At 46.8% G+C, this 71,546-nt stretch overlaps 1 protein-coding gene across 3 annotated transcripts; it reads right to left on the reverse strand.

The window, feature by feature from the left end:
* Positions 1 to 14,707: 14,707 nt before the first annotated feature.
* On the reverse strand, positions 14,708 to 24,650 carry GORAB (golgin, RAB6 interacting). Of its 3 annotated transcripts, XM_064147280.1 has the most exons (6): positions 24,543 to 24,650; positions 23,334 to 23,682; positions 20,992 to 21,093; positions 18,824 to 18,964; positions 17,082 to 17,164; positions 16,148 to 16,235 (listed from the first exon to the last, which is right to left on the reverse strand). In XM_064147280.1, exons 1-5 carry the CDS (start codon positions 24,604 to 24,606, stop codon positions 17,083 to 17,085), a joined length of 738 nt encoding a protein of 245 aa, XP_064003350.1. In that variant the 5' UTR covers positions 24,607 to 24,650; the 3' UTR covers positions 16,148 to 16,235; position 17,082. The 3 variants fall into 3 exon arrangements, with proteins under 3 accessions (XP_064003349.1, XP_064003350.1, XP_064003352.1); XM_064147279.1 differs by lacking the exon at positions 17,082 to 17,164 and having other exon boundaries at positions 14,708 to 16,235; XM_064147282.1 differs by lacking the exons at positions 16,148 to 16,235; positions 17,082 to 17,164 and having other exon boundaries at positions 18,820 to 18,964.
* Between the last annotated feature and the right edge of the window lie 46,896 nt (positions 24,651 to 71,546).

Genomic DNA, 71,546 nt, shown 5'->3' on the forward strand with positions numbered 1-71,546 from the left:
GCGGATATAAATTATTTTAACCAAAGTATGTAGGAGGGAAAAAAAAAATTACTGGAACACCATGATCCAGGGCATTTTACAGTAAATTGGACTTCATCAGTGGGTTTGCATTTTTATTTGATTTTGGAGTTCCTCCACTAAAGCTGTAAGTTTTGTAGAGTTTATTTCACACCTTGTAATTTAAAATGTTACACTCCATCGAAATTCCTCTCAAAAAAAGGGGGCAAAAAAAGGAGCCAGAGTAATTAATGTCTTTGGGCTCAACGTTCATTATGTCCCACTAGTGTGAAAATTCATAAAAATAAGACATGGGATTAGGAGCTTAACAGCCTCACACATTTGCAGAGCTGCTGCACTGGCAAGTATTTCCCTGCCCTTTCGGAACAGAGCACACTCCTGGCTGCTCTCAGTTGTTTTGTTGGATCATCCAACTTATTAGGAAGTGCCTGGAAAGAAGTCTCAAGCCTCATGCTCATTTTTTTTTCTTGGAAGCAGATAAATTGAATCACAGAATCACAGAATTGTCAGGGTTGGAAGAGATTTCAAGGATCATCCAGCTCCAACTCCCCTGCCATGGGCAGGGACACCTCACACTAGATCAGGTTGCTCAGAGCCACATCCAGCCTGGCCTTAAAAACTTCCAGGGTTGGGCCCAAAGGGGTTTGGGCAATTTCTTCCCATACTCTTCCATTTTCTTCACTTGGTGGCAGAATGTCCTTTTAACTCCTCATGGACGGAATGGGAATTTCAGCCACTTGCAGCAAGGGGACTCCTTGGATTTCCTTGGAAAGGAAGCAGGATCTGGGTGTTTGAGTACTTCAGAGCTGCATTGCTTCTTTATCAAAATGCCCTGGGTTCTCCTCTCTGGTTCAAGGAGGTGGAACAGCTCTAGGCTGGCCACACCTTGAGTACTGTGTTTGGTTTTGGGCACCTCACTACAAGAGAGATGTGGAGGTGCTGGAGAGGATGCAGAGAAAGGCAATGAAGTGGAGGAAGGGCCTGGAGAATAGAATCATACAATCAATCGGGTTGGAAGAGACCTCCCAAGATCATCCAGTCCAACCTGTCACCCGGCCCTTTCCAATCAACTAGACCAAGGCACTAAGTGCCTCATCCAGTCTTGAACACCTCCAGGGATGGCTACTCCACCACCTCCCTGGGCAGCCCATTCCAATGGCAAATCACTCTCTCTGTGAAGAACTTCCTCCTAACATCCAGCCTATACCTCCCCTGGCATAACTTGAGACTGTGGCTGCTTGTTCTGTGGCTGATTGCCTGGCAGAAGTGACTGACCCCCACCTGACTACAACCTAAATCTTATGAGGAGTGATTGAAGGAGCTGGGGATGGTTAGTTTGGGCAAGAAGCTGAGGGGAGACCTCATCACTGTCTACAGCTACCTGAAAGGAGGTTGTGGAGAGGTTGGTGCTGGTCTCTTCTCACAAGTAAATAGTGATAGAATAACAGGGAATGGCCTCAAGCTGCAACTGGGTAGGTGCAACTGGACATTAGGAAAAAAAAATCAGGGAAAGAGTAGTGGAATGGGCTGCCCAGGGAGGAGTTTGAGTCACCAACCCTGGTTGTGTTTAAAGGTTGTTTGGATGTGGAGCTTAGGGATATGTTTTAGGGTGAACCTTGTAAAGTAGGGATATCGGTTGGACATAGTGATCCTGAGGGGCTTTTCCAATCTGAATGTTTCTGTGATTCTGGATCACAGGCTCTGTTTTGCCCTCAGTGGATTCATAAATAAGAAGGTGAATTTGTGCTGTGAACAGTAACTTCAACCAGAGTTTAATTTTGGAGGGATATAAACCCTTCTCAAAGTTGGGCTGAATCTGACAAGTACCTTTTGCCAAAAGAACAAACAAAACCAACAAGTCTAATACAGGAGGCTCTTTTTCAAACTTCAAAACATTTCATTCCAAAGTGTTTTCAAAGCAAAGAGGTTGACTTCATCTACATGTTTCTGATATGAGCCTTTTGGAGGTTTTATTGAAAAACTTGATTTAGAAAAAAAAAAGGCAAAAAGAAATTAAATGGTAAAATGGAACATTGTGTTTCGGATCAAACGCTGTGTCCTAGGTTGACTCAATATTTCTGGGGTTTTTTAACTTCTCTTTTTCTCCCTTTAAAAGAGATTGTCTTGATTCAAAACAAACAGAATTGCTCCATTCCCTGGTCCCCTCCCCCCACATATCCAAAACTGATCACAATACAAAGCACCCTGGGCTGCCCAGTGAGGTGCTGGAGTCACCAATCCTGGATGTGCTTAAAAGTCGTTTAAATGTGGTGCTTGGGGATATGGTGTAGGGTGAACCTTGTGGTTGGACTTGGTGATCCTGAGGGTCTTTTCCCACCTGAATGCTTCTGTGATTTTGCGATCCTTTATTTGGCCAGGTCACAATCACCCCCAGGACATGGCTGGCCGGAAAGCCTAAGGAGTAGATCAGCACAGCTCTCCCTGCAGCTCTGGCTACTCAACTTCCTTCTAAACCTGGCAAGTCCTATTGCCCTGAAGTTCTTTCTGAATCTGAGTCACTCAGCAAGGCTCCCTCTATAGCTGACAGTCAGAAATTCCAGCCCATAATCCTCAGGACAAGCTATACTTTGAACTTCAACTACTTGACTTTAGAGGAAACCAACCAGTTTGGACTCAGAGGTACCTTAAGTGAGGAGATGTTTAGTCTGCAAGAGATCTGCTGTTGGGCAGAAGATACCGCTGGAAAATGCTAGTTTTTTTACTGCATGTGGCCGTGGAAAAGAAAACTTATCTAAGACAGAGAGACATTATTGCATCTGCCCTGGAAATCAACTTATCAGCAGCAGCTGAGAAAAGTGCTTCAGTATTCAAGTACTGTGCTGCCTTCTGAGGGTTAAAGTCATGTTCTGGTTATCTTTCTGCCAGGTGGACTGTGGCTGTAAGAAGGGCTTGCAGAAGCCCCAAGGAAGGGCTTTTCAGGAAGCTCTCCAGAGAAGAGCATACCAGAGAAAAGGCCTGTTTTCTTTTCACAGAATCACAGAATGTCAGGGGCTAGAATGGACCTTGGAAAACCATCCAGTCCAAACCCCCTGCCAGAGCAGGATCACCGAGACCAGATTACACTGGAAGGCATTCAGGCATGTTTTAAGTATCTCCAGAGAGGGAGATATTCAACCCTCCTGGGCAGCCTGTACCAGTGTTGTGACACCCTCACAATGAAAAAACTCCTCCCTGTGTTTTATGTCTCAATTTCTACCCATTGCTCCTTGTCCTGTCATTGGGCACCACAGTTCTTTTGCACATTTTTAGGCAATACAATTAATCTAAGTGTTTTAGCATTCCAAATGAGGTTTACATATTCTATCCCATGAACAGAATTCTGAATTCTAACTAATGCAGTTGGCACACTCTTTAAAATAAAGGATTCTGTATCTTTGTGCTTGAGGAAAGAAGCTCCTACCTCCAAGCTTGATCTGGAGGTTGTGTCACTGCCTCCCTTTGCTCTTCAACCCTAGAGAGTTGTTTCACTCTCAGAGGAAACCACCCTTGCAGAAAAAGGGCAAAGGGAGCCTAAGGAAACATCAAGGCTTCTCAGATGGGTGAAAGCTGGGAGATCTTGCAGCAAAGTTATTCTTTAGTTTGATCAAAAAAAATCTGCCATCACGTGCTCTGGCTGGTGAAGAGGTGATAAAATCATTCAGTTTTGGGACATGGAGTGATTCTCTCAAATTTAAATCAGATGGAAAGAGAGACAACTTGCTTTCAAAAGTAGTTGGGCTCTCAACAAGGATTCTGACTCTGATCATTTTGTTGTAGCTGCAAATTGAGCATGTTTCAGAGTTCAAGTACAGCAGTAAATAACCACCATCCTTTCCTTATGATCTTCTCTTGCATCATAGCTCTGTCCTCTCATGAGGACAACAGCCATGAAACCTGGTGCTGTGGTCCATGTGAGCATGCAGTGATCCAGTGCTTTGATTGCTCTGAGGATATTAGCACAAGTTGATGCACGAGCATGAAGATGAGTCACAGATGGCTCAAGTAGTGTTGGAAACTCAGTGCAGATCTAAGCAAGTTTTGGATGCTTCCCACCATGCATACTTCATTCTCTGTCTTGCTGCAGTCTGCTACGCAAATGCTTTACAGAGTAAGACAGAGAAAGGGCTGTGCCTTAGGAGGAGGCAAAATCTCTCACCTCAGATGCAGCTAACGGGGCAAGAAGACCGAGGTTTAAAACTGTGGCAATGGAGTTTCCAGTTAGACCTTGGGATAAACTTCTAGTGCTGAGAGACAGATTCTCCATCACTGCAGGGTGAAGGAGCTGTCAGACAATTGCCTGTCAGGATGAGCAGGGTAGGCTTGATTGTGGCTATGAGTTAGAGGACATCTTGAGATCCCTTTCAGTTCTATCATTCCAGAACAGAAAGTTATTCTACTTGCACTATAATCTTGCCTGGATGATGCTCCCCAAAAAGACACAAGTTGAGATATTACACAGCAGCTATAGAATCACAGAATGGTAAAGGTTGAAAGAGACCTCCAGAGATCACAGGACATCAGGTGTTGGAAGGGATCCAAAGAGATCATTGAGTCCAATCAGAACCATACAATCTAGCTGAGGTCACAGAGGAATGCATCCATACAGGCCTTGAAGGTTTCCAGAGAAGAAGACTCCACAGCCTTGCTGGGGAGCCTGTTCCAGTGTTCTGTGACCCTTACAGTAAAGAAGTTCCCCCTTGTGCTGAGGTGCTCCAACCACCCTGCTAAAGCAAGTTCACCTAGAAGTGCAGTAGCTACTGAATCTTAGAAATGACACCAACACAGCCTTTCAGCAGGAGCAGAGCTCACATTTCTGCAGCAAAGCATCCCCATGAGCATCACACAGACCTGCATGGCTAAGCAGCACTGAGACAGAAAACTTTGGCGGAGGGTACCCAGGACTGGATTAAGACTGTTGTAAACCCATGCAGCAAAACACTGACGCAGAGTATACCACTTTGCCTAGCACAATTCATCCTCTGAATTGTTATGGGGTAACTTTGGTCTGACAGAATTCATGCCAGATGGGGTACCACATGTCTTCCTGCAGCCAAAGTAGAACACAAAGTCAACACAAACGCTCCATAGCATGTTCCAGCTAATTTGACACAAAGTAGCTGTGTGCACCCACCTGATCTGGATCATATTTGTCCTGCCATGTGATTCTGCAACAGACAGACTGAGTGTTAGTGATGTGGAGTCTCAGCCTTATCTATTGCCCTGACAAGTCTTCATCTTGTGTTTTCTGGTTAAAAAGAACCTCTCACATCAGCTCCAGCTCACGTGCAGCTTTCAGAGGTACTACCATGGTCCTGACAAGTTAGTCATGATGAGTTTTCTTGTGCTCAAACAACATAGCCTACGAATGGGGCCTGCAAGAAAAGGTATTGATGCCTCGTAGTAGAGGTGCAAGGAGGAATACTGATGTATAGCATCACTACAGAAAAGCCCCCAGCAGAAGAATTGCAGCCACCACATCTGGGCAGTGCATAAGACAAGCAGCCCTTGACTAGCTCTTGACAATACAGCCCACTCATAGCCAACTGTGTAACTACTGTAGCTGTAATTCGAGGCAGGTCTACACTAACCTGAGGTTCTACATCACATAGCATGCAAACTCAGCATGCCTTCTCTGCCCCAGGCTAGGCCTTAGCAGGGCTTTCTCCTACTTGATGATCTGTGAGGTCACTTCCAACCCTGATGATACTATGATACTATGATATGATACTTGTAGCTACAGGCATCACACACACCCTCTACATCCCATCAGCTCCACTGACCACCTTGCAGCAAACTCAGCAAGGGCTTAAAATGAAGGATATCCTAAGGCACCCTTGTCCTCCAAGTATACACTCTTGTGTCTTTTGAGAGAACCTTCCCCTTCAGCTGAGGTGAGGGCCAGCTTCTGGTACCTTCATTGCTATGGGCAAGCTTGCTGTCCACTTGAAACCCAGCCCAGATAGTAGTGCTAGGTTCAACTCCACTTCAGAACAGATGCCACAGCTTATTTTAAACATCCCAAAAATCCTGGCATGCAGATGAAGCCAGGGCCATTTTCCCTCCCTCGCCAATCTGTATCTCCAATGCTATAGGACAATCATCTTTAGCCTTCACACCTCTCTGCTCTGCCTCAGTTCTTCAGAGCCCAAAGCTTTGGTCATAATACCAGAAACTGTCATCATGCCTCTTGGCCTTGAGATCAAGGAAAGGTCTAGAGATGCCACAGCCCCATCTCCTGAAGGCAGTGCAATTACCAGATGAGGGCTTTATCTAAGATGGCCACAGTTTATAGGGCAGTAAAGTGGCAGTGCCATGTTAGCCCAAACTTACACAGAAATACATCCCCAGTGCCAAGCTGCAAATGTCTTGACTCTCCTTTCGGGGTTGGCTGGTCATGGCCATTTCCAACACAGGAACTCCTGTGTCAGCACCTGCAAGTATTTAAAATTCTCAGGCATCCTTGGATTTGTTGTTATCTGCCTTCTAGGGTTTTTCCGAGCCTTTGTGTTAGATGGTGCCAAGTTTTCAAGCTTTTCTGCACAGGGATGAGGCCACTGGGTGATCCAGCATGGAGAGCCAGCCAATGCTCTGCAGAGATGGGATGTGAGCAGATAGGGTGTGAGGAGAAAACCCTAGAAGAAAGAGGGAGATCTGGCTGACAGAGAATTAAAAATGATCCTGAGAGTTTGGTAGCATGGAAGGGGTGGAGAGGAAGAAAAAATTTAGAGAAGAGGAGGGGGACTTCCCAGGCACACTTTATGTTAGTGATAGTAAGGCTTTGTCTAAACAAACCACCTACCCTCTCTGAGCATGGAGTGATCATGGAGGTAAGGCTACCATTTGAGCTTTGTCAATGCCTGTCTCTGCATTGGTTGTAAGAAACAGCCCCATGCCCAGAAAACAAGGGGGCACAAATTTATTAGGGGAGACTAAGGAGGTATTGTCAGTGCAGCTCTTTTAAGGACAAAGCCCTGAGAGGATATTTAGCACCTTTTCTTTCTGATGACTACAACAGCTGGGCAAAACAAACAGAAGAAATCCAAAGAAACCTCAGCTGTTCTTCAGGTCCAAACCAGAAGCAGGAATCCTCAAGGCCAAGCAGGAGTGGGAAACAAAAGGTCTGAGCTGAATTAGTAGTGTACCAGTTGATCCTGTAAGAGAAGCCAAGTTTCTACCTTGCATGGATTCCCTGTGCTCTGGTGTGCAGCTGAGCCCCTGCTGGATGTTTTAGTGCCTGGCTCTTTTTAACTGGCACATGTTAAGAGCTTTGAATTAGCAGGTGCATAAAAACTGTCAAAAAACACTTAGCTCTCAAGAGTCTGTCGGTTGTATTAAAAATATGGGCTTATGTAACCACATTTTCTCAACACTTGCTAGGTATTACAGCATGGGAAAGTCACTTGCCCTTTCTGAATGAAAGCAGTGATCTTTAAACTCTCCCACACCAAAAGAAAAAAACAGAAAGAAAACGAGAAAGGCTACAGATCCTCTGATCTTGCCAGGGAATTGCTCCTGTTTTCCACACTAAAGGTAGATTTCTTCTAGCAAGATAGGATCAGACTAAGGCTCCAGACTTAGAGGGAAGCACTCTGGCAGGTCAAAAAGCTGGTGTCTTGCAGCCTTACTGTGCTGGAAATGAGGGATTTTTTGACAAGTGAATGGGAAGATGTCTTCACTTTCTGATGGAGGAGGTGGCAATTGCTCTAAATGTGGTCTGTAATTAAAAAACAACCAACCCTGGAGATTAAGAGAGGGTTGGAGCTAGGTGAAAACAAACAAACAAACAAACAAGGCTATTGGTGCCCAAGTTGGAAGGATTTTAGTGACAGGTTTAATTCTCCTTCTCCCCTCAGTCACGAGTCCCAGCCATCTGGGATCCCAGAAATAAAAGCATCAGGTTTCCAGAGAGGAGAGAGCTGTAAGACACAAGTCCGGGGGAAATTTTAAAGCTCTCAAAAGCATTTCTGAAATCAGTTCCCTTTTAAATATGTGGCAAATACATTAAAGTGGGCTTTGGATTAAAGTTTTACTGCCTCTTGATAAAAGCCACTCGCACCTTTGATGTGTCTGTGGATGGCAGCCATCCCAAATGCCTTCCCTAGGCCTCACCCCTATCAGGAAGTCTCCCTCTGGCTTTCTTCAGGAATGTTGAAATGGGTTATCATCTGTCACCGCTCCAGAACTGACCAACTCCACACAGCAACCTTTGGGGTCACAGACACAGTAGGCAAAAAGCTAAGATTCCTGAGTGCAAGCATTTAGAGTGTAGCAGTGAATATCAGTAACTCCAAAGCCTGCAAGAAGTGGCAAGAACAGGAGGGACCTGGGCTTCTGAAACTGGCTGTGAGTTTAATCTTGCTGAGTTTTAGTTCCATGAATCAAAAGAACTTCCATTACCACCCTGTGCTCACCTACCTGCTCAGCCTAGTGGCTCTGAGCTCTGCTTGTTTTGCCTAGCCTGGAGGACAGATGGACCCATGAAGTTTCTTGGCAGCTGCTGGAAGAAGGAAGGGAAACTGGTAGAACAGAAGAGGAAAACGTATTGGTGGCTTGGGAAGGTTTGAGTAATGAAAGACTCCAGTGTTGCAGGCAGCTGGGGCAGAGGACAAGGACTAGGCCTTGAAAAGCAAACTGTGAGTCTTTCCTATGAAATGCAGACAGAGCTCTGTGGATGCCAAGGCCAGAAGGCAGCATCACAAGTGTCCAAATGCAGCTGCCAGGACATGGAAAGTATTTTCTGCTAACTTCTCAGGCTCTGCCAGCAGGAGTGTCACCCAGAAGAGACTCACAGAGGAACTGTCATTGACAATACCAGCTATGCTGAGCAAGCCCAGGAGTGAGACCCTGCCTGTTTGGCAGTGCTGGTTTCCTGCAGAACTGGTTAATGTCAGTGAGACTGATGAACACTCCGCAGTAGTTAGGAGATGAGATGGGGTGCCATGGAGAAAAGCCCATCACTAAATAGTTTGAATTGAGAGATGCAATAAGGAAAACAATTGGCATTTTAGCGGGGGGGGGGGGGGGGGGGGGGGGGGGGGGGGGGGGGGGGGGGGGGGGGGAAATCTGGAAGCAAGAAGAAAATCCTGCAGAGAACTAGGTATGGCTTTTTAAAACAGCTGCAAGATACTCTTCTTGGAGTACCACAGAAGCATGTTATAGAAATGCTGGAATAAACTTGGTTCTTTATAAGCACAGCCTCGTGGCAAATAACATTATCTTCTCTGCCATGAAGCTAACCATCAAAGCTTGGGATCAGCTACAGCTCACACAATAGCAGAGCCAAGGACACAACTTCTAGGACACCATCAGCACTACAGACAATGAAATATGCATGCATTGGCAACAGGAGTCATCACCTACGCAGCTACAGAAATACTCACGCGATGTAGTGTTTTGGGTGACATTCAGCAGTCTAATCTGGATCCAGATTTTGAAGCCTTGAAAAAGGTGATGGTTGAATTGGATTAACCCTTGGGACACAGGATCTGTCTACACTGGAGCAGGAAAAGTGACTCAAGCCTGCAAAGACACAGCTGTTTCACCCTTCCTAGCTCCTGCTGTAAAGGCAGTGAGTATACTCAGCACAGATTCCAACACAGGCTCACAACTTGGGCCTCCAATGAGCTCATTGAGTGTGCTGCCCAAATGAACAACCTGAGGGACAGCCAATTTACGACTTTACAACCATACCATATGCAGTCAACAAAAACTTCTGGGGTACAAGGCTGTGGTTGCACAAAGGATTATCCTTCCACATAGAGAAAGGAAGGCAGCAAGATAGCATGGCTTGCTGAGATCCCATCTACAGGATACTCAGAGTATCTAGCTCCAACCTTTAGCGAAGGAGTCACATCAACAGTGAGTTGCTGTTATCTGCTGCCTAGGAATGACTCCCCAGGGCTCTCCATCTTTTCAGCTCTACTGGAGACAGTGGTTCACAGCTATGTGGAGGTAATGATCAAGAGGTCATCTGTCTTCTCTTTCTGGACCTTATGACTGCAGCACAGCCAGGGCCTCACTTGATATCAAGACTAGCAAGACACCTTATGACATTGTTAAGCTTGAAGTTCATGAAGTGACTCTATCCTTTGTTCTACTGTCTCCCTTACTGGCTCTTTGAAGGAGAAAGCTGTGTATACGAAACAACTCAGGGGAGTCCCCTTCAGGGATCTGGACACTAGTGCAGAAGTAACACAAGGTCAGCAGTGAGGCATTTGGAGCTGCTCCCGATGAGTGTCAGAGAGATCTTGCCTGCTGCTGTTCTGTTAGAAACCCGCTGCAGCGCTTAAGAGTTTCCAAGACACAGTGAGTTCAGGGGAACACCTTCCCAACAAATGAGCTTGGGCTCAGTTTAGATCTGCGTCATCAGAAAATGTCTGTAAAGCAGAACAAAGACCTTTTATTGCATGCCACAGTGCAGAGATGCATCAGAGAGATGTTTGAAGGGTCAGATCTGGGGCTGATAACAAGAACATGAGAGAATCACACCAGATGATCATATGTTCAGATACATCACTAGCACTACCCACTGCTTCAGAAAAAAAAACAAGAAACCTTGCATGGAGAAAGTCAGACAGCCCCATCAATGATCTCTGGAGGTCCCTTCCAACCGCTAATGTTCTGTGATTCTGTGACTAATTTGTGATCCATGGTTCACTTTTATTACCTACAAAGCAATTATGATTGGTTTAGGTGTTTTTATCTCACTCAGGTCCAACACTTGAAACCAAGACTCTAGGAAGACCACAGCTTCAGCCCGTGCATGGTCTGGGTGAACACTGATTCTGGTCCTTCCTTCATCCATCTTGCCACATCCTCCCCTATTCTGCAAAATGCCAGAGAATGATGAGGTGTCTCTAGTACTGCAGCTTGCACGGTGGATGATTTATATCCACTTCAAAGGCACCACAAGGCACAAAAAAGGGTTCTTCAAGCTCTTAGGGTTTTGTTCTTTGCTGTGAGGCACCTCCAAGCTCTCCATCAAAGGACTGTGCTGAACTGGGCTTGCATGACAACCCATCCTATCTCAGTCATCCAGCAGTGTCCAGAACACGTGGTGCAGCCCTGGGAAAGGGAGTCACACATTTGCTACCCACCCAGCTCTAGAATACAAACACAGCACCTGTCCCATCTCCCTCTTCATGCTCTCCAGTCCCAGATACCACACTGAAAGGCACCCCTAGTGCTGCTAGACTTTCTGCACTCACGCCACTATCTATGACTGCCTACTCAGTAGGACACTGTCCCCTTTCTCTGGAGGACAGTGTGGCAAAGGGTGCTGAGACCATTAGATCTCACCACACATGAGGGCTGCTTTACTTACTGCAAAAGCGCAGTTTCTCCCAGTTCTCACCTCTCACACACATGTGCCAGGTGTGAAAACCAGTTCAGACATTAAAAGCCACTGCTCAGCTCTCACAGGCTGGAAAAATAAAATCACTGGCTGATCAGCCAAACGAGCAGGTGGGAGTGGTATGGACAGAGGCAGGAAAGACAAGGTACTAAACCTGCCCAGTGCTCCCAAGTGGCTCGTTATGCTGATTTATGTTTAGCTAATTGAGAAAATGACTTTAACTACACAATCCAGGCCCTAATTCAGAAAGGCTCAAGCTTTTTGTGTCTCTACCTGTGCCTTAAAAGGCATGATTTAAACCCTGTAACTAACAGGCTAACACATGCAAGGATTTGAAGGATCTGATGTCCTATCAGGCCAAGGGGGTGAGGCTTGGCTAACTTCTCTCATTACTTGGTCTTTCCCCACTCAGTATAGTTTGGCTGCTGGGACGTAAATCAGGGGAATGATGAAGGAAACCAGTCCCGTGCCGTGCCCCATCAAAAGAACCAACACTTGCTTTAATAGGACCATGCAGACAAGCCTAAATAGGGCACTTAACAAGCACGTGGTTTCCAGCCCACAACTTGGTACCCTGGTTGCATTGCCACTGGCAAAACTCTTTGTTCCTTGCACATCACACCTGCCAGTATCCACAGACTTAAAGGGTCACGATCTAAGGCCAGGTGTTGAAGATAAAATTTTTGGGTGGAATCAGGCATGCAGAAATGTTTTACCTTGCTCTCAGCAACTGCTTGAATCCTTGTACACAGCTACAGCCTGCACAAGAGTGGAGCACAGAGAGTCAAGACACCATGTCTACACAGAAGCAGCAAACTCAGGCCAGGACCCACACATGCTCATAGATCCCAGATCAAAGATGCTCATACATGGGGCATCTGGTGAAGGACTAGGCTTCAGGCTAGGGCAGCCCATATCACAGGGCTTTTGATCCAAGTTTGAGCCTTGACAAAGAGGTGCTAAGAACAGGAAGGCTATAGATCTTACTGTCCTAAGCAGAAAATAGAGAAGAGAGAGAATCCCACCATAGGAGACAATTTGATAAAAGTTCTGCTCCTTTCTTTGGATCCAGAACTTCCCAGAACAGGATAATGTCCCGTAAGAGGCCCTTCTAGCATGCTCCTAATATAGCCAGTCAGGAATCACAGCACCTTCAACCACAAGGCCAGTCACTACTTTTCACTTTTTAAAGTTTTTCCCCATTTTGCATTGAAACCAATGGGATGCAGGCTCAAAGGGAAGACTCCACTGCATCACAGCAGGTATAAGAAGAATGGCTAATGGAGAACTTGAGTCTCTACCCAAACAACCTTAAGCTGAAACCTTGAGAGCCCAACTTTATCTGGCTGGATACACAATCAGACTGAGGACTGTCCAAGTGTTTTACACCATGCACAAGACATCCATGGGAACCCTAGGCTGAGCCATGACCATCTGTATTCATTTAAACATTTCTTGACAGAAGAGGGAGTGTTAGTCCCTACATTCTGGCCAAACTGCAACATGGGCAATTACATTATGCTTTGTTAACATTCTCACAGTTGCCACAGAGGAACCCAAGTCCTCTGTGATGAGGCCTGCAGTGTGACTGTCAAACATCACACACTGCTTTACTTTCTCTGCGATGGCTGCTCAACCCCAGCACACTTCATATTCAGACTGCTACCTTTGCAAGAGGCTCTTACTGAAAAACCTGACCTGATTTATGCTGAACTTGTCATTTTTCCTTTTCTATGAAGAGACACAACACGATGGCTGAGCAGACAGCACACCTGTCTTCCATGCACTCCAGTGACAGCAGAGCCCAGTGCTGCAAGACCCACCAGCTACTACAAAGGTAGAAATGGCTTTTGCCTGAAGAGCTTCAATTTCAACTTTTTTTTTCCCTTCAAGCAAAAATAAGGGGGGGGAAAAAGAAACCAAACCAAGTCTTTTGTTGCACCAAAATCATTTCCTAGCATTTCTGACCAGCACACATGTTGTTACAATTACGACTGGACTGCTTGGCTCCGGCATAGGGGAATGTTAAACCAGCACACTGGCACCCATCAAAACATTTGTGAACTTCCAAAGTGGAACTGACACCATGGTAGTGGTTTATGTCACACGTCACAGAAAGGCTTCATAACTCACATCAAACAAGTTAACTCATGAGCTCCCTGTCTAGAGAGAGGGAGAGAGGACAAATGCTACACTGCTTATTGGTATTGCACATGGTTGTTTCACGTGGCTTCCAGCCAGCACACTTCACTTTGCAAGCTCAGAAGTTAAAGACAGATAGAACTGGCCAGAACTTCGACGAGAGACTTGTAAGAGAACAGAAACTGCTGATTCCAACAGCAGCATTTTCCCCAGCAGGCAGAAATAGCACCAGCACTACCAAGTTTTCTCCCCTTTTAAATAATTCTAAGTAATGTGTGGATATAAACTTACTCCCTTCTGGAAACTCATACTCTTAAGGAGTTGTCAAAAAGAACTTCGGACTTAAATTCTTTGCCTTTTTTTTTATCTGAGGAGTTCAAACAATAACCTTGGCTGTGACAACAAGGTGCAATCAGTAGGACTATTTTAGCATGCTAAAGAACCACAAATTCTATGCAAAATGCTATCTATGTGCTTCCTGTAAATACCATGACAATTCTAGTCTTCTGTCAGACACTCTCCTGCATGTCCCATGATGAACTGAATAAAACTGTAATGAGGAACAGACCTTACTCACAAGAACTTAGAATCTTTTAAGGAGCAACTGGGGACAGCTGCAGGAGATGGAAACAAGAATGGTACAATTAAATTATTATTGCACTTACTGGTATCCAGTTTTGAAAACCACCATCAGGTTGCAACAAGCTGTTCTGCAACTGCAGACAGAGCAAAGGCTGTCAGCCACCGTGTTGTCACAACACATGCACATCTTCAGCTTTTAGGCCAGATCTTCCAGCAAAATCACCAGGAATGCAGCATGCTGGCAACACAGCACACTGCCTATCTATCTCCAATGCTACTTTGGAGTCCTCTAATTTCAGTCAGTCCTGATTGAGTGGCTTCTCTAGGAAACAGATTTTCCCTCTTTCTCCTGTGTATGGGAGGCATCAGAAGGGATTTTCCACTGCTGCCTTGGGCCATGGCTAGTTGAAAAGATTCCTGCCAAGCTGTATCCTGCCGTGTCTTTGCTTCATACATGTCTGTATTTTGGAACAGCCTTTTTTGAGGTTTTGCTTTCACACAGTGGAAAGCTGCCAGAAGACATATCTGATTCTGTCATTTATCACCTCCTGTGGAAAAACAGCCTCAGACACGTGTCAACATCAGGTATCACAACTGAATGTAAACACACCGTGCAGAAGATGTACTGATTTATTAGGAGAATAAAAATGAAATGTAGTGATGTGGTTTTCCACTGTTAAAGCCACAGGGACAATCAACATCCCATTTATAGACTTTGATGTTGTCATTCAATAACTCATTCATAAACTGTGACTGACAGGCCCAGGTCAGGTACTGCAGACACCATCTCCACGGTGGAAGCAGCCTTCCTTTGTTGCAGAGCAGGTAACTGTGGAGGCAGTCCCCAAGGTTTGCAGCTGCAGCGAGTCCACGGGAGGTTTTCCTATGTTCTCTTTTAATTCCTGAGACTCTCTCCACCTGGAATAGCTTTTAAAGCCTTTCAACAGCAACAGAGCAAACCAGCTGAACTTCTTGTGGGGTACAAACCTGCTCTTCAGGCAAGAAAATGCACTGAATACAATGCAAAAAAATAGCTGACTGCAAATATACTATAAGGATTATCCATTACAATATCCCTGGCTAATTACTGATATAGCATTAGCTGAAAGAAATAGGCAAAGTGGGGAATGGGGAATATTACAACTGACTTTGAAATTTGCTTCATTAAGCAAATTTCATTTAAATCAGGTACAGGAAAAAGAAATCAGCTACAAAGACAATTAAAGTAAGCACTTGGGTTTCCCAGATTAAAAACTGTTGAAAACTAAATCCCTTGTGGATACAAAGGAAGACAAACATCCTACTGCAGCTGTTAGGGGACAGAACATGTTCAGAAGCAGACCAGGTTGTGGTGTTTTCTCCTGTAGATAGGAATCACTGCTTGGACCAGTTATCTGAAAGCCTTTGGAAAAAACTTTTACTGTTGGCTTTCAAATATCCTCTTTCAGGAAGGCACAAAGGCCTATGAAGAGCTGGATGTTAGAACATGAATTTAAACCAGAATGATGATGAAAGATGGGTAACTCCAAATGGGAACCTTTTGGTTTTAACACTTAAAAACAGTATTAAAAGATAGTTAAGTGCATATAATAAGCACTGCAGAAGCCCAGATACAGCATACAGCACACAAGCCCACAGTGTATCATAACCAGCTGGCTTATCTGAGCATAGTAGTCATGTAGCAGAATGAGCTGGGGGGCTTCCTGGGGTCACATTTACTGCTTGAGTTTGGCTGTCCACACTGGAGAGGGATTTGGTACCAGAGTTTTGAGGCTGAACCAACTGTTCAGATGTAGAAATGTCATCATGGCTGGCATGCTCAGTCTCACACACTGCAGCACTGGGAGTGGGGCTTTCCTTAGCTGTCCCAGCGTGACTGTGTGACCGGCTGGCTTGTCTCCCTGCTTCTGCCTCCTGCTGCTGCAGCATCCGCTCCACCTCTATCTCAAGTTCCAGATTTTCCTCATCTGCCTCCACTTCCAGCTGCTGCATTAACTCTTCCAGCTTCCTGGCCTTGCGGAGTTCATTCTGCTGTATGATGGTGCACAGGTGCTCCGTCAGGTGCTCCTTAATCTCTGTCTTGTGCTGGAGGTCCAGCTTGGCTGCCACGTACTCCGACTCAGCCTTGTCATACCGCTTCCTGCAAAACCATCAGCATTCATGGAGGGTTAATTCTCATTGCATTCCACAATTTCACACACAAATGGGTACAAGCATCCCCGAAACGCAACGTGCCCTGCAATGCATTATGCCAGGTAGTCATGACATGCTGCCACATTAGAAAAAGGGAAGAAAATAAGTGTGAATTGATGAAATCTTTTCCTCCTGACACTTTACGTTCCACTACTGCTGTATTCCAAGAGTTCATTTGCTCATTTGAAATCTACAGGTCGAACAACAAGCAAACATTTTGACTGCCTGTTTTATAAGATGCATCACTAGCAGCAGAATCAGAACTTGTAGTGCTTTCACACTTCGAATGAACACCTGCCAAGTGAGCTGAAACACTGCAAACCAGCTTTGTGTTTCTTTTAATCCAACCATCCACCCAACAGATATGGAGGTTACAATGGTGCCAGACACATTTACACTTGGATCTGCTCTCTAAGTGCTCTCTTCTGGCCACCCATAGCTATGTTCAGAAAACCATGAGCTGCACAGCATATGACATCAATAGTGAGCACAACTTTGGTGTGGCAACAGATGTAGAGTTTTATTGTAAGCACCCCCTTGACACACACCTCCTGCCAATTTGCACTTCCTGCCATGACAAATACAATAAAAAGGAAATATTCAAAATATTTATTGAGGTTAACACATCTGGGATCCTCAGAACTTAATGGTTGGCATCCACATTAGTGATGCATCTTCCATCGCATTCAGTGAATCTGTATATTAATTCTGATTAGATATGAAGACAGATGCAATCTTGATCTTCATGAAAGGGAATATGCAAAACCTTTTGCAAAATGACTATGTAACATACCTTAGAGAGCACTCATAAAACTAGTACTAGTGAAGTGGTTGAATAAAGATTCCAGCTGGTTTAGAACAGCAGATTTCAAATATCTGGTTAAAGAAAGTAACAGAAAGAGAGGAAAGATCTTTGCTTAGGAAAGCAGAAGAAAATAAGACAAACATTCCCAAATATATCCTTTTCTATAATAATTACAAAACTTTGTCTGCAGTGGGCAGAAGATGTCTGTTTACATTTCCCTCACAAAAAAAACAAAACAAAACAAACAAACAAACAAAGTAGTTAAGATTTCCCTGATCTGATATCTGAAACGAAAAAGATTAATGCCATTATGGAATCTTCTGCACAGTTAAATCTTTGGGATGAATTCATGCATATTCTTCATATCACATTGACAATAATTCCATTCTACAGCAACTGTCAGATGGCCCTAACTATGTAAGTGTTCAAAACTATGTAATATTGCAGTTTTTGACTCAATGAAATTATTTTAAACAAGGCAAGAGCTAAGAAGAAAATGCTTAAAAAGACACCACTTTGAAGTAAATTGGCTCTGGCCCATAATGCATTAAAAACTACAATACTGAAAAGTATCTAACTTGCATTTCCAGATCCCTCCCTCACAAAAAAACAAAGACTTACAAAGGTCATGGAAGTCATTAAGTATTTTGTAAAGGCCGGATAGCATTCACTTCTGTTATCTTCACTTAAAAAGCGCTTTCCAAAGGTAAGAGCCGCTTGTGTTAGGCGTTCTTTTGACATTGAGCATGTCAAGAAGACACATCGTTTGGGAAGGAAATTTCTGGGAGCATTTAATGGCTTTAGAAACCAAACTTAAACATTGTAATGTTTTTCCTCTTGATATGAAATTCTGGATTCACAGGCACTCAGCTGCTGAAACTGTGGTGAATCTGAGAGATTTCAAATGATAATTACATAAAAGAAGTCCTTATTTTTCAGCTGTGGCTGCTGCTGCTATTTGTTTTAAGACTAATTACCATGTTTATTGGCCTGTGGTCAACATAGAGCAGAAGCCATAAGGAGAAATACATATTTAACACATTGAATCATGAACCAAAACCTCAACCAAACATTTCCATTTTATTAAATGGCTACATAAACATGCTGATGTTGATCTACTGATGTTGTGGCTTACCCACAGCTAATAGGGTGTTCCGATTAAATTCTTGCATTTAAGGAACTGATCAGAACCAGAGTGATTAAAGGCACATTGTGAAGGGTGAAAGCTTGCGTTTTTCTTCAATTTTTGGTGTCATTTCCAAAAGCACTTCAACAACATTATGTGTTTTAAGCTTAATTGGTCCCATTGATTCCAACAGGACCAGAGCTGTCATCAACAAGTTTTCCTGAAAAAGGACTTTCACTTCAGGATTTAAAAAAACCCCAAAACTCTTTCCCCCTGAGAAGAAATAAACAACCTTGAAACAATAAAGAAGGGCTTATGGACATCTGCACAGTTAAAGCAGTAAGTATGTCTCATGACAGCAGCAAGCTGGAAAGCACAGCCTGCAGTCAGAAAGCCTACTTCAGTGTTCTGAGTCCAAGGGAAAAATTAGGAAATAAAAAGCACACTTTTACCTCAAGATTTCAAAGCCCCCCAGACTGTGAGTGCTTTAACTACACATTATTATAATGACAGAACTCAATTACTGTTTTGGTGACAGGAAACAGCATTTTCTCCCTCCACTCAGGCAAGGCTGTTCCCTCCTCCCTCCCTGCCTAGCACTTACCGGGCATAGGAGTAGTCCAAGCTGGCCTGATCAATGCGGTTGCGCAGGATGCCAATGTCAGCAGACACCATGTCATCTAGAGCTTGCAACTCCTTCTGAATCCTTTTGAGTTTCACTGTTTCAGCTTGAGTTCTTTTGGACCTGCAAAAGGAAGATGCCTTTTTTTTTTTCCCTTTTCTCTTCAAGCCTCCCTTCTTGACATAATGGGTCCCATTTCATCTGCAAAGCAACTAACTTCTTTAAGAGCTATTCATAAGGTTTCTCCTTTATGGTTTAAGACTTTTGATCTTTTTTTTTAATATCCACAGGGATCTAAAATGCCTGCTATTAAAGGTCTACAGCAAAATTACGTAATGACTATAATCAAAGTGCCTAAAATGGATTGTGTTTCTTCACTGTGGAAACACACAAGAAGCTGCTGTATCTAAGTAGTTCTCAGTGTAAGGAAACAGGAAATAGCTTGGGGGGGGAGAGAAAGGGGGAAGGGTATTTAGCCCTGCAAATATCCCCTTTCAAAGAAACCCAGTTAGTAGGGGCCAGAAAGTCACCTAACCTAAGCTTGATTTCCATTTTGTACAATTATTCCCCAAAGGCCTACTCAGATCCCAATGAAGTCAATGGAAAATTTTACATCAAACACAAAGGATTTCAATCAAGCCTTATGTAATGTTTTTCAACTCAGTCTATTTGTTCCTAAATTCTGAAAACTAAACGTTGCTAAGGGCAGCAGGTTTTGATGGATTTCCCTCCTAAGCAAGCTAACTTTCAACAAGCTTTTACACCAGGTCACTTTGCTGTCATTCATCACCACCAGCAAATCCACACTCTTCAGCTACTGCTGTACACCCCAATGCACTTGAAAGCAAGACTAAATGTGCAGGCACTCACATCATCTCTCTTCAGACCACCTGGTGCAGGTGGAGAGAAACAGTCATCCTGTAGGTTTGAATGTAGCCTTAAGAAGGCCCTTGAATACCAGATGTAACTCCCTAGCTGTTACCTTCCAAATCCTCCTCTCCTCATGCTCTGCCTCCAGGAGGAAGAAGCCAGCCTGGTGATCACACCCACATTTGCTGTCCTACAGTAACTCGGAAGAAATGTGCTTGTGTTTTATCTCTGCTTGGCAAAGGCAAGCAAAATCTGCAGAACCTCAAAGAGAATCTTCTGCACAGTAGTGGCTTACGTTCACCTAAACTACCCAAGAGATTTTCTCGTCAGAATGCATCATGTCTGGGAGAGCACTGTGAGCCTGAAAGCTTCCTTCCCTCACACAGTGTTACCAGATGCTTCAATATTCTTTACAAACCTTGCCTTCCCCTCCAGTCTTAAACTAGTTCAGTGGACAACACTGTAGAACATCTTAAAGCTGAGTCACCTGAAGAGCAAGAGCTAACAACTGTGAGAACATGTGCATAGTTATAACTCCTAAGCCACCAGTGGTACAATGGTACCTTCTTAAGGCTTATTGTCTTCTCTTTCAACACTTCACGTACCGGTAACAGAGAGTCAAAAGCCCAAGCAGAAACAGCTATGGTTCTTAGAGTGCTGGGCCATCTCACTTAAATTATGGTGTTATCTAGAAAGGTTGGACCAGGTGCCTTCCAACCTGGCATTCTACAATTCTATGATAGTTACCCTTCAAAGCTTAGGAATCAAATACTCTCCTTAAATCCAGTGAAAACAAATTAAGAACAGAACAGGGACAGGCATTTGAGTACTCTAACTTCCAAACACAGAATCACAGAAATACTCAGGTTGGAAAAGCCCTTCAGGATCACCAAGTCCAACTGATATCCCTACTCTACAAGGTAAATCCTAAACTATATCCCCAGGCACCACATCCAAACAGCTTTTAAACACATCCAGGGTTGGTGACTCAACCACCTTCCTGAATATGCCTTTGCTAACAAGCAGAAGGACTTCAGCTAATCCTTGAACTGCATAATAACTTTTCCATCTGTGCACAGAGCTGCAGCTTTGGAAGTGTGAAAAGCTTCAGCACAGCTTCTTAGCCAGCACTTGTCATCAAAGGGAAATGTCAGTCACAGCTGCTTACTTGCAGAGCAGCACATACACAGCACAGAGGAGAGGAAAAAGTAGGACTTTAACAGAAGACATGCAACTGGTTGCAGATAGAAGCAATCTCTTCCTACAACACAGCCCCTTACCTCTCAGCAATGGCTTTGGCCAGGAGTGCCTTCTTGCGTTTATTCTTCTCTTCTATCAGCCGCTGCTCTTGCTGGAGAATTTCCCATCGTGATTTCTCTTGCCTGCTCATTGACCAGAAGATCAAAATTAATAGAAAATGCCTTTCTCTCCCTGTCCCCCAGATAAAATAAATATTTGCCTTCATATTTCCTGCAGCAAACTAAAAAAGTCAAAGGAATAATAAACAGGTTTCAGTTCTGAGGAAAGAAGAATCATCTTCAAGAAGTCATTTAGACCAGTATAGCATTTCCAGATGACATCTACTGATCAGAACAAAAAATCTTCCCAAGCAAGCTCTGCTGGCAGAAAGAGCATACAGCACTTTTTCAGATATGGATGGAATTTTTCATTTAAATGATGTGCTTCCCTACTAGGTAGAAGCAGTTTCAACTTTCTTACCGGCTGCTACGAGCCACCATCTGCTCGGTCTGCCAACATAGCCTCTTTTTTGGACATTTTTTTTCCCCATAAAACAGATCCTTTCACAGGTTTGCTTTATGATACATGTAATTAAATTGATGCGAATGAAAGGCTGGTAAAAGTTACAATGAAAATGAGCAACAAGGAGAAACAAGAACCCACTTTTGCCAGCAGGGAAACAGTTCTTTGGATTCCATTTCCCCTACTAAAAGATACAGCCAGCCCCAAAGAATGGAAAGCAAGTTTTCAGGTGAGAGGGAACAAACTGTATCAACACAACTGGGCAGGACTAAAGAGAAACAAAAACTGATTTGCTGCTTTTCCACCCTACTGTGCTCTTCATACTCTCTCTCAAGAAGTCTCAGCTTAAAAAGTAACTTGGCAATGCGAAGATTAGCAATCATTTCTGAACACGAGGATTTCTTCAGGCTTCTCCTCATCACCCCATCCCTAAAACCTCACATAGAGAAGTACTTTTAGTCAGATCTAAATTCAAATGCATGAGATATGACAAATTTAGCAGACTTTTTTTGGGGGGTGGGAGGGAGATTGTTGCAGCTAAATGTCATTCACTTCCCACAGAGTTAAAAACTCTACAAAGCTTCAGTTGTCTTCTCCCTAGTCAAACAGTGTCTGTATTTTCACCATCAGGAAAAAGCTGAACAGCCAGCACTACTGCTGAGGTGGGCCCACACAAGGAATTTGGTAATGCTCTTCAAAGTTATGTTGTTCTGGTGAAGGGACAACTATCTGCAGAGCTGGGCAGGTAAATGGCAGGCAGCATGTCCAGCAGTGGCAGTCTCTCAAGGCATATCTCACCCAAAGGAAAACTCATGGACTCTTTTGAGTTTTGAATTCAAGAGAAGACAGTTGCTGCATCCATGCACAAGTGCTGCTGACTGCCCTGCCTCTCCAGTAGGATGCACCTTCAATCATCTCCGAGATCCTACAGGCTTGGCACATTACACTGGAAAAGCTGATGATGATCCCTGTTTTGGGGAGATAAAAATGATGCATGGAACTTTGGTGGCTACCTAGTGTTTGGTGATTATGTTGGGCAGAAAAGCGTGGACCTGCACAGGAACTCAAGCAACTGCCCCTCACAGTTTGCTTTGGCCACTATGGAAAAGCAGGAAAATTGGCATTTGGACACAGACAGCAAAACAAATGTGAACAGGTAAAAGAAAGTAATATGTTGTATTGAAAACACCTGCCCTCTCTAGCATTGACAGCAGCTTCCTTTTATAGGCTACCATCTGAATTGTGGATGACAAACTGAGCGACTGCACATTCAGTCAGACTCCCAGAGTGATGTTCAGTACTTTTTCCTGTCTCTCTCACATGCATCAGTTTGGTGCTTCAGATGGAGACAGGAACCCCACCTCAGGCTCAAGCACAGGGTGAGAGTCTTGAAATTGGTCTCATCTTGAATCACAGAGAACTGCTTAAATTTAACATCTTGCCTCCTTACCAACACTTTTGGGCATTAAAAAATCTGGAGCAATCTCATAAAAGAGAACAAAAAGATACACAAACTACAGCATATCTACTCCTCAAAAGGCTTTGTTGTGGCTGCTGGCTTGTCTACACAGCACGACTGTCCTACACCTTGGGTGCTCTATGAGGTACAGTCCTGATACCACAGGAAATTATTTGAAGACAGCAGAATGCATGTCTGCATTGCCTACCCTATGGAATTTGGTCCTGACTCAGGTCTAAACTAGCTAGAGATTTAAAAAAAAAAAAAAAAGCTGCTCATCAGAGGAAGCAAACACAATCTTTAAAGGCCTCCTATTAGATACAGGGAAGTCCACTTCACAACACAAGAATAAATCAATGTAGAATAACAAAACCCACACCCTGATTTTACCAACTTACTAACAATTCCACTTTCTTTTTCTCCACTTTGGAGTTTGCTTTTGCAGGGCAGGTCTGGGCACTGGCATTGCCATTACAGGGATCTACTGATGCCACTCCCTTCTGCTGGTCTCGGCTGTCACTTTGCCTGCGATCTCCTGATGAAGAAGGTTGAGGTGGTGGCACAGGCTGCTGTGGGTGACAAGGCTTGGTGTTTGGTACAGAAAGCAGCTGCTCAGGTGGAAGAGAGGCTGCTCCACCCTGTAGTCCCAGTTTCTGACATTGTTGCTGGAGGGCTTTTTCTCGTAGCAATTGCTTCCGAGTCTTATTCACAGTGTGACGGTGATGCTGCTGCTCCAAGGGTTCATACAAATCTGTCAGTGGATGAGAGACAGAAACAGGATTAAACCCAAATCTTAAGATCTAAGACAGACTCTGTGAATTAGCTTTTCTAGGCAAGCAAACTAGTGCAAAATGAACATCAGGAAAAGACGTGACAGGGTGTAAACGGAAGACAATGTGGGGGAAATCCCAGGAACCTGGAAATGTTTTCTTAGTCTAACTGTCAGGACTTTTGAAAGATTCAATTCAAAACTAGGAAAGCAAGGAATAAAGGACCTGGATTGCAAGACTGAAAGAGGAGCCATAGGTAGAAGTCAGGCAACTCTTGCAGCAATCATGGAAAGAGATCTAGCGCTAAAGAAGAGTCTCAGGGCAATCTGGTGGGCAGACACGAAATGTATAAAGTGAAGAATGTGGAAGAATAAGGTGATGGCTGTGCAAAGAGGAGCCTGGGAGATGAGCGTGGTAGTGGACAGGCTGATGTGGGTGCAGGACAAGGAGTTGAAGAGTCTGGAAATGTGACAGAGGTTGCGGGTGAAGACACAGCGGGCTGGACGGGAGATTGAGAGAAGCAGTAAGAGATGGGCCTGGATGCGAGAGGCCAGGGGACAAGAAGGAGAAGCTGCCTGGAGAAACTGAGCTGTATGGCGCAGGGATGGACTGGATGAGCTGAGGGGACGGACAGAGGTGTGGCCGCAGGGCACTGAGCGGAAGGGAAGGCTGAGAGGAAGAGGGGAGGCAGGTGCAGTTGCGGAGGCTGACAGAGTGCTGAGGGCCCGGAGGCTTTTCAGCGCCTCTCCCGGCCCCGCTGTCTCCTGCTAACCGGGGCAGACGCCGCGGTCGGCCCGCTCTCGAGCCTCGGCCCCCGCCAGAGCCCGGTCGCGGTCCGTACCTGGGTGCTGATCCCGCAAGTGCCGGAGCTCCTCCTGTGAGAAGCCAGACCAGGTGTCGGCCATGGCGCTTCCTCCTTCCGCTGACGGGACACGGCAGCCGTTAGGGCCCGCGGCTGCCCCTAAGGTGCCGTCCGCTCGCCGCAGGCGAACGCCGCGGACAGCCCCGGCCGGCAGCGTCGGGGGCCTCGCGTCTGCCGGCAGCGCGGCGGTGGGGCGGGGAAGGAGGCGGCCTGGGCCGGCGGGAGGAGAGGGCTGCGGTCGGGGGCTCCGGGCAAGGCAGAGCTGGGCCAGCCCCCGGCGGAGCCGCCGGCCTGCGGAGGTGACAGGGCCCGCATGCCGCTGGCCGGCAGGGCTGCCTCAGGCTCTCAGCGAGCGGGCAGACCTAGCGTGCCCATCGAGCAGTCATAGCCGCCGTGCGCCCGGCGCAGCACAGCACAGATGCTGCAGGGAGATCTGGTGGTGCTTAGTGCTGCTGCGCGCTTGTGCGGCTCGACTGTGCCCAGTACCCTGCGTGGGGCACGTCCCGGGAGCTCCTGACAATGTAATGCCACGGAGAGCTCGGGGAATCCCAACATAAAGGCGGAAGAGAAGCCGCTCAGATAAGCATCACCGCAACCCCCTGGTCAGTTGTAATCTGTGATTAGGTATAAGCAGGTGAGGTGCCTGAGCAGCATGTCTTTGAGGCTTGTACAGAAGGAGCTATGAGGCAAGGCCATCTGCAGGTCTAGGTGCTGATGTGTTTTAATAAATGACAGTGATGTTGCTGCGAGGAAATCTGCTATGAAAATGAATATTTTGCCCGTACTGATGACTGTGAAAGTCTGCTGCACCATTGTTCACAAGGATACACTCGCATTCTTCCATCCTTCAGTATAAACTGATCAGATCCTGCAGTACACAGCAATATCCCCCTAGTAGCCATTAAAAACGAGTGTTATTTCCATACAGCTCTTGTGGCTACTTTAAGCCTGTCACAAGTCCCACTGAAGAGCTGACCTCCCACTGGGAAAAAGCTGTCTAGAACACAAGGGTGCAAGCCCCAGGCTTAGCTGAAGCAGTCCAGAGGGTTGGAGGATTAAATAATACAGCATCAGCAAAAAATGCATTTTCAGTGCTGAACCACATCCCTAATTTCCAATCTGTAAAGGATTAGTCAGGCTCTGGAGTACTGCTGTCTCCAGAAGCAAGCTCATCATCTGATGACCATGTATGACTTCGCAACTTATCACAGCAGCACTTCTAACAACTCCTGTGTGACTAATACAGCCCATAAATACCAGCCCTGGCCAGAGGGGAAGCAGTCCTGAACTGCCACTTGCTGGCAGGTGTCCAGTGTTTCTGATGGGGTTTGGCTGAGCACATTTGGGGAACAGAAGTGCCATCACAGTTTTGATACAGACCTTGATACCAAGTGGAGGTGTCACAGGCATCAAGTCAAGGGCAAGAGCTGTGTGGTTATCATGATTGTGGTCTTGCTGACCACAGGGTTCTCCCTGGGTAAGCCTAGGACTGAGGGATGCCAGGTGGTCCTTCAGACCAGGTTACGGCTTCCTGCAGGAAACCTGACTGAGCACAGATCTGAACAAAAGCTGTAATCCAGCCTTGACTCAAGTGCTCTCAAACTCCAGGGAGTCCAGATGGCAGAACCAGGTCTCAGCTTGAATTTTACAATGAGTCATTGCTGGCTAGCTCCACAACAAGGTGTAGCCACCTAATTCCCCTCAAGATGCCTGTAGAGGAACCAGGAATCTAAATCCATCCTGGTAACTAAATCCCTGCCCTGATAATGGGCTGTACCAAACCCACATTGATACCAACTAAATGTGCTTCTTGAAGTACAAACACCAGATCTCATTCTTGAACCTTAGTTCTTTCTTCTCCTCCAAGCTTTAAGTGCTACAAACAAAACCAAAGCACCATACTGGCTTTATTGCTGCAGATATTCTAGGCATAAAGCTCGCACGTGTTTTATAGGAAAAGTATAAAGACTTTGGAGTTCTTAACTGTGACGCTGTAGGCAAAGCAGCAACCCATTTTAACAGTTTCCATCAGCCAGAGGTTTAATTACCAGCCGCTGGGCCAGCTTTCTCCAGGAACAATTATAAGGCGGTGAAGTCATTTAGAGAGGCATTTACCAAGAGCAGATTTAGGAAACAGAGGCTGTTCTCCGGTGGATTGAAGTCCTGTGAGCATATGTGACAGCATAACATGGCACTGGACGTTTGCCACCTAGAAATAAAGTATTATCCAAGCAAACGTTGCTACAACACTGGCTGAGCAAGGCCAGATGAAGAGAAAATAGAAACCTTATTTTCCATCCTCTTGAACAACATCCCAAGCAACTGCACAAACCTTCCTTTTGCATCTGTGGCTGGATTTGAGTGCTGTATCTTTTTGTGCTCCAAGAGCTGCATGAGCAGACCTAGAGACCTTTGTGATGGTTGCATCCATTTTCTGTTGGCCCAGGTGGCCTGGAGTCTGCTGGCTCTAAAAGCAGCAAGTGCCACCAGGTCACAAAAACATCCTTGCTTGTGCAGCTCCCAAATCAGCGTGGAAATTTCATCAATGGCTGGCAAATTGGACTCTCAAGGTCAGACCTCAGGGTCAGACCTCAGATGACATTTCAACCTAGAACAGACACAATTCGTACCAGCACGTAACTTCAATTTGCATTGTTTTAGTTCATACTGAAAAATTTTGAGGGTTTTAAGAGCCACTAAGCTCTTCCAGCAAGAGGGTTCCTGGCTTGGGTGTATATATTTAACCTTGTTCTGCTCACCACCCTCCACACCATCACATTAACACATAAACTGACATTCTCTCAGTAAAAGCCTGAGACCTGCTGAGAGATAGGGAAAGACATGTATAGGGGAGGACACTTTCCTTTCTGCTTTCATTTCAAACTCTGTCATGGACTGATGAAGACTTTGACATACACTTCAAGAGGCCAAGGGGAAAAAAAATCCTGAAAGATAGAGAGCTAAGAATTCCTAAATCAGTTTATTTCTCTTTCTAATGGAAAAAAGATGTATCAAACTGTATCCATGTCAGGAATATCCCACCTTTTACCAGAGTGTGACATGGGCTGGCTCAGGAAGAATCACTCTGTGCCACCAAGCCATGGTACTGTGGGAGCAAGGAGTGAGTTCTTCAAGTCCTTATTTCATTTGTTCTTTAAAGGATGTTTTTGACATCCCTGCTATGAATGTTTCTTTGGCTGAGTCTCTGCTGAACTGTCCAGGCACCTTCCAAGCCTGAGATAAGCAGTGTGATTTCACTGAAGGCAAGAGGTCACTTCAAGTGTTGAGGCTGCAAGCACTCCTTTACAGAGCTGTAATTCCTCTGCAGCTCACCTGGTTTTGTCCATTTTTCAGTGGAATGTGGAATAGACTCTGCCTCAAGCCTGGCATTGATACTGCTCTGTGTGCATTGGGGTTTTATTTTACTGGTTACATACCTGGAAGGCTGAGAGCTCTCAATTAGGAAATGCCAGACACAGAAACCAAAGTGGAGATTAGCCTGGCTGAGCCTGGCCCCAGGCCCAGATCCGAACCAGCATATGAATATGTTTTTAACTCCAGCCACTTGCTAGCACCCTGTTCTTTAATTGGGCTTTGCTGGGCAGATCTAGGGGAGTGCCAGGACGCCTGGCTCAGCACCAGCCTGCTCCTAACCAGATGCTTGTTGCTGCATTGGGAACCCAGAGCTCAGCTCATAGCGGGCTGCAACAAGATGATGTCACCCTGCTACAGCACCCTCAGCTCTGGTTACTGGTGGGTGCTGCGTGCTTTACACTGGCCCTTAGCTGCCTTTTCTCTGGATGTAAAACCACAGCCAGAAATTCAAACTGCTGTAACACTGCAAGAATAGAGCCCTAGGGTTGTCCTGCAATTACCATCCATGCTGCAATGAGCTGGCTTGAGGATTTCTGAAAAAATGCAGGTATAGCTAAATAATATTTCCACTGTAAAAATGAATTCCCATTCTGGAGTGAGGTGAGAAAAAGTAATTAAAAAATACAGCATTATTCTGCCTCCTCAACATCTGTTCCCCTTTGCTGCCCTGTAAGTGAGATTGAATCGGTACTGTCATTTCTGGGACCAAGGCAGCTTTTTGGTTTGTAAGAATTTCTTAGAGGGAAATAAAAATCCACTTATTTTAAAGAGCTACTGAATGCAAAAAAAAAAAAAAAAAAAAAAAAAAAAAAAAAAAAAAAAATCCCACATTGGGAACCTGCTTTTGAAACCATATAAACCCAAGGTTTTCAACATCTCTTGCTTTGTGGATCTTTATACATTTACTAGTGAAGAGGCAGACTCTTATGCAGCAAGTTGAAGGCTTTGACTTTGCTTCCTTCAAGTCACCACTCACAGAGGCCTTAGGGCTAAGATCCTGACCCCTGGACTAAGGCTGTGGTTTGAAAGCACAGCTGTTTCACTTTAAAAGACATACATTTTGCTTCTCAAATCCCAGCAAAAGAAGAGACACATCCTAGCATGGCTTCCAGCAGACCTTTCTCCTCTCCCTGCAGGATGCTGCAGGGCTGTCTACAGCACCAGTGGGGCTGGACCAAAGGGAGAAGTCTCAACATGGCCAGGGGAACAGCATAAGAAGACACAGTGCAGGGTATACAAATCAATATGATTTTTGCTGTGGATTACAGCAGGCTGCAATTTCCCCAGCCAGACCTGCAGACACTGCTTTTTCTTCCCAAATGAGCCCAGGGAACTGGAGGAATAGATGAGCCTACCAGCACAGGGACTCAGCACCACACCGGGGCTAAGCCTGCTGCTGTTTGCATCCAAACAAGGTTGGTGACAAGCAGAGCTGGGTGGGGAGAGTGGTGTGTTTTTCCAAGACACTTCTCATTACAATGATGTGTTTACTTTGAAACGGAGTCTCGCAACATCTCTGCTTTTAAAGCCCCCACCCCATGTTTTCTTGTTTCAATTTTTTAGCTTTTTCCTTAACACACATTTAGCTTTCAGAAAGTAAAATCTGAACTGGAGGGGAGCTCAGAAAGCAATAAGAATGCTTCCTTTTTATTCAAAATTTACAATTCTTGCTGACATTTTTAGAGATCTTTCTTTTCTGAAACTACTTAAGATAATTTTACCATGCAGATAAAAATATTCCTTAGTAATTCCTTATCTTAAAAGATTTGCATGAGGAAAAAAAAATCTACACAGGACCACACACTGGATAAATAAAAGCACCTTAAAAAGAAAAGCTAGTAAAATAAAATAAAGTTCATCCTGGCCAGAAATAGCCTGAAGATTGGAAATTTAGCATTTTGAGTGGCAAACTCAGAGCTGAACAAACGAGTGGAAAGGAGCAGTTATTGATATATATTTTCATACAGCTAAAGAAATACTTTTGCTGCTAAGGAGCTTTTGTAAAGATGCTTTTGGAGTGGTTTTAAAGCACCTATAAACCAATACTTTATGAAACCCAAGTGAACTACTTCCTGACAGTTCTACACTGCTCCCAAGTCATAACTGAAACAGGTATCTAGAAAAATGTAGAAAGCATTTGCTTTAATCCCAACCATTTGTGTGACAACTGCAATCTGTCAAACCAGCTGATACAAACAGAGATTTGAAGAGAAATCTGCTAAACGTTTGTTATCTTTGGCCTAAGGTCAGTGATTAGAACCACTGCACTGAATAAATTGAATTTTTCATCAAACAAACTCGTTGTTGTTACACGCTCAAGTGAATGAACTGTGGTTATTTAGTCTAGATGAGAGAGAAGTGTGGTGGAGAAGACTTGATCATCTTCTTTAAATACATCAAACTCAGCTGTAAACAGTCAGGCATAATGTGTTTCTGTGTCCATGATTGATAGGTGAAGAAAGTGAGACTTAGGCTAGAGGTGAGAAGGGACTTCCCAGCAGTTAAAGCAACTAAAGCAAATTGATTTAAGGCCACCATGGAGTCTCTATCACTAGATATTTTTGACCATAAACATCTGCTGGGCAGGGCAGAGAAAAAGTCAATGAAGCCTCGGGTCAAGATGATATCATGTTTGGTGGTTGGGGGTGTGTGGTTCCCCACACAGATTTTAGAGGAGATGGGGACCCTCAGACACTCCATGGGAGTAGGCTGCTGTGCAGCATTTTGACCTTGCTTTGCTGGATCATTTTTGTTGGCCCATTTGAGATAAGCCACATTCCACCAGAGTGTTCTGTCTGGCAGCTGAGAACTGACCAGCTCCTGACACTTCTCCCAGCTTTGTTCCTGTGATGCTTTCTGCACCATTCCCAGCTCTTCCTACTGCTGTCATGGCCCTATCACCCTTCTTATGTGCATGCACATCTGCACCACCAGCGGTACCGCTCCTGGTGCCAGCCAGCTGTGTAACTCCTGCCACTTTTGCAGAAGTCTGTGTGGGAAATCACCTTTTCATGGCAAGACAGAAGGACAGATGGTTGCTAAATCCAAAGGACAGCAGTGCTTGTAATAATAGAGTATTATATGATGTGAAAACTACTTTACTACCATAAAGTCCCAAACCATCTCCCATGGGAAAGGAACCCATTTGGAGACCAGCAAGCTACAGGCTTTTCAGAGCCAGACATACACTACTTTGCTTCACCTTGCTTAAACAGTTAAGCTCCACCAGACAGATGTGCAGGGTTAGGACGTTGCTGCCCCCTCAACTGCTTGCTACTGCCCTGCGGCCACAGCAAAAAGTTAGGGGAACCCAAGTCAGGCAAGTTATCCTCAGCACCATGAACAGTTGCTCTAAAATAGCATGGCCAGTTTTGTGTCACTTTGAACAAATGCTGCTTGTGCCACAACTTGTTGGAGCTGCCTGTGTTCAGCAAGCTCGTGAACACTCACTGACCTTCCAGCAATGGCCTTGCAGGCTTAGCCACTTAGCCACCCTACAGATAACATGTGCTACAGCTTGGAAGTCTTTTAAGATGAGGATGAAACAGTGTGTCTTTGGTGCAATAAAGTTCCCAAAATCACAGAATTCTTAGGGCTGGAAGAGACCTCAAGGATCATTTAGTTCAACCTCCCCCATGCCATGGGCAGGGGTACCTCACACTAGATCAGGTTACTCAGAGCCACATCCAGCCTGGCCTTACAGACCTCCATGGACCTGTTCCAACATCTCACCATTCTCATGGTGAAGAACTTCCTAACAGCCAATCTGAATCTACCCACTTCTAGTTTTGCTCCATCCCCCCCTAGTCCTACCACTACCTGACACCCTAAAAAGTCCCTCCCCAGCTTTGCTGTGGGCCCCTTCAGATACTGGAAGACCATAGTCTTCTCAGACCCTTCTCTTCTCCAGACTGAACAGCACCAACTCTCTCAGTATGTCTCCATAGGAAAGATGCTCCCAGCCCTCTGATCATCCTCACGGCCCTTTTCTGGAGATGTTCCAGCATGTCTAGATCTTTCTTGTACTAGGAGTTCCAGAAATGTATGCAGTACTCCAGGTGGGGTCCCACCAGAGTGGAGTAGAGGAGGAGAATCACCGCCCTCAACCTGCTGGCCACACTTAGAATCATAGAATCAACCAGGTTGGAAGAGACCTCCAAGATCATACAGTCCAACCTAGCACCCAACCCTGTCCAATCAACTAGACCATGGCACTAAGTGCCTCATCCAGGCTTTTCTTGAATACCTACAGGGATGATGACTCCACCACCTCCCTGGGCAGCCCATTCCAATGCCAGTCACTCTCTTTGTGAAGAACTTCCTCCTAACATCCAGCCTAGACCTCCCCTGGCACAACCAGAGACTTGTGTCCCCTTGTTCTGTTGCTGGTTGCCTGGCAGAAGAGACCAACCCCCACCTGGCTACAGCCTCCCTTCAGGTAGCTGTAGACAGCAATGAGGTCACCCCTGAGCCTCCTCTTCTCCAGGCTGAACACCCCCAGCTCCCTCAGCCTCTTGTCACAGGGCTGTGCTCCAAGGCCCTCACCAGCTTCGTTGCCCTTCTCTGGACATGTTCAAGTATCTCAACATCTCTCGAATTGAGGAGCCCAGAACTGGACACAGTTCTCAAGGTGTGGCCTGACCAGTGTTGAGTACAGGGCAAGAATAACCTCCCTTGTCCTACTGGCCACACTGTTCCTGATACAGGCTAGGATGCCATTGGCTCTCTTGGCCACCTGGGCACACTGCTGGCTCATCTTCAGCCTACTATCTACCAGTACCCCCAGGTCTCTTTCTTCCTGGCTTCTCTCCATCCACTCTGTCCCCAGCCTGTAGCACCTGTACCCTCCAACACATCCACATCTGATCCTAGCTTGGTGTCGTCTGCAAACTTACTGATGCTGGACTCAATCCCCTGGTCCCAATCATCAATAAAGATATTGAACAGGATTGGGCCCAGCACTGATGCCCAGGGGACACTGCTAGTGACAGCTACCAACTGGATGTGGCACCATTCACCACCACTCACTGAGCCTGGCCCCCCCATGTCAGAGTGAATCTGTCCAAGCCACGAGCTGCCAGCTTTGCCAGGAGCTTGTTGTGGCAGATGGTGTCAAAGGCTTTGCTGAAGTCCAGGTAGACTACATCCACAGCCTTCCCCACATCTTTTGATGCAGCCCAGGATATGGTTGGCTTTCTGGGCTTCAAGTGCACACTGGTGGCTCGCTTTCTACAGCAAACACACACAGAGCAAAAAAGATAAAACACTCCACCCCTCCCCGCCATGTGTTTGTGAGTGCTAGTGAACTGTTAGCCATGGTTTGATCTGGGAGGAGAGTTTCAAAGGACTGCTGAGTCGCAGAGTGATTGGCTCTCAGAGGCTTTAGTAGGTAACATCCTTCCATGGCTTCAAAAGGTCACACCCATCAAGCAGTAGCTGCCTTTTGCAACATCCATGCAGAAGATGCTTTTCTGTAGTTTCTCCAGGGGGAGACTGTTTTCTTTAGGTTTTGAGTACTGTCCTGCCTGCACACCCAGCTGACAGACACGAGGCTTACCAGGGCCACCTCCTAATGAAGATTTCCAAATGTCACTTGCAAGGTTTGAGCTGTAGCTGCAAAAACTGTATGTAAGCCAACTGATGGCCAAAGAAGCAGGTCTTTGATGAGACTGCTGAGATAGCTGGAGAGAGATATCTGTGCCACACCCTGGCTACACTGAGACCACACAGATTTCAGCCTGCAATAAGTGGATAGGTTGACAGCTCTGATTGAAATGGACAACCAAAATTTTTCCCCCTTTACTGCTGCAGCAGTAAGGTGGGAAAAAAAAAAAAAAGGTGTTTGGCTTCTTTTAGCGGTGAGAAATTCTGGGTTTGGAGCCGAGCTGAAGACAAAAAGGCAATACAATGAGAAGAGCTCATTTCATTTTGTCAACCCAAAATGTTTTGTTTCACTTGTAACAAAATGTTCTGCTTTGCCTGGAGACTGTTACAGCTTTTTTAAAAAGTCACACTGAAAACCACAACTTTTTTTTTCCTCCTTTTTAGTCCATTTGAAAATGAAAAAAAAAAAATAAAAGCAGCTGCAAACTAAGTGATCTTCAATCATGCAAACTGCTTCAGCCTGAAAATGCCAAAGTAAAACATTTTAATATTTAAGGAAAGAGAGAAGGACTTCTATTGTTTTGTCTTGTCATTGACTGCCTTTAGCCCAGATTTGTGAGTTATTTTGGTTGCCTTCATTTTCACAAGGGACTTCATTTTTATTTTTAAGCTAATTTAATACTCTCTTCTATTTCAGTTCGAGGTACACATGGTTGGGTTCAGCAAAGGTTCATAAGAATGTGGCTGAGCTGACAATTTGCACAAACACCAAGGAAACCCTTGGATGTTTTTCTCTCCTTTGCATTTTAGGTTTTCTTCAAAATCATACCTGAATTTCAGAGGAGCTGTGGGGTCCTCAGGAAGAACCAGCCCTGAAACATGCACAGAGCAAAACAGCCTAAACATATGAGTGCTCTGCCGTGTAACCTGCACACCACAAAAATTCAGATGCCATCTTCACTCCTGCAAATTATTAAGACAGGCATTTAAGATTTACCCGAGTGATTAAGCGTGAGCAGCTTGTAATTGTTTCCAGATCCCTCTCCTAGCAGGAGGAAAGGCTCTGCAATCCCTGTCCACGTGCTCCCTGTGAGTTGCAATGCACTCCCAGGGAAACTGAAGATGAACTGAAGAGGACAAACCAGATATCTGGAGTTTTGAGAACAAGCCAACATTACCTTTTAATCCAATACAGACTGTTCAGCTCAGAAAAGCAGGAATATTTGGCCAGCTTTTACCAGGGTATTTCTGGTCCCTGCAGCAACACCTGCGCAGCAGCGACTAGAAATCCCACTTAAGTACACATGGTCAGATTCAGTTTGCAATTTTTCATCCAGCTTGGGAGTGTTAAATGAAGATCAGCTGTTGAAATCAGCCTCATTTGGGGGAACCTGACTGTGTTTGCACTTACAGAGAAGATCTTTTTCCTCCAGGTTTTATGTAAAGCCCCAGAATTGCAGACTTTCTGGATCAGCCACGAAACAACCCAGCAGAGAGACTTGCTTCACATCCCAAACTGTTCCCTTCATGCAAATCTGCACTAGATTATGATCCTGCTCTGGTAAGAGGGTTGGACTCGATGACCTCTGGAGGTGTCTTCCATCCCTGAACATCCTGTGATAGCTACCAATATATATGTATTTTTCCCCCACAGACTGCTTGGCCATGAGAAGAGCTCTTCCTGAGCTTGCTCAGGGCTTCAAAAAACCTTAGCAACTCCAGCCCAAGTTTGAAAGCAAATCCAAGGTTTCACCATTGCCTTTGAACACAGCAGGGATCTACTCCAACAGGTTAGATCTCAGGGGCCACGTTGCTCCCAGGATTTAAACCAGACCGCATGTGAAATGGCAACTACCTCATCATTTCATTTTTTTTCTTAATCAGATAATATAAGCAATATGGAGGGGGGGGGTGTCAGTTATTGCTATTTCAATTGCAGATTCAGAGTGCTGCCTTCCCTCCTTAATGAAGGGGACCAGAGTCTGGTGCTCAATTCCTCCTGCTTTCTAGAAATAGTCCCTACAAATCCTTTGTAGAAATATAACCACAGTCTCTCTTTCCCTTTCTCTTCCCCCAGAGACAGGGTGTCTCATCAGCTCAGACCCTTTTTCTTCAATACCTCTTTATCTTAACTCTTTCTCAAAGATTACATTTATTTTCTCAGGTCCCTGGCCAGGACCAGGATACAGAGGATGCAGCTGGCTTTGTTTTGAAGCTCACTGTCATCACTGCAAGAGGCACAAGTCTGCGGTGTGTGTCTCTGAAAATGGCCTTTGTCCTCATCCAGCCCCATGTGTTTCCCAGTTCACCCAGTCAGGCCCCTCTGTAGGGTCTGTCGCTGCTGTGTCTCAGAGCATGCCTTTGTAGGCAGAGCAGACTCCTGCACTTGGATTGCACAAACCTGTTTTCTCTCCCCTTCATGGTCCTGGCTATCATATGCACATCTGTTTTTTTTCTGTGAACCTCTCCACAACCATTGCTTCATCTTCATTCAGCTTTGGGGTGGAAGCTTAGCTGTTCTCCCTCCACTGGGACCTTGACTGCTGCCTCCTCCTTTACCCACTCTTAGCTGAATTCACCATGCACTGGCTCTTGCCATCCCTTCCTGTGCAAAATCCTGCAAGAAGGATATTTTCCCAGTGTGGAAATCTTGGTGCACTCCTTCCTTGAGGAGATGATCTTGGATATGACCACCACTAGGGAGTCTGATTCTCTGGAGCTGGGGTGATGGGCACCAGATCTGTCACAGACCACACAGGATTTGCTAGTGGAGCTAGAGAGGTAGGATGTGAGTTTGAGACGAGTGGAGAACCATCTGCAGAGAGGGGCAGAGCTTAGCCTGCACAGGAGGGTACAGAGGTGGCAGCTCCTGCCTGCAGCAGCTTTTAACCACATCTGTGCCAGAGTTGGGACAGAGAACTCTTCCATTGCAGCAGGTGCTTGCACAACCTCAAGACTTTAACTCAGCAGAAGCAGATTTGTTGTTCATACAGAAGAAGGTTTTCACTTGTGCACTCACTCATCTTCTCATGGCCAAAGCCAACCTGATTCTGGTTTGTAGTGCCAAGGTCTGGCCACGCTCTTGTTTGGCACCTGGTCTGCCCTGGTAAGTGTCACGGAGGGGTATTCTGCCCATATGCCAATTGGGGCAGAGGGGAGAATTAATTAATGCAAGAGGATATTTATATATATATATATTAACTTCCAATATTTCATCTCTCGCCACCCCCAACCACTGAACTTTAATATTAATATGGATTCTTACACGGTTATGAAGACATTACGGGAATATATCAAACATTAACTGTTGTAACAACTAGCATACATTCAAACTATGAACAGAGTTTTCCCCACGGTTATATACTGTTTGCCCATCAAGGGTGAGCTGAAAGCTGTTTCTGCTTTATGGCAGAGGTAATAGAAATTACAGAGGCATTCAAGTATTTACTCACAATTCGGATTAATCAATAATTAGCCTCTGGGCTACGTCACAGCCTATTGTAAGTGTCCAATTCTTCAGAGTCTCTGCCTGTGGATTTTAAGGCTGGAATCCTCCGGTGTCAGGGGAAATGGCAATCTCTGACCTTTTGCTGCTGATTTCTTATGGATGTTCTCTGCAGGGAATTCGTAGGCAGGATCTCCAGGTGCAGAGGCAGGATTCCGTGCAGTCTGAGCACGGGTCTAACGCTGACTACTCAGGCCGATCGAACGCAGACAAGTGGGTCTGCTCCTGGCCACTTGTGGCAATGGCACACACCAGGCAATCATATAAAGGCAGGCGTAAAGCTGCAGGGAAGTATGCATGCAGGCAGGCAAGCAATGTGGGGCAGGCTGCATGTGAGCCCATGCACCCCTATTTATCAAATGTGGGCCGAGAGTTAATGGTCTCATTGGCCACTCGAATGACCTATCAGGTTGGCAGTCAGCCAAACATTACCATACTAGGCAAAAGCCACAGGCCTGGACTCCAAATATGGGAATCACATGGGCCCAGCACTGGGCAGGCCTGAGCTGGGTGTGTGGGGACTTACACAATCAGGTGTCCTGGGCAACTGACTTTATGGCCCCGGTCTGTTGTGCCCCTTTGTGCTTGTTTACCCCTGGTGCAGGCAGAGAGACATGTCCAGGCAGAGCAGGCATAAATAAGCCTGCTTTCGGGCCTACAGGCCCTCCACAACAATATGTTCTGGTGATTTCTGGGCTTGACAGTGCTCCTGGAGTGCTGCAGCCCCATCTGCAACAGGACCTGGGACTCAGAACTGAATGATGGCAGCAGAACTCATCTGCAGGGAAGACACTGAGAAAGAGATGACGAAAAAACACATCCTACACCAACCAAAATCCCAGCTCATTTTTCCACACACTTGCCAAGCATTGTGCTTGTGGCAAAGCCAAGACTAAAAGAGCCACTCAGTTATGGCAGCATCTTTATGCTTTCCTAGGTCATCACAAACCAGGTCTGACAGTGCTAGGAGAAGACAAATTTATAGCAAATCCCCCCAAAGCATTGCCTGCACTTTCCTTGCGTGCTTGGGTTGCAGATCGCTGTCCCCAAATGGGAAATGACCACCAGTTCAGCGCCATCCTTGGAAAACCATCAGAGAAAACACGGAGCAGGGGCTGGAGGAGCCTGCACAGCCCCGACAAGGCGCCAGGGATACCTGAACTACTAATTTGCCAGACACCCTGGGAGCCCAACTTGGCAGCCCCCCACCAGCTGTCGCGGCGTGGAAGCCATTAACATTTAAAAATACTTGCAGGAATGGGAGGGTGGAGGGAGAAAAAGAAATGTATTTGCAGAGGCCCATTCCTCAGCACACTTTCATGTGTGCCAAAGTTTGTTGGCATGGCTCTGAGTTTGATAGGGAACATCTGGGCTGCTGTTGCTGCCTGTATATTGGCTGGGGGCAGCGAACAAAAAGGGTTTGTGCAGGAATGCGCGGGGAGGGGAGCGGGGTGTATGCGTCGAGGGGCGGCTGCAAGAAGCAAAACGCAGAAACACTCTCCAGAGGAGAAAGCCTAATGCACATCCCATGGTCCCACTTTTTAAAAGGAGATAGGAAAGTATTTTCCCTCCACTTCTCCTTGTCCCTCCCTGCCGGGGTACTGACAGCGAGCAGGGCTCAGACAGATCCATGCCCCACTGCCTCTGCACATTCCATTATTGCTGCAGTCTGGAAAAGCAATTGGGGTGGAGGGAGCAGGTTAGCTGGAGAGCAGGGAAATCTACGGTGTAATGGCAGCACATGCTCAAGAGACAACCAGCAAGCTCTTTGCAAGCAGCCCAGCTCCTCACACTCTGATACTGTTGGAAAGGAAGTGCCCAGTGACAAACCTACTTTGAGCACAACAACACTGGTGACACGAACCCACCAAGAACAGCACTGAAGTTTCTTCCACTTCAGCTGGGAGTTTAGGGTAAGAAGCTGAAAATTAGCACTGTACCACAAGAAACAGAGATTGCTTCCTACAGACACCAGAAGATGGCACAGAGGGATGAAAGAGGAATGGACTCACACAAGACAGGCTAATCTGTGGGGAGCTAACTGAAAATTACAGACCAAGTTCAAGCCTTGCCTCTAAAGATCTGTTCATACATGCTCCAATCCTGTATACTCCATCCCCAAGGAGATGCTGCTGTGTGTGGGTAGACACCAGAAATCTCTGACTGAACCTCTCAATTTTCCTTTTGCAGCTCCTTTTCACCATTCCATGCCTGGAACCCAATGTTTTTGCATCATTTACAAGTTTTTCAAAACTTCACTCCAATCTCTTCCTCAAAAGCAACCACATGTCAGTTCCGACTTAGTGATCCCTCTTTGCTCATCCCAGTTTTGCTCAACTCAGGTGGCAGTTCACAGCAATTCCAGGGTGTTTTCTTTCAACCAGTGGAGCATTCTTCTCCTTTCTGGTATGTGCATTTGGCCTGAATCCTACCTATCAGCCTTCCTCTCCCCTTGACTACAGTTCTCAGTGAGGATACACATTGGATCTGCTACCCAGAGAAAGATTTCTCTTGCCTCTGTCTTTGGACCTCCTTGGAGTTGATGGAGACACCTTAATGAGGGTATATGGGTAGCACTTGGGGCATGCATCTCTCTTGCTGCACCCTATCTTGACAATGCAACCCTCTGGGAAAGCCCCAGAAAGAAAAGCCTAAAGACCCAAGGGTCTAGATCAGTGAAGAACCTTGGATCTGACAGCCAAGGTAGATTTTTCCAGCCCTAACCTCATTTTCCAGGTCTCAGCAGCATGCCTATAAGTCATTGTTTTGAGCTTACTCAACACCATCCACATGACCCTCCTGGACCCGCCTTGCACTAGAGATGCTGGCCCCAGAGCTGGGCATGTTAGAAGATATGCTTCCTTCAGCAATATTTGGATTTAAACAACATCAGTGTCAAGACACAACTTTTCACCAGAGCCCAGCAAGATCCCACCACGCCAAAGAAAGTAGCCAGGCTAGTCAGGAGCTGTGTACAACGTGTCAGGGAGGGCACAGGTCCCTCCACACCCCCATGCACAGTGGAATGAAAAGCCAGTTTACATGGGGCAGCACAGGCTGAACACCCACCTCATGCTGCCATCCAGACAGTCCTATCAGTCCTGTCTTCTGCAGCTCAGTAGGAGAAAAACTGCAGAGAAGCCAGTCAGGCGTTGGAAGCTCCCTGAAGCCATTGCAGGAGAATGTAAAGCTGTATATAAGCACACAACCATGTTTAGCAGCCAATGCCCTGATTTAAGAGAAGGAAAAAAGTGTAACTGCTCTGTAGTTCTGGAGGTCCCCTCAATTCCTTTCTGCAAACAGCCTTGAGATTGGCTGTTTCCTTCTGCTTTCTCACTCATTAGTGTTGCAAAAACACATTTGCCATCTCTCAGGAACAAACTGCTCCTCTTGAGCAAGTCTGTGCCTCCATTCACCCTCCACATGCTTCTCCAGGACATCTTTCCTTTTAGCTGTGTCTGAAAAAACAGCCCAGTGCACTAAGGGAAATGATGCTGCAGAGGTAGTACTCTCCAGCCATTCTCCCATCTCCTGTGTGCTCCTCCTTGACCACTGCCACCAACGGAGAAAAATCAAAGAATCACAGAATATTAGAGCTTGGAAGGGACCTCCAGAGATCACTGAGTCCAACCCCCTTGCCAAAGCAGGATCACCCAGGGTAGTCTGCACAGGAATGCATCCAGGCAGGTTTTGAAAGTCTGCAATGCAGGAGCCATGACAAAGACTATGGTTGCTTTTTAAAGGTACAGAAATTATTTAAGACCCTAAATCCCACTTTCCAGTGTGGCTGAAGCCCCTAACAGGATGTAGACTGATAATCATCCTAGATGATTTTGAAGGCTGCAGTAGAGATTCAGTTGTCTTTTCAGTGCCTTGAGATGATCCACAGGCCTCTGAAGTCCCTCCTAAGAGATCCCAAAGGCAGTAGTTGGGAAGAAGGATGACTCTTGGAGCCACCCAGGCTTTTGCCTTCAGACAATTAAAATCAAGAGTGCAATAAAGTCCTAGAGTGGTTCAAGTTGCTCCTGCCAATGTAGTTCCATCTCCTTTGCCCCATCACTGCATATTATCCACCATCTAACACCCACCAGCTGGGAAGCTCCCAGTGCAGTGGGCTTGGGAGTGGGGGTGCTGGTGGGAAAATGCTCATTTAACTTTTCGCAGGCAAGGGTAGCTCAAGCAATTGTTTCAACTTGAAAAAAAAAAAAACACAAAACCTGACACATGTTTCCAAATTGTCTGAATGTTTGGCTTTTACATTTCCTTCAGTGACACATCCCAGGGTTTCAGTTGAAAAGGTCTTTTCTCTTCAGAATGCTGTAGGAAAAAAAAACCAACAAAACAACAAAACGCACCACAAAATCAACCCTATCAAAACAGGAAGCTGGAAATTATCAAAGAAAAACATTTTCATTGACCTAGAATGATCTTACCCTTTGGGTTTTTGTTCGCAGGATTTTTCAGGACTGACTCTCCATCCCCATGAGAGAAGAGAAATACTGTTGGGGCCTTGAAAATGCTGCCAGAAGGAAAGAGTTATTACTTACCAACCACTATTTTTAACCTGCAACCCAGAGTCACTTCTCATGGGTGACAATTGGATTCTCCTGAGGCTCTACCATTGGCTTCATCAAGGCTTTTAAGTCAGAGTTTGGAATTTCTTGCGGATGGGATGTGGCCCAGGCTCTCTGCAGAGCCTACCCTATCTATTTCTGAAGCAAGCATCAGGTATCACACACTTTTGCTATCCAGAAAATGGATGTCACACTTCCCCCCTCCCCCTTCACCTATATTCTCACTTAAAAAAAAAATCATCTCACTTTCCTTCCCCCTCTAGTCCATAACTCAAAAAGGAGTAGATGGATTTTGCTCAGTTTCCAAGAAAAAAAAAAAGTCCCTACTGGGTAAGGAGCAGGGATGTAAAAATTTGAACCTGAAAAGTGAATGTTTTCAGAAGTTATTAGCTCATGAAAAGAAGGGCTATAATGGAAACTGTTTTACTGCTGTAATTATAACACCACGAACAGAGCCTGCTGCAATACCTAACATTATCAAGGGCCTGTCAGCATTTAATAGAGGTCTTAATTAACTGCTGGGGCTAAACACAGCAAAAAAAATTATTTTCAGGAGAACTTTTGGGAACTGCATAATTCTGGGCTTTAAGCCCCTCTCGGTGGAGCCTTTGTAGCCTTCATACGACAGACTAAATATAAGACACAAGTGTGTGTCTTGTTGGCATTTCTTACTGATAGGTTTTTCTTTCCTGTTAAACTACATAATCCAGAAACAATAATAATGTTTGTGTTGGGTTGGAGCCAGACACTTCGGAGCTGCATTTTAACCTTCTCCAAGTATGGGGCTACTTGAAGCCAGAGGTTTGATTCAGTTTACCAGAGAAGGGGACTCATGTATAACCTGTGAAACTGACCTGCCTCTCCTGTCGGCTTCCCTCCCTGCCTTCCATCACCCCGAAGATACTCATGCTCAGGATTTGGGAGGGATCCCCCTCTCCTGGTGGTGTTTTACTACGTGGCAGAGTCCGAACTCCTGGGCTGAAGACCCAGAACAGAGGAGAGGTATGCACAGGGCCAAGCACTACAGTTAGGGGACCTTTGTAATTAATGTCTTGCCATTAGCTTCACAACCTGATCACTGTTTCCTCTCCCTTGTGGAGAAAGGAAGGGACTGCGCAGGAAGGCTCCTCCTGCTGCAGCCCCCTTTCTGCACGCACCTTCGAGAGCCTCTTCTGTCCCCCCAACACACTCTCGGGGCCCAGCTTGTTCACTCTATGGTGACCTCCTGCCAGTGAGACCACGTCTGGAGCCTCCAGGCCAGGCTAAAGAGGTGGGAGCAGAGAGGAGGAACAAGTCCAGCAGCACTGGGGTGGGCAAGCGACCCAGGATGCAGGTTTAGAGGTGCCTGGGGCACAAAGCAAGGCATGGAGAGGAAACTGCAAATCCACTGCCTGACTAGACATGGAGCACAGAGAAGACATGAGGACAGACAGTGACAAGAGATCTGCCAAGGTTAAACCTGGCTCTGGCTGAGCCAGTGCATTAAATCCAGTTCTCCCCACTCCTATGCCTGAACTGCCGGACTGTGTTTCACAAACCTGGCAAGCAGAAGGCTCGTTGGCAAAGCAGGACAGGTAACACCGGGCAGGCCACACCATGACAAACACTCTTTCAATCCTGCCTGGCAGCTAAACTTATTTTTATTCCCTTTCTGCCCACTCCACCCCCTGCTTGGCCCCGGCAGCAAAGCAATCCCGTGCTGTGAGCTGGCAGGCCACATCCATTTCCCCTGATAGCACCGATAGCCCAACAGCTGCTCTCTGTCCCTTTGGAGATTAGTTTGTTTTCCTAACACAATTACTGCCACGTGGCCCTGCTTTCTGCCAGGATCAAGCCTGGATAGCGATAAAGCAGCGATAAGATCACAGCCTGCTCCAGACCCCTTTGCAGCCTTGCTGGCTGTGGTTTGCTCTCATCAGCACACCAATACCCTGGCTCCAAGTTACCTGCTGCCACCAGTGCCCAGGCAGCTTTTCAGCACTAAACTCCAAGGATCTGGGTCCCAGCTTTCCATGCAGCACCAAGGAGGTGTCTTCTGATGTATCCACGTGGCATGGAGATGTTGCATGGGTGCAGCCACAGCAGTGAGCTCACACAATGAGACACGAAGCCACTTACGGGATGTGGCACACTGCTGGCTCAGTGCTTTGGCTGAGCACAGCTGGCCAGCAGCTGGCACCATGCTGATGTGCCTGCACCCTGGTCAGCTTTCTCTTCCCAATCTCCTCTCCTCCTGCCTGGGGTTAGCCAAAGCTTAGGTCTACCTGGTGAATGAAGAAGCTTTACCTTGGTGCAACTGCCCTGCAGAACACAAACATCCCAGCAGGGCTTACACTGGTACCTGCAGCACCAGTGAGGCACTGGTCAGCTCCAGAAAGAGCAATGGAGTGATGATGGGGCATGTCTGGTGCAACCACTCTCCATTGCACCCAAAGGTCTTTTGACTTCCAGACCTGCCTGCGGGAATCCCTGTGTGGGGAACCACTCCTGAAAGCCTCCACTGAGGCGGATGCAGCGCATGCTGGGAAAGGACACTCAGGGAGCCTTGCTGCCTTCAGAGAGACAAGCATCCTTGCCAGATGTCTCCCATAAAGCTGCAAGTACTTTATTTTAATAATAAGCCTTAATGTATTCATTAAAGGCTCCCAGTGACCTGGGATGAATTTCCCTGCTATTGTAAAGGGCTGTGGGAATCTGGAAACCACTGCATTACAGTTAATAATTTTAATTTTACAAGGCCCAAAATAGACAACTGAAAAAATACACAGGCTCACTGTTTCTAATTAAGAAGGGATTTCTTCTAATTCCTCTGCCACTGGCACTCTTGTTTAGCAAACAGCATCCACAGATATTCAACCATAAACAAGGAGAAAAACAAACCAAGAGAGTTGCCTTAAGCATCTGTCACAAGAGCCGTGGAAGAAACTGGAGCCCTTCCTCCTCACTGAGTTATCAGTGCATGGAGACAACACAGCCCAGTCAACAACAGCAAACCCATACTGGGAGAGATATAAATAAAACTTTTAAGGCCTGCTTCTTAAGCTTGATGGATGTCAGAGTGCTTTGATCCAAGGGAGGTGATTCCAAATCCACCTTCTCTTTATTGCCTGCCAGTGGTCCTATCTAAGTTGCTAAGGGAGCTTGATGGGAATCCTGGAGTGCTGGGAATATACTCTGGTGGTTGGGTGAACATCCTGTTAGACTTTAGGGCTAGCAGATATCTAATTTTAGGGTCAGGAAGGAATATTCCCCCTAGATCAGCTTGGCAGAGATCACTGTGGATTTATTTTGTCTGCATCTTTCTTCCTCTGTCAGATGAGGAGTAGATCACTTCCCAAGACAAAAAATGCTGGGAATCAAACCCCAAACCCTGATTTTTAAGGGTTTTTTGGAAGTTTGTGTGTTTGTTTCGGAGAATTTAATGCTTTCCCACTCAAATATTTTCATTTTCAGTTTGGATCTGATTTTCCAGTTAAAACTGGAGCTCTTCATATAGAGGACTGATACCTGGAAACATTCACTTTGCTACAAGTCAAGCCTTCTGTGGTGAAAAAAGTGTCAGAGGCTGGGTTTTCACCAGTGTGCCAGTCCGGCTGTGTTGGCCTCCTCACACATCCCTAGAGTTGTCTCTGCCAGTCTCTTGCTAAGGTGCTGGCATCCTCCCTCCACTCATGGCAGGGACATAAACTCTGTCAATTAATCAACACCAATTAAAGCAGCCCAAGTAAAAACAGGTCCATGCTGCAAAGCAGATCTGAAAACCTTCTTCTGCAGACTTAGCCCGACACGATGCTTAATAACCACAGGCGATCTCAGCCCATGCAGTTCTCAAAACACTCTCCAGACAATCTGAACAACAAAGTAGAGGTCCCATCCAGCAGAACAGAGCTCCTAAGCCACTCATTTCACCATTGTCCTTTTGACCAAGAGATACCTGTGCACAGCAGTGAGTTCACATCTGCCCTTGCGTAGGAGCATATTGAGTTTTCCAGCCAAACTGATAAAAAAAGAAAAATTATTTTCATATTTATGGGGAAATAAAGTCCAGGCATAAGGCAGTGATGGAAACTGGGGGAAAGGAGTTGTCAGAGTGGTAGGTCATCTGTCAAAGCCACACCAAGAACATTGATCTAACTCTGGTCCAGGAAGGCATCTATTTAGAAAAGCCAGCAGGCACTTCTCTGGTCTCCTTTGAAGCCACGGGGGATTGAGGGCCAGGCAGTTTGAAGGCATCTAAAAGTCTAAAGGGACAGATTAGACCTACATACCATCTTGCAAACCCCAGACCCTCAGGAGGTATTTAAGCACATGAGGTTTTCAATGGAAATTAAGATCCTACATAGTACTGTGGACAGGGTCTTAGAAGTGTACACATGCTTTAAAACCACTTCTAATGGCTTGCCTGAGAAGAGTTTTAGACACACACCACAGTGGGCTTGCAAACCTTCATGTTAACACAGAAAACCACCTGCCAGGGAAAACCCAACCTCCTGCTGGGCTGCAGTGCAATGCAATCAGAGGTCTCTGCTCTAGACACCCCCAAATCCAGGGAGGCCAGATCCCCCAACTCTGGTTGCAAAGCTCTGCCATATCAGGGCAGCTGTGGATGGGTGCTCATCATGGATCACCTCCAGCCTCCCTCCTTTCCTTCCCCTCATCTTAGCTCTGCCCAGAGTTGTTTGACCAGACATGCCTAAAGACATGGAGACCTCATTGCTGTGTGCAACTACCTGAAGGACATTGTGGAGAGGCTGGTGCCAGTCTTTTCTCACAGGTAATGGGAATTTTGGCCACTTGCAGCAAGGAGACTCCTTGGACTTCCTTGGAATGGAAGCAGGACCTGGGTGTTTTCATTACTAAGAGCTGCATTGCTTCCTTTATTAAAATGCCTTGGGTTCTCCTCTCTAGTTTGAAGAGGTGGAATGCTCTAGGCTGGCCACACCTTGAGTATTGTGTTTGGTTTTGGGCACCTCAGTACAAGAGAGATGTGGAGGTGCTGGAGAGAGTGCAGAAGGCAATGAAGCTGGGGAAGGGCCTAAAGAGTAAATCTTATGAGGAGTAACTGAAGGAGTTGGGGATGGTTAGTTTGAAAAAGAGCAGGCTGAAGAGAAACCTCATCATTGTTTACAGCCACTGGAAAGGATGTTGTGGATAGGTTGGTGCTGGTCTCTTCTCACAGATAATTAGTGATAGAACAAGAAGGAATGCCCTCAAGCTGCAACTGGGTAGGTTTAGACTGACAAAAAGAATTTTCACAGAGAGTGGTCAGGCATTGGAATGGGCTGCCCAGGGAGGTGGTTGAGTCGCCAACCCTGAGTGTATTTAAAGGTCATTTGGCTGTGGTGCTTGGGGATATGGTGTAGGGTGAACTTTGTAGAGTAGGGATGTTGGTTGAACTCGGTGATCCTGAGGGGCTTTTCCAACCTGAATATGTCTGTGATTCTGTGAAGCTGAATCGCCACACTTCACCTAAAACACCCACAAAACCACAAGCAGCACAGAGCTTCCCTGACCCCGCAGGCATACATTTCCTACTCCTGCCTCTTACATCACTGCCATGACTATGGCTGCTTGAAACTTTTCAATCTAAGCAGTTTTTAGCAGGTCATTTTTCAGTGAAAGGCAACTTTTTTTTTCCCTTTTAATAACACAGAAATCCTTCTCTTTGTGGACATTTTCCTGATATGCCTGAAATGTCAAAAAACTTAGGAAAAACTCTAAGTTTTGGCCTCAAAAAAAAAGTCAATCTTGGTTTTATTTAAAGATTTGTAATTTTCTAGTTGTGTTTTTTTAAGTCTCTTGTTTTCACTAACAATGTTCATGGCTACACTCAGATTTTCAAACAGAGACCACTTGAAGAGACCATTAAAGAAATTAAATGGTCACTGTGCAGAAGGAAAGGAACTAGTCCAGATTAGAGCCTGGTGAAGGAGTGGAGCACAGATAAATGCTTCATTCCCAGCCTGACTTTAGGTTAACAGCTGGGTATCCCACAGCTCTGCTCCAGGATCTAATATATTTGCCAGTGATCCGAATGAAAAATGAGGTGGAAATGTATGCAGACAACACAAGGCCATGGTGGGGTGTGGGGGATGTGGGGAGGTGTCAGGGTCCCATCACCCCACTCACAGGCTGTGAGTGTCATCAGGGCAGACACAGCTCCAGCCCTCCCAAGGGTTCCTGGGAACAGTTCATGCATCACCCTATGGAGATGTTTGACTTGGTGTTTGTTGGGATTTTTGGGCTGTGGCTCCACCAACCTATGGTGCTGGGAACCTCCAGCATCACAAGCTTTTAGCCAGTAGAAAGAGCTCACCCCTCTCCAGATGCCCACCATGGCTATAGGACTGCCATGGTACAGCCCTGCCATGCCAAATGCTGACACCAGTGCTAAAGACAGAGTCGAGGCCCACCTGGGAGGTTCACTGCTATCCCCCAGTGTGGGACCAGGGGAGCCACATGCTGTGGTGGCTCCGCTCAGAGCCGCCAGCACCCAGATGGGTTACAAGTGAACACGAACTCTCCCTCCCCATCTGGAGCCCATGTACAGCAAGTGGCAAGATTTATATTGTGCTGAAGCATTCCACAGTTTTGAGCACAGAAATGATTGAACTCCAGATGTTAACAAGATGCAGGACCCTTTTTTATTATTAAAAACGTGATTTCTTGTTTTGCTCATGACAAAACCCATCAGATTAACTTATTAGGAGCGGAACTGCCATCAGGCTGGTGGAGGCAAAGACAGCTCCAGCTGCCCAAGAACTCACTGGAACACATGGGAAGACTGAGGATCCCTTGGAACAGAGCTGTGTCCAACTGCTTCTCTGCACTGGACCAAGGGCAGGATGCAGGTGACCTTGCTCCGTGCTCTTGCAGTGCATGGACATTAGTGTGTCCTTGTGCCTCAGTTTCTCCATTCTTTAGGAGAAACATGAGTCACAGCTGGAAGGGAAAGCCCTCGGCAAGCTCTGCAGCCTCATCCAAACCAATTCCCCTTGCTGAAGTAGCAGAGCCTTGCTAACAAGCACCATAGATCAGGTCAGAAGTGGAAATGTGCCCATTCTCCTCAGACTTCTCTGTCTGCCCTCTGGAAGGATGAAGGGGACCCTGAGTCTGTGGCTGTCATGCCAGGACGACTCAGAAAGCAACTTTCATGCCTCACTTCCCTCCAGCAAGATTCCTAAAGTGTCACAAACTTCACTTCCCATTAGAAGGTAACCAAATTTCCAAATCTCTGCAAGTCCTGTGTGCTGTTCTCAGCACAGCTCTGCTAGCAGCACAGCCAACATCTGCACCCCAGAGTGTGGGATGGGGACCTGTCTGGAGCTGTCACATCTTCACTGCTTTATCACAGGAACTTTATCACAAGCTCATAACACACACGTCTTTGCACCATGAGATCAAACAGGTATGGGATGGCATTGCAGCCTGCTGTCAAAAGACAGCCCCCAGCAGCTAGTGCTGCCCCATGCTGTGAACAGAAAATATGTTGAAGCTGCGTGACAGAGAGGACCCACGTACACTCATCCTGGTGTTGTATAGTGCTGTGTGTATAGGAACCTGCCAGCACAAAGCCAGCCTCTCCTGCTAGTCCTTGAGAGGCACAGCATTCTTCAGAACCTGCACATGTCCACCTACCCACAGCACATGTCAGCTCCAAGGAGAGTCACAGCTGTCCACTCAGAAGGACAGAATCATTTCTGAATGCAAACGTTTTCCCCTCTATCTCCAGGCTGGGACCAGACTGGAGCAGTGCAGCTTCTTCACGTTCAGCACACACAACTGCCCTGTCCCCTGGAGAGAGAGGCTGAAGAGTGCAATAGCAGAAGCTGTGAAGTGCCAAGGCTGCTTCTGCTGCCAAGTTCTTCGCTTTTACCCTGCAACCCCAGGGGACTGGTCTGAATAATTTGGTACCTCAGAGCTCTCCTTGCTCCAGTGTGCCTGGGTGCCAGCTGCCAGGAACAAAACTGCCTCTGGTTTCAGTGTGGCTTTGCTGTTTACCATGCAGGGCTGTTACAGCCCACCCAGGGCTTCAGCCTCCCTTGCTTCCCATCCCCCTAGATACAAGTGCTTGCCTGCTCAAAATATCCTCTCCCACCCAGAGACCTCATTTCCCTCCTGACTTGGTGCACAGGACCCAGCTGCTCCTCTATCAGCCATTCCCGTTGCCAAGTCCTGCTTCGCCCAGCAGGCACCAAGCACACACCTGTGAGCACAAGGACAGTATGTTCACAGGGCACTTGCTTTGTGGCTGAGACTGTCCAGAGTTGGAGCTCTCTGCCAGCATTTCAGGAGTAGACACACCAACCCAGCACAGAGAGCCACCTTTTCTCCAAAGCCAGGTCTTGGAAAGAGCTTCTGCATATCAAAGTGGCATTTATTCACACAAAGAGACCTCTTGAAGAGAGCTGAGAAACTCTTCACTCTTCCTGACTTTTTTTTTTCATTCCTTCCTTGCATGTTCTAGGGAAAGCTTCTTCCAACACAAACCTCTCTGGGCAGGCTGAGCTGTGCCCTTGGTACCCGGCAGCAATGGTGCTCCCCTGGCTCTGAGCCCAGGCATTTGGTACTAGGTGTCCCCCAGCCCTGCAGAACCATCCCAATAGAAGCTGGGCTATAGGACACATCCCCAGATGAAGAGCTCTCTGCCCATTCCGTTGATGGTGCTGGAGGCCCACAAACTGCTTCCACCACCACTTCTTCACCCCTTCTTCAGTCTCTGGTTTAATGCCACATCCCAAGGCTCTGTGGGTGCTCTCCTGCCTCATTAATTTTCCTCAAGTTGACCAAAAATGAAACTTTTCGTTCCAAGAACAAGAGCCTCAGGTGGAAGGCAGAGCTGTGCTCTTGTGCCTTTTTGGAGAAAGATCCAAGAAATCTCTCCCCTTTCCACTCCACAAAAATCAACATTTATCACTGGGGGAGGAAAAAAAAGAAGTGCAAATGTGCACTGCTACTGAGCACAGGTCAGTGGCACCACACCCAGGGAGTAACATCTCTGGAAACCTCCATATTCATCATCTCACCTGGGCACAGCTGGTGGATTTGCTTGCAGAGGACAGGTCCTGCTGGACCCTTGCCCCCCACATTCCTCTCTGGCAAGGTTGAGTGGCCCAGCACGCTGGGCCTCTGCAGCATCTGGGATGTGCAAGCTCCCAGCTCTGCTGACACGAATAATTTCTCTCCCTGTTCTTGGCATGGTGTGTTCTGCTCAAACACACTTCAAAGAGGCAGCTCTGCAGCAAGAATGTTTAAAAAAATACAATATTTCCATCTGTTATTCCAATAGTATATGCTGTGGGACTCTCCTCACAGACTATTTGCTTTTCCTTGCTCCTATTAGATGTAAAAAATAGCCAATTAGCAAGCCCTCAGGGCTGGCAGATGATGCCCTAATCCTGCAGCATCCCAGCAGGTCCTCTTCTCCTGCAAGTCTCCTCTGTACTCCTTAATGCTTCTCCAGAGAGGAAGGTACAGGCAAGGAAGCAGCTTCTTTTCTTAAAGGCAGTAAATTCTCCTTGATTTACTAACTTTTTTCATCTTAGTAGCAAACAGCACCTGCCTATGCTTAACATGCACACCCCAGAGCTATGTTTTGCTCAAGGCAGAGCAGTCCAACATCACATCCCAGCCTCAAGAGCCAGCAGCACCCTGGGACTGAAAACACAGGGCATAGACTCCCAAGCCTTGGTGCTTAATGAACTCTGAGCTCTCCCAGCAGCCTGTACTTGCTGGGGACACCCCCAGCAACAGCCTGCTCATCACCTCCTGTTTCTCACAAAGATCACAAAAATATTAAGCCTCTACCTCACTGTCAACTGGGTCAAATCCAGAAGTGTAAAAGGGGAAAACAAGCAGAAAGATGTTTGCAAAAGACTTTTCTTGTGAGAGCAGTCTGGGAACACATAAGCACAGTGAGCTATGAGCTTAGAGATGTAGCATGCACACAATGAGCTCTGGGATTAATGCATCTCGGGTAAGATGAACCTTATGAGTAGCAAAATCTGGATGCTTCTTTCCTGGTCTGGGGACATCCTAAGGATGCTGCTTGTGCTGGACCTTTCCCCCTTTGCAGTTCATGTGATCTGAGAGGATTTTCCAAGCCTCCATGTGAAGCTGATTCCTTCCCACAGCAGCAAGGGCTGCTCCTCTATAAGGTCCTCACAGCCCTGATCTGCCTCTCCACATAAGCCTTTCCCTTGCAGCTGGCCAAAGACACCCAAAGCTGATTATCACAGCCACCCAAAGAAGCCAGCCCTACGGAGAAGGTCTCCACTAGACAAGCAACACCTCCCTCCTCCTGGCTAGTTGGTTAAACTGTACACAAGCTCATTCTTGCCTTCCACATTGCTTTGGGACAAGGTGGCCTAATGCATCCACTAGGATGCATGGATAGACAGTGCTTGCTGCAGTCATCTGCTCTACCCCACGGCAGGAAGATAGAGGGGTATTATCTTTCCCAAACTCCCCAGCAGAGTAGCTCCATACAGCTGCTGCAGCTATGAAACAGATAATTGCAATGGCTGTCCCACCACAGATCCCTGTTGGGCAACTTCAGCACAGCATTCAGGGGACTTTTCTCCAAGATATCTTCCCCCAAGAAAGCCAACAAGGGAGAAAGTTTTGAAAAACACAGGTTCAAGGCTTCACAGCTCAAGCACAGAAGACCTGCACCCCCATCGTTTTCCGTCCCACAACCCAAAGTTTCACACTGCTAAGACAGCAAAGGTTTCTCAGCCGCTTCCGAGAGCCAGAGAGATGATAACTTCCATTTGTGAGCCACAGCCAGAACAAAACGAGTCTTTATTTTCATATTGCCCATTATAAGTCATTATTTAGTGCTCCCAGGTGCCCTATATCATCAAAGGCACATTCCTTAATAAGCAGCCTTCAGCGGCTGCGCTGCTGCCATCCCACACAAAGATGGAGCAGGAGAGATCCTGAGATGAGCCCCAGCCCCCAGATCTCATCTCCCTCTCAGCCCTCATGAACCCAGGAGAAGGTCATGCTGCATTTCTGCACAGACATACCAGCACATGTCCAAATGAGAGGCAAAGGATTATTTTCGCCCTCCAACCCAACCTACTCTCTTGGGAATGGAGATTTTACTGCATCATGAGTCAGTCAGAGTTGCCTTTTCATAAAGCAGATATTCTTCCCTGATTTCACAAGTTCCTAAATGTCTGCTCTCCTGACTTACTGTGCTGGTTTGAGGCTAATTGGAATCTTTTACTGAGAAAAAAATAAATCCTTAGCTGTGAGAAGAAAAAAAACCCCAACAGTAACCTGTATCCCTGATCCTTCTGCTGAGAAATTCAACCAGTCAAAATATAGATAAGACACTCCTCACACACTTCTCAGCTCTCAGTTCTGTCCCTTCTTCCTGGCGGTCTGGTCTCTGTGGTTGCCTCTGCCTTAACTCTTTAATCCAACCTAACCCTGTTTCCTCTAACTTCCTTGTTGTCTTTTTGGCACCTCACCTCAGATCTCTCCAGATTTATCACGTGAAATATACGTGGCTTAATCTGGTTATTTCTGAAGGCAGGGAAAGAGGGAGGCAGGGAGGAGGTTTGGGTCGGGAGCCCTCCGGGCAATCTGATTTCTGGGAGAGGGATTGTGTTTCTGTACTACTTTTCACTTGTATATAACTGTAAATGTTGTATATGTATATGCTTGTACACTGTGCTAAGCTGTAAATATAGCTTCATTCCTTAACTTCCAGCTGGCTGAGTCTAGTCTGAGTGATTTCACTGGGCGATGGGTAACTCCCAAACCATCACACATACCAAACTATTCCAGCTTCCCTGACCTCCTCCATCAGAGCTGGTGGAAAGCAGCATCTCACTGGGGCTGCTCCATGGGCAGCACCACACCACTGCAATCCCCCCTTCTGCCATAAGGATGATCCCAATCTTAAAACAGGTCCACAACAATGGCAGAATGAGGCCATCCTGCTCAATGCTAATATCCCCTGTCCATGGCACCTCTCTGTGCCCTTGTTATGCAGCAGAAAGCTGCCCTGAGAGTTGGGAGTCCTTGAGAAAGTGCCTGCGGACTTGGAGGAGGAGGGGGAGGGAGGAGGAATCTAATAAAAATTACGTAATATTGGTTGAATTCAGGTCCTGTGAAAGATGTTGAGTTTTGGAAGTTTCCTGATGCTCAAGATAAAGAAGGAGGGTACTGAGCAGAGTCCAGCTATTAAGGGAGAGCTCAGATTTTGCAATATGGAATCTATCATGCCTCTAGCCACACAGGTACATCAAGGAGCCTGGGTACTTGCAGTCCCTTTGCTCAGCTCAGTAAAAGTCTTGCACAGCAGCACATATAAGGCATCTGCAATTTAAGATGGCTCTCATCCAATAATTATGTCAACATTTGCTGTAATAATAATCAGTAACAGTTAATGTAACTCACAGTAAATACCAGATTATCATTTAATAGTGTTAATATGCAACCTAGAAACCATATGTTTGTGTAATTATACTGATAAGTTTCCAACCAGCAATGAACAAAGATAAAAATCTGTCCACAGATCCTTTCAGGAGACTGAAAAGGTCCCAGCAGTTGAAAGCAATATTTGCAGAGCGTTTCTGGGAGCAGAACACAGTTCAGCTTGGAAGGGAAGATGGTCACCGCTGCACAACAGGACCGATAAGGACTTAATCTCCATCCTGCAGGACTCTTCCAGCCCTCACCTCTGCTCAACACACCTTATGTCTGCCTCTTGACCCCAGGCTCACCCACAAGAGTGAGGGCTGGTGCTATGCTTGGATAGGGAGAGTATCCACAACCCATGGGAGTTACTCCCTCAAAGCACCTTTGTTCTGAGGGCATTTGCACTGCTGGTACATATAAGGATCCAAGCAGATTTCCCCTAGGGCTGGAAAACTCCTCAATGTGGGGATGGAAGAAGCTGCCTCACACCCCCAAATTAACATTTAAATAAATCACCAAAGTGCTGCTAATGCCCCACCAGCGCTATTTTGAAGTGAGTTTGGTTGAATACTTGGGGTTCAAAACCCACCAAAACATTTTCCTGAGTATTTTTTAACTGCTGTATTTTAAAGAGTGGTACTCAGGAGGGCCAGCTCTCTCCCTGGCAAGAGCTGAGCTTGCCTCATTTCACTGCAGTTTCACTGACCTATATCAGACGTCAGCAGATCCTGGACAGTCCCTGCCCTGGACAAAGAGGGCGGTTAAGAAAGAGCAAGCACAGCAAGCATCCTGAAGGACCACTGCAGCTCAGTGAGGCTGGCACATCCCAACATCTTCTCTCCTTTCCAAACAAATTCTTTGCCTTTCCCCCCCAACTGTGGCAGACTTACATGGAGCAGGCAGTAAACAAACAGGGCAGAACACAGCTAGCACTTACAATCCAGCTGCACACTGACACAATTGAAGTAATCTGTAAGCAATTAGAAAACACAAACATTCACAACAAAACTTGGGCTTCTATACTCAGCAAGGTCTTAATGGGCTTTTCTTCAGCCAAAAAAATCTTATTACAGCGATAAATTATTAGCCTTTTTTCTTAAACCAGCATGAAACATTGCAATGGAAAAATTACAAAGGCAGAAACATGCCCATTTTTGGCAGCACTGGCAGGAAGCAGACTGGGGACAAGGAGCAAGAGCCAGCTCAGCGAGTGCAGTGAGGGGACAGGACAGAGACTGTCCTAGAGCCCAGCTTTTCCCCACTGACAGCCCTGGGTCTTTGGCTACAGGCAGCCCACATCACGCATGGGCACAGCAGCCAGCATGTGTGTCCTCCAGCCTATAGGCAGCCATGTCACAGCTTAAGCAGAGCCCAGCAGAGTCCTGTGGCTTCTCCACTCACAGCTGGGCTCAGGAGTCCCCTATCCTGTATGAAGGCAGCCTCTCACCACCCCGAAAATTCACTCATCTCCCACATCTGCTCATGGTAGGGGGTTTGGAGCTAGATGATCCTTGAGGTGCCTTCCATCCCTGACAATTCTATGATTCCATGATCTCTGTCAGCTGCAGCTCTCCACCATGCCCATCTGAAATAAGCCTCAAAAAGCAGCAGTCCACACACTCCCTGGGAAACAAGATAAAACCAAAGCCTGTTCTAGAATAAAAAATGGTCCCACTTTGTCATGGGACAGAGTGGGAGAGACAGCAAGTGAGCGTGTCTCTGTGCTGTCACAGCCTGGACAGAGTGGACCAGCATGTGCTGGAAGCTGCTGATACCTCTATATACATCCCTGCCTAGGCAAACCAGTGCCCACTCTGGCATTGCCCCAACATGTTTGTATAAGATTGACCATGAGGTCAATGGAAACTAGGAAGGAGTTGCTGTGGTTTGGCTCCCAGAGGCATCCAAAGAATTGTGATCTTCCCTCACCCCAAAACAAGTCAGAGGAATTCAAGAGAACAGCCTTTCTTGTGGGCTGTTCTGGCAGTGGCAGGGCTGGACGGAACCAAGAGTAAGACAACACAGGGCCATAAAGCATGTCAGAGCAGCAGCTGCATGATGTTGAGTCTCTTCATTGGGCACTCAAGCCTGACCACAGCCTGAGTCAGCCCGCAGCCACTGACCTGCCTCCAGCATGCTCCCATCTTTGGTCCAGGCAGCCCAGCACCATTAACCATCTCTGAGCTGAAGGAAAGCTCAGCATCATCCAGACCAAGTCCAGTTTTGGGAGGCATCTCCCTGGTTTCAAGTGCAGATATCAGCCCTTTCACAGGACCACTCACTGGCCAGCAGCCAGCCCCAGAACACTCCCCAGCAACCCAAAGCAGCACAGATACAAGAAATCCTTTGCAGCCCAGCCAAACACCAGCAACCCCTCCCCAGAAAAGCCCTCTGTGAGCCAAACCAAGTCTTTGCCCTACTCCTTTTGGCCTGAGCACATTCTGTGAACTCCCATGCCAGTAAGGCAAGTCTCACCCGGGGTCCACAATTATCACTGGTGCCATGTGTTAAGTGACGGAGCATTTAATGCCTCATCTTGGAGGCTCCACGCAAGCAAAGAGAACAAATGACTGCCAGGGGAGATATGGTTTGCATCATTTAATCACCATCCCCAATAAAAGGGCTCTGCGGAGGGTAGGACAGAGGAGTTCAGCAGATTTTATCAATCACACTGCAGAATCCCTACTGCGTGGCTAAGAGAGTTGCCATGGTTATTTATGACAGATTTACTATCATTGTAACTTAATGCACCATAATAAGTATCTGCATAGTTATTATTGTTTTACAACGATAACTATAACTCAACCGCAGCTTTATGGCTAAATTTGTAACGTTACTGTGATGTTCTGGGAAGAGCTGGAAGCAGGGTAATTCACATGCTTTCTCAGAATATAGAGAGGAAAGGGGGAAAAAAAAACAAAGAGCTCTGATCCTTTTTTTTTTCTCGTTGAGAACTATTTTTTTTTGGTGGGGTTTGGTTACTGTTGGTCTGGGAGAGGGTGCTTTGCCAGTCAATGCACAGAGGTATCTGAAAAATGGGATTTCTTTTTTTTTTTTCCACTGTAAAGCTGATCCCAAGGGGAAAAAAAAAAAATCCCCCAAATCTTCCCAAAAAGTTGCAGAAAAAAATTCCCAAGTGCTGCCAGCTGGGAAATAGATACAAAGCACTGGAAAGATGAACAAAAATGGTCAGGTTTTGTTCACCAAGAATGACCTGATCAAAAGATGTCACTTCAAGTGGCCCTCATATTCAGTGGAAAAATAAGTACTGGTGGAAAAAAGTCTCCAAGGCTGAGCCAAGCCTCTCCTGGCTGCATACCCTCTGCTCAAACGGCATGGAGAAGGTTTTCCACTGCCTTGAAGCTGGCATGGGAAACACCACAGGGCAAAGCCAAACAACTTCTCCCAGCTCTGCAGATGCAGCCCCATATCCTGCCCCACTGCATAACCTTGCCCCAGCCTACCCCAAGCTCTTGGCAGCCCCACGGAAACACAGTCTCTGTGCAGCACAGCTCAGTAAGCACAAAGTACTGCCAAAGCCTTTAAAAATGCGTTTACTGGTGGATTAGCCCACTCAGACATGGAGTGACTTGAGGAATCAATGCTTCACACAAGGATTTCTTGGCAATTCCTAGGGCACAGGTCCCACATTGTGGTCCTCACATCTGCATCTCCAGCTGATGCTCCCAGGGGATGGGGAACAAGTCCCACCTGGGCTGCAGCCACACAAGCAGCTGGTCCCCAGGGGAAAGGAAAAGAGAATCTGACCCTGAAATACACCCAGGGTTTCCAACAGGCTCCCTTGTACCCTCCTACCAAAGTTCTCCTCTCTTTGAGGACTTAGCTCCTTCTTAGGTTTCACAGCAAGTGCAATGCTGACAATTACTCAGCAAGTTTATAGGGAGGTTTGGGGGCTTATGTCCCACTTTCATTCTGCCAGTGCAGCTCATGTTCCCCAAGGGCACTGGGATGGTTAACACTCTGCATGCCAGAAGCACCCACACTGCCCAGGCTGGGCAAATTAAAGCAGAAAAAGGACATTTTCCCAACTCCTTCTCATTATCCATCAGGGAAGGATCCTGAGCTTTTCTAAGTAAGATAAACCAGCCTGTGTCACCCATCTAGCTACCACAGCAGGTCCTCAGCTCACATCTCCTGCACTCAACACATTATAGCCTCCCACTGTATCTTTGAAACTGTACATAGAGTGGGGACAAGTCACATCACTTTTGTTGGCCAGAAGTTGGCCCTGCTCAGAGGAGGCTTAGCTCAGCAGTCTGCTCAAGGACTTGGAGCCTTTTGTGTTCCCAAATCTATTGTTTTCAGAGTAATTTATAGTATTTTTCCCTTTCTCATCCTGATCTAGATAGGGGTGGATATCTCCATAGGATGTAGGATGAGACACCAGAGAGGACAATCCTCACCCCATAGCACAAACTGTTTCTTCCCAGGGTTCCTCAGGCAATTATCTGCTCTTCCTCCACAAAGACAAAAATGTTCCTTTCTGCTTGGGCAGCTCCAAAGCTTCACTGCATCAGCAGAAGGTGGGAAGAGTGGCAGGGGCAGAACTGATGCTCACACATCACTGTTGGGAGGGAGGGCATGTACCAGAGTGGGTTTACGTCATGCTCCCCCACAGCCATCACCTCCAGCTCCCATGGCTGATATATGAGAGTAGATATAGAAAAATCTACTCATAAAATTAATGGAGGCTGCATGAACTCACAGATCATAAACTCAGAGGGCTTTGCAGCTTTCCTTTCGGGAAAGGGGAGGGCTCAGAAGCAATTTAGCAGAGGGGACTAATTCACAGCAGCTGTCCCATCACATCCTGCACCCCCTCCCTATGCTCAGGAGGCTTTGGGGGAACACGGCACCGAAGGCTCACAAACAGTGCTGGAGCTGGCATCCGTCAGCCTGAGGTCAGGCTCGGCACGGCTGAGACGCTCGGTCTGCTCCCAGCACAGGGATCGTGGCCAAGCTGTGCTCTCAGTGACAGGCCTTCTGCCTGGAGCACAAATCACAGATGCGAAAGGCCAAAGCATGAGCAGATCTGTCCCATGCTCTCTGAACTGGAGACAACGTGACAGCTCTACTGGGGGTTTCAGAGTCTCCTCTGCCATGGTCCAGCAAGATGAACCCAAGTGCACAGTGGGCACAACACTGGGGATAAGACTGATGGTGCTCTTCTCCAGCCTATCTAAGCCTTTTGATACAATCAGGGATGGTTTGAGACAATCCCTCCATCCTTGGCTTCCTAGCATATCCTTAAAGCCAGTCCAGAGATGCTGGTGCTGCACCCGTTCTCCCAGAGCAAATAACAGTCCCAGGAGCTGGTTCATCCCAACCACACCCTAGCTCCAGCACTCCAGCCCATTGCTTGGTCCTGAATCACATTCACATAGACCTTCACATCACTGTACATCATCAGCCCTGGCACCAGTGAGGGTAATCCCTACTTTCGGGCACCACAGCTCCACACTGGGTTACTCAGTGCTTATTGTGTCTCGTGTAGTTACCTGGGCTTCCCCCGGCGCAGCCAAGAGCATCAGACAAAGGGATAAAAATAACCACTGCTGTTGGAAAATCTTCCCCATGTCCCATTTATCTCCAATATATTAGCTTATGCTGTCTGGTGAAGGGCCAGCCCCATGGATGGAGCAGGTCCTCATGCATTTACCTGCCCAAGGCAGCAGCAGTGCAGAGAAAGAGGAGGCTCTTTCTTTCCCACATCAACACCAAGTCAACTCTGGACTGTCTAAGCACCAAGACCTCCTTTGGTCACCGGCCTTCAAGAGAAGCACACAACTGTCCCCTCCCATAAGCAGTCTCTTGGCCTGGCTCTGGTCAGGTTTCCTGTCAAAGCCAGACAGCTTTTTTGCTCTTTTCTGTCAGAAAGCATCTTGGCACCCAGCTGCTGCCCTGGCAGCCCCAGCAGCCGTGACTCACAGACTGTGCCCTAACCTCAAGGCTCCCACTCACCTCCCCTGCTGACTCAGGCAGCAATGAGCACCAGTTCAGGTGTCTTTACAGTGATTTGGAGATTCAGCCAAGGCAGCAAAGCGAAGGAAATTAGGCACCATGCTTGCCAGAGCACCTAGCTGTCTGCCGGCCTCAGGGCTTACCCCAGAGGGCTTGGCAAGCTCAGTGCTGGGACACCATCCAGTCACAAGCCATGTCACTGGTGCAGGCATGGAGACAAATCAGCAAGCAGTGAGGGTGTCCAAGCACATCACCCCATACACCTCCTGTCTCTAATGCAGCCATCTGTCCCTTTCAGTGAACTCCCATTTCACATATCTGCATCATCAAGGCACTGCTGGACCACCCCTGCTGTAGGTGTCCCCTCTGTGGCCTCCCTGACTGGTTGAGGAGAGTTTTGAACAAGAGCATTTCTAACATCCTACCTTCTTTCAGGACTGCAAAGCTCACAAGGTGACACTGGAAATAACCCAAATACACCCTAAAAGTTCTGCTCCCCTTCCTGGGCAAGGCTGGCTGCAGCACTCCTAACTCCATCCACCTCCAACTCCCACCACTGATGCATCTAAATGAAGGCAAACTCTGCTCCCTCTTTTTTTATACCATCCTACCAGCCTCTCCCTGGTGTCTGGCCCTGGGACCACCCTGCTGCCAACCTCACATGCTTTGCAGAGAGCTGATTTTCTCCCCAGGTGGACTTGATTCTCTGGTGAGGATCATGAGACAAGGGCCTGCCTTGATTTCCTTGATTGTAACCCGTGAGCTGCAATCCCAAAAAAACATAGGTTAATAGGAGCAGGAGGGCAGAGCTGTCTCTGAACCAAAGCTGGCTCTTGGATTTGCCCTGTCCCCAGAGAGGAGTCATAAAGCTCTGAGACAGGTCTCCCAAAGTCAGGACTGCAAGCATCCTCGGGAAGAGGAGCTGTGCTGCCTCCCAGCTCTGGACAGCAGTGGGAGTCGGTGAAGGGACATCTGTTCCCCATCCAGCGAACAGTGTCTTCCTGATCTGCCTCTTAAAAATTACAAGGCAATTTGGAGTTTCTATTTTGTACTTTTGATTTGCCCAAACACCTGAAACATGAGCTCTCAATCCAGGATCAAAGGCTCTCTTTGGAGCAACACAGACGGCTATATCCACTGCTGTATTTATGCATGATTAGGAACGCCTGCATTGGAGAAGGGATTTGGCACGGGTGTATGTGCTGCAAAGCCTGAAACTCCATCTCTTCCAGAGAGGGAGGAGGGAGGCAGCTGCAAGGGTGATGGCACCAGCCCCTGCAGCACGGAGCAGTGAAGGGCCAGTGCCCGGCAGAGTGGATGTCTAACCTGTGTCACTTATCTCCTGTCCCCTCTGCCCAGGTTCCATGCCTGCATGTAGGATGGCAACTGCCAGCTGGGATCTCTCCTTGCTTTGCTCCATCTTTGGGAGTGGTTTGGTGGGTGGATGCGAAAGATGCAATCTGGGGATGCTAAGGGAGGTTGCAATGTGAACACAGCCCTGGTGTTGTGGGGTGAAAATCGCTGGGATCGATGCCACTAAGCAGAGGGTTAGTGGTAATTAACCCAAGTCATTAATGAGCTGGAGGGGAGTGGTCTTCCCAAGCCTTTTCAGTCCAACTTGTTGTACTTTGAAAAATGCCTAGATTCATAGAATACCAGGTTGGAAGTGACCTCAAAGATCACCCAGTCCAACCTTTCAGTGTAAGAATATAGTTGAAATGAGATGACCTAGCACCCTGTCAAGCTGGGCTTTGAAACTGTCTGATGTAGGGGAATCCACCACCTCCTTTGGGAGTTTATTCCAAGGTCTAACAGTTCAAATGGTGAAAAAACTTTTTCTGTCATCCAGTCTCAACCTCCGCAGTAGCAACCTGTACCCATTGCTCCTTGTCTTTACCATGGACTCTTTGCACAAAGGGAGTCTCCCTCCCCATGATAGCTACCCTTTATGTACATGGTTATGAGGTGTCCTCTAAACCTTCCCTTCTCAAGGATGAACAAACCTAGTTCTCTCAGCCTTCCTTCATGTTCCAGTCCTCTCATTGTTTGTGTGACCCTTCTCTGGGCCCTTTCCACTCTGTCCTCACCCTTCTTGTACACCAGGGACCAAAACTTGACAGTACTCCAGTGCTGCTCAGTGCTGAGTAGAATGGGAGAATGACATCTTTATCCCTGTTTATTAATGCAACTCAGCAACCTGTTGGCTTTTTTTGCCACTGCAGCACACTGTTTACTCATGCTGAGTCTTTTGTCCACCAAGGCCCCCAGGTTCCTCTTCACAGTGCAGCTGTCAAGCCAGGTGGCTCCCAGTCTGAGCTGCATTCCTGGGTTATGTGTTCCCAGATGTGGGACCCTACACTTGGCCTTATTAAACTTCATATAGTTCCTTCTTGCCCACTTAACCAGCTTGTCAAGGTCTTCCTGGAGAGTGGCTCTCCCTTATGGAGTCTCAACTTCCCCATTTACTTTTGTATCATAGCAAACTTCATCAGGGTGCTCTTAACTCCAATACCTAAATCATTAATTAAGATATTCAACAGCATATTAATCCCTGAAGAATCAGACCCTGGACTCTTGTGGGCTGGGATTTTGCTTCATCTGAACTGGAAGAGGTTCAGGCTTGTGAACTGATGTGGTCAAACTTCCACTCCCATAAATGAACATGGCTGTGTTGCTCTTGATAACCAATTTTGACGGCAGACGATCTGCCCCCTCAACTGGTACCACTGGGGTGATGGCAGACCTGGTCCCTGGAGGGACTCTGGCTCTCAATCTGTGGCTCAGATGGATTTCTGCTTCTTTCATTGCAAAATGTTTCAGGAAGAGCAGGATGGGGTTCTCAGAATAAGGGAGGAGTAGCCGGAGCACATGGAAAGCCAGCAGTAAAACCAGAAGGATGTAAAGAAGCCTGCCCTTACACAGGTAGCAGGCCAGAAACCATCCACGTGTACCAGAGGAGCACCATCCCCTTCTTCTCTTCTCCCTTCCAATCAGCTCAGAAAGCAGGGAAATGCAATAAAATGCCAGATGCCTCTGCCTTAGGGACGTAATAATTTTTAGAGAATGTGTAATGAATCACCTTAAGTCAAAGTTACCTGAGCCTAAGGCTATGAGACCCTTAACTCTGCCCTTTTAGGTGAAAGACTCCCTCTGGGCTATTTGCTGTTTGTAATGAGCATATGATCAAATTTCATTGTGCTGAGGTGCAAATCAGGGCTAATGAAGAGTGCATTAGGTGGGTAATACATGGCAAGGTCATCCTAGAGCTGTCTCCCCTAATATCATCCCCCCATGGGGATCCAATCTCTGCTGCCACATGAGAAAGCAGGAAGTTTCCCTCATCACTCTTAAACACAACCCACAGGATGGGCACAGACACTTGAGACAGCAACATCTCCATGATGTCTTTAACTTCCCACAGAATCACAAAAGGTCAGGGGCTGGAGGGGACCTCAAAGATCATCCAGTCCAACCCCTTTGCCATAGAAGGATCACCTATAGCAGATCACACAGGAACATGTCCAGGAAGGTTTTGAAAATCTCCACAATCCCCCTGGGCAGCCTGTTCCAGTGTCCTGTCACCTTCACAGTGAAAAAAACTTTTCCTCATGTCTCCACAGAACTTCCTATGCCTGAGCTCCCACCCATTGCCCCTTGTCCTATCATTGGGCATCACAGAGCAGAGGCTGGCTCCATCCTCTTGGCATTCACCTTTTATATATTTATAAACATTAATGAGATCACCACTTAGTCTCCTCCTCATAAGGCAGATGTTCCACTCACTTCATCATCTTTGTGGCTCTGTGCTGGAGTCTTTCAAGTAGTTCCCTGAGGTCTTTGAACTAAGAGGCCCAAAACTGGACACAGTATTCCAGATGCAACCTCACCAAACATAGGACAGGTATATTCTGTGTAAGTTAAGCTGATGGAGATGAGATCCACCATCCCATTGCACCACAGCTCCATTTATAATTCACTCAAGAGGTAATAGGTATAAATGACAGCACAGAAAGTTCCACCACAACATGAGGAAGAACTTCTTTACTGTAAGGGTCATGGAGCACTGGAACAGGCTGCCCAGAGAGGTTGTGGAGTCTCCTTCTCTGAAGGCTTTCAAGACCTGTCTGGATTCCTTCTTGTGTGACCTGAGCTAGATTCTATGGTCCTGCTCTGGCATGGGGGATTGGACTCAAAGATCTCCAGAGGTCACTTCCAACCCCGACATCCTGTGATCCCATAATAAACTTTCATTCAATCACTCTGAAAGTACACGTGGCACAGCCCTGGTTCTCTTTGACTGGCAAATCCATTGTCTGGCTGAGTTTTTTTGGTTCTGACATAGTTTCTTCACATATTAAGAGACCTTCAGAGAAGCACTGGGCACAGGCACCCAAGCAGTCTGCAAATCAAGGTGTGCTCACTCCCTGACCAGTCCATGGGCATTTCACACTGGCAACAAGCTAGGAAGAAAATTTGTCACAAATACTTTCAGCAAATTATTAAAGTCTTGGAAAAAAAAAAACAGATTTCAGTTCTACTGAGAAGTTGTTGTTTTGACAGATGTTTTAAATATTTGAGAATTTTACTTCTTTTTTTCTTATTGAAACTGAAGGAGGTCCTGAAACCAAAGACTGAGCCAAGGAAAAAAAAAAACAACTCAGAAACATTTTGCTTTGAAAATGTCTGAGCGAAATGTATCCCCTTTTCCCCTCTCTCCCAGTTCAACAATTTGGGGAATGGAGAAGAGTCCACAGAATTTCATAGAATCATAGAATGGTTTGAGTTGGAAGAGACTTTAAAGATCATCCAAACCCCTCACTGTGGGCAGGGACACCTTCCTTGTCCAACTTGCCCTTGAACAACTCCAGGGAGGGGATATCTTTCACCTTCTCTGAATCTACCCTTCATGCCCCATTGAGTCTAAGCCCTTTGAAGGCCCTAGAGTGAATGGGTCCTCCATCTCCAACATTCTGACATGGTTTCCATGTGAATCGTCTGAAACCAGAGATTTCTAGAAGACCAGAGATTTATAGAACCTGCGAGCTGACAGCTTATCACACGCAGAGCAGCACCCAGGGCGATGAGTGCACCCATGCCCACCATGCCTGGGGCAAGGAACCAATGACACAATCCCCCCCACAGCCTATCTCAGCCATAGCTCAGGACAGGGCCATGGCATCAGCCCATGTCCTGTGCCCCTAGCTTGTGGCAGTTCATCACACACCAGTTTGGGAGCTCAATTAAAATTCAGATGTATAAGGAAGAATGTGCCATCTCCTGGGCATCCTGTGGTGCTGTGGCACCTCCTGTGCTCCCTGACCTCTCAGCAGCTCAGCATGTGGTCACAGAAGGAGGCCTTTACAGCCACCCACTGGGAATGGCACGGTGTTAATCAGTGGAAGAAGAGGACTTGGGGATACTGGTGGACAAGAAGCTCAACATCAGTTATCAATGTGCACTTGCAGCCCAGAAAGCCAACTGAATCCTGGGCTGCATCAAGAGAAGTGTGGCCAGCAGGGTGAGGGAGGTGATTCTCCCCCTCCACACCACTCTGGTGAGATCCCACCTGAAGTACTGCATCCAGTTCTGGAGCCCCCATTACAAGATTTAGACATGCTGGAATGTATCCAGAGAAGGGCCACGAGGATGATCAGGGGGCTGGAGTTTCTCTGCTATGGAGATAGACTGAGAGAGTTGGGGCTGTTCAGTCTGAAGAAGAGAAGGCTCCAAGGAGATCTTATTGTGGCCTTCCAGTATCTGAAGGGGGCTACAAGAAAGCTGATGAGGGACTTTTTAGAGTGTCAGGTAGTGATAGGACTGGAGAGAATGGAGCAAAACTACAAGTGGATAAATTCAGATTGGCTGTTAGGAAGAAGTTCTTCACCATGAGGATGGTGAGACACAGGTTGTCCAAGGAGGTGATGGAAGCCCCATCCCTAGATATTTTTTAAGGCCAGGCTGGATGTGACTCTGAGCAACCTGATCTAGTATGAGGCACCCCTGCCCATGGCAGGAGTTTGGAATTAGATGATCTTTGAGGTCCCTTCCAGTCCTGATAATTCTGTGATTCTATGATTCTGTGCTTTCCTTCAATGGGCCATAAGACCCCTGTTTGGAAATGCAATTGCCTCACACCCCTCCTGCAGCATAGGGCGTATCCAGCACATTAGAACACAGGCAAGGAGGATCAGGATCTACTGAACAATTATTATTCACAACCTGTCCCCCTTCCAATACCAACATTATTCTAAGATGTAGGTAATATGTGACCCATTTTCTTTTTCCCTTCAAAGCACAACACCCTTCCCTTCTTCTGTCCCTCCTTCCCAAATATCAATCATCAGCAAAGACAGGGCAAATGAACTTTTAATCAATAACAGCTACTGTTCCTTGTACCAGAGCTGTTTATGATTTTAAAAGGGGAAAAAAAATTAAATCAATCCTGATGTGAACATTTTCCCACTTGGAAAAACAGCCCAATCCTATATCAAAAGGTTGGGAGTTTTATATGTTTTTAAAAGGTTTAAAAGCTAAATTAATTTTAAATTGTTTTTACATATCTTGCCTATAGACAGAACCACATCAGATGATGAGAAAGGGTGGTCCATGGTTTATTAATGTTCCCAGTAAGTACTTTAGCACCAGTCTGTCTGCTTTACACACATTTTATACCATTGCCATCTAAAAATCAAGACTATTCTAACCACACTGTGTCTGTCCAGGAATTCTAGCTGGCAGTCTGTCCCTTTTTCATCCAGACCAGGTACAGCAGACTGCTTCTGGTATGTCTGCAGTCAGACTCCACTGTGTTCACATCAGCCAGGCAGTACCTGAGGCTAAATTACGCTTCTGTCAAGAAAGAGCTCAGTCCTCCTGGCTGGGTGTTTCCTGGTCTGGACAATGCTGAATAAATGTCCTAAGCAAACAAAAAGAAAATGAAGAAAGACCTCATTCCAGGATCAAGGGGTCCATAAAGTCTCCCACAGGACATAGACTTCCAACATAGCTTTGTGGAGCTGGACCATGGTACCTAAGAAAAGGCAAGACTGTAAAAAAGGTTCCTTATTCCCACACCACCCCCTCCCCCTTCCCTCTCTCCCCCCCCCCCCCCCCCCCCCCCAGAAGCTTGTTATTCCCAGGAGACAGATACCTGATTTTCATCTTCATGTGCCACAGCTCAAATGGCAATGTACTGGCTCCAATTCAGATTTAACTGAACACGAGACATGAACCTCAGTGATGCATGAAATGGCATCTACCAAGTTTTACAGGAACACCATTTTGGGCCCTTGCAGTGAGAGACTGTCCTGCTGGCCATTTCCTCCAACCTATTGATGTACTCATCAAGAGGAGCCATGCCCTGTCAGTCGCCTCAGCTTCCTCAGCTCAGGTAATTGTGAGGCTCCCATTGCTCCTATTTTTAAGCATTGAGATATCCTGTGGCCACATGCAGTTGTTTCTGCCTATTGTCTTCCCATGATCCAACCCCAGCCCAATCTTGAGGTAGTGAAAGGAGAAGTCTAATTTCATGCCTAACAATGTCCAGAGAAGGGCACCAAGGCTGTGAGGGGGCTGGAGGACAGCCCTATGGGGAGTGGCTGAGGGAGCTGGGGTTGTTCAGCCTGGAGAAGAGGAGGTGCAGGGGAGATCTCATTGCTGTCTACAACTATCTGAAAGGAGGTTGTGGCCAGATGGGGGCTGATCTCTTCTCCCAGGCAACCAGTGACAGAATGAAGGGACAGTCTCAAGCTGCGCCAGGAGAGGTTTAGGCTGGATGTTAGGAAGAAGTTCTTCACAGCAAGAGTGATTGGTGTTGGAATGGGCTGTGCAGGGAGGTGGTGGAGTCACCACCCCTGGAAATGTTTAAAAAGAGACTTGGTGCTATGGCTTAGTTGATTGGATAATGTTGAGTGATAGGTTGGACTTGATGAACTTGAAGGTCTTTTCCAACCTGATTAATCCTGTGATTCTCTGATTCTGTCATCAGGGTGATGAAGCAGCTCAGCCAAGAGCTCTGGACACAGCCATGGGGACAGCAATCAGGGGGATGCCACATGTGAATGTGTCTGAAGTAGAGCTGCTGAGACCCACCAATGGCAGGGGAAGGTGAAGAGGCTTCAGCCTCAGGAGGATGATTCTCAGGGAAAGGATGCTCCCCAGATGGCCAAAGGGAAGTGTCTCAGACACTCATTCCTGAGGGCCTCTGAGTCATCAGCTGGGGATGTCCCAGATGGAGAAAGAAAGGCATGGCCAGGCTGGCCCAGGGCAAGCAGACAGTCCTGCTAGTGCCAGCCCTGCATGGTGACTCACAGTCCTTGCTGCTCACCATCAGCACACAGTGATGCCAGACACAGATCCTAACAGAAGAAATTATTTGTTCCCTCCATCTCCCTACAGATAAAAGCCACATTTCCTCCCGGTCTTCTGCCACCATCCTTACACAGTGTTCCACCCCAGTGCTCCCTCTTGGCATGCTGGAGGACAGGGAGTGTATTTTGCATAGAGAGGCATGTGGGCCTGTGGCCGTACTTGAAGCCCCCTCTCACCCCACCTGCCTACCAGCTCAACAAACCAGCCTCAGGATGGTAGGGAGGCCCTTTGCTTAGTTCCCTTAGGCCCTTTGCAGATGACACCAAGCTAGGAGCAGGTGTTGATCTGTTGGAAGGTAGGAGAGCCCTGCAGAGGGACCTGGACAGGCTGGATAGGTGGGCAGAGGCCAATGGGATGAGATTTAACAAGGCCAAGTGCAGGGTTCTGCACTTTGGCCACAACAACCCCAAGCAGCGCTATAGGCTGGGGACTGAGTGGCTGGAGAGCAGCCAGGAGGAAAGAGACCTGGGGGTACTGATAGATAGTAGCTGAAGATGAGCCAGCAGTGTGCCCAGGTGGCCAGGAGAGCCAATGGCATCCTGGCCTGCATCAGGAACAGTGTGGCCAGTAGGACAAGGGAGGTTATTCTTCCCCTGTACTCAGCACTGGTCAGGCCACACCTTGAGTGCTGTGTCCAGTTCTGGGCCCCTCAATTCAAGAGGGATGTTGAGGTGCTGGAACATGTCCAGAGAAGGGCAACAAAACTGGTGAGGGGCCTGGAGCACAAATCCTATGAGGAGAGGTTGAGGGAGCTGGGGGTGTTTAGCCTGGAGAAGAGGAGGCTCAGGGGTGATCTTATTACTGTCTACAACTACCTGAAGGGGCATTGTAGCCAGGTGGGGGGTGGCCTCTTCTCCCAGGCAACCAGCAATAGAACAAGGGGACACAGTCTCAAGTTGTGCCAGGGTAGGTATAGGCTGGATATTAGGAAGAAGTTCTTCACAGAGAGAGTGATTCCCATTGGAATGGGCTGCCCAGGGAGGTGGTGGAGGCACCGTCCCTGGGAGTCTTCAAGAAAAGACTGGATGAGGCACTCAGTGCCATGGTCTAGTTGACTGGATAGGGCTGGGGGATAGGTTGGACTGGATGATCTTGGAGGTCTCTTCCAACCTGGTTGATTCTATGATTCTATTCATGTGTGAAGGACAGTCCAGAGTGAGACAGAAAAGTGAATTCTGACATTTCCTTTGGACTGAGTGGCTGAAGTGGGGTCAGGACTTTGTGTTTCTTCACTTCCTGCTTCTTCCATGGGGCCTCCAGCCCCAAATGCTATTCTGTTCACCAAGGCTCTTGTGTCATCGTCCCCAAGATGAATGCAAATACCTTTCAGCTGTGCCCCAAAGTGAGCACTCACCACATACCTACTCGCTCCTCGCAGCGGAGCGGAGACATCAGGCAGCTTTTTAGGACTGGAATGAAACAGAAGAGAAGTTTCTCCGCTTACAGTTTTCCCAAACTTCAACCGGGCTCCAATTTTCCATGCTGAGTTTCTGCCTCAAGCTGTGTTTTGTTTTGTGTTTTTCAGAAAATTCCATGACTCCACTTCCACCAGCCCTTTGAAGGAGGTTTAGGGAGGTCTGTTTCTTTGTTTATTTTTCCTTTTTGCTCATGTTAAAACATCATTACAACCGTTTCACTGAGAAGCAGCACTGCCTGCAGGCTTGGCAAGAAGGGTCCCTTGAGCGAGCAGACAGGCTCTCCTCTGTCCCTGTGACAGCACCCCAAGTCAGTCGGATCATGAGCCTCCAAAACAGCAGAGGCTGGTTGGAGCTTGGCAGATTGATGAAGCTCAAAGTCCATCTGCCTCAAGAACTCTCCATCTTCTAATGGGCCTTAATCAAGGGTTTCACAACAACACATCAGCCAACTACGTAAACACAGGGTATGGCTTAAACATAGTCCTTGCCTCAATGAACAATCAGTGCTGAAAGAGAAGAGCATCTTGTGCAAATAAACAAAGGGCCCGCAGAGCTCAAGTATTTTGGCCCAAGGTCAAAAGAGGGAATTCGTGATAGGGGAAAAGATTGAACCTAAAAGCACACACAAGTTCTCAGATACAGATTTTGTCTGCTGGGAAGTACTAATTCAAGTGGACTGGACCCCTCTGTGGCTTTGGGTTGAATCCAGTAGATTCTAAATCCAAATAGTTGCAAGAGGAGAATGTAGGAGGAGATGGGGAAGTGAAGACAGCCAAACCAAAATGCTTCATTTGGTGGTAGATAGATTTAACATCTATCTACCTGAAGCCCCTTTTTGTTCACTTCACTGGGAAGTTGGATGTGTTCTGCTGACTTGGCACGACCTTTTCTTCTTCAGGGCTTTGGCTCTACCAGTAAAACAAAACCCTTGTGGTTATTCCAGCATCTGCTGCTGAAGAGTGATCCAGGTAGCCTTTGTGACTGCAGTAACTACGGGGCCCCATGGGACCATCAGCCATGTCTCGCTCCTGCAGGTCCCCAAAGCATCATACAGGCTCCTAGCAAAAGGCCCCTGGGGCCATGAGGGTCAGACTCCCTCAACATGGCTCTGAGCAGATCAAGAGCCCAGTTTTGGCTGCAGGTGCCAGGGTCCAAAATTAGAATTGCCCAATTATATGTAACAAAGAGGGGGAAAAAAGGCAAAAGCAGCAGCAGCAGACAAATCATCCTAAAAAACCCAGTCTGGGGCTCCAGAAAGATAAATGGGAAGAAATGTGCCTGCCTTGAGGAAGGCTGAGAGAGGGAGAGAGAGCTCTGGAGAAGTCCAGCTTAGGCATACCTCTTCTAAGGGGCTTAGTGGAGGTATTTCAGCATCCTTCTGTGGTTGCTGGGCAGGAAAGCCTCAGCAGCCAAGTCCCAAGAAAAGACGTCACCCTCTGGCAACAGCTGGGTTTTGGTCTGGATGGTCCTAACTGATATCCACATTTGACAGCTGGTGCACAGACAGGAATAGCTCTCTGCTCCACTGGAGAGGTTTGCAAGGTGGGCAGAGGTAGGAAAAGCCAATGGGTAAAACATCTGCAGCCTTACAGTGCACAGGAACAGGGTCATGTCTTGCCTTTAGAGAGGATTAGATTTAAGACCTGTCAACCTCAACGGTGTGTGGGTCAGTTTTCTTCCTCTGCATTGATGGGAAACAAATTTGAAGCCTTGAGGTGTC

This window comes from Pogoniulus pusillus, chromosome 8, assembly GCF_015220805.1.
Source record: "Pogoniulus pusillus isolate bPogPus1 chromosome 8, bPogPus1.pri, whole genome shotgun sequence".
In the NCBI taxonomy this organism is placed as follows: domain Eukaryota; kingdom Metazoa; phylum Chordata; class Aves; order Piciformes; family Lybiidae; genus Pogoniulus; species Pogoniulus pusillus.

Bases quoted from the DNA above. Each gene is read 5' to 3' on its own strand.
- GORAB (XM_064147279.1), bottom strand. From the start codon at position 24,606: ATGGCCGACACCTGGTCTGGCTTCTCACAGGAGGAGCTCCGGCACTTG. The intron at 21,094-23,333 runs GTTAGTAAGTTG...GTCAATGAGCAG, and splicing joins GAGAAAAAGAAAGTGGAATT to GCAAGAGAAATCACGATGGG. The intron at 16,236-18,823 runs GTAAGTGCTAGG...ATGGTTTTGCAG, and splicing joins TTGGACTACTCCTATGCCCG to GAAGCGGTATGACAAGGCTG.